At 38.5% G+C, this 72,089-nt stretch overlaps 5 protein-coding genes across 5 annotated transcripts; 1 reads left to right on the top strand and 4 right to left on the bottom strand.

The window, feature by feature from the left end:
• Positions 1-1,677: 1,677 nt before the first annotated feature.
• Positions 1,678-2,689, top strand: LOC147576686 (olfactory receptor 2AG2-like). Its single transcript, XM_086679408.1, has one exon. The coding sequence runs from the start codon at positions 1,757-1,759 to the stop codon at positions 2,687-2,689; it is 933 nt and encodes a 310-aa protein (XP_086535534.1). The 5' UTR covers positions 1,678-1,756.
• A 6,761-nt stretch (positions 2,690-9,450) lies between these two features.
• On the bottom strand, positions 9,451-10,496 carry LOC147576685 (olfactory receptor 2D3-like). Its single transcript, XM_086679407.1, has one exon. The coding sequence runs from the start codon at positions 10,372-10,374 to the stop codon at positions 9,451-9,453; it is 924 nt and encodes a 307-aa protein (XP_086535533.1). The 5' UTR covers positions 10,375-10,496.
• A 12,893-nt stretch (positions 10,497-23,389) lies between these two features.
• On the bottom strand, positions 23,390-24,313 carry LOC147576684 (olfactory receptor 2D3-like). Its single transcript, XM_086679406.1, has one exon. It carries the CDS (start codon positions 24,311-24,313, stop codon positions 23,390-23,392), a length of 924 nt encoding a protein of 307 aa, XP_086535532.1.
• Positions 24,314-36,239: 11,926 nt separating this feature from the next.
• On the bottom strand, positions 36,240-37,564 carry LOC112866059 (olfactory receptor 2AG1-like). The gene is given in 1 exon segment (XM_025929092.2): positions 36,240-37,564. A coding segment is annotated over 1 exon segment (945 nt). The 3' UTR covers positions 36,240-36,619.
• A 12,391-nt stretch (positions 37,565-49,955) lies between these two features.
• LOC112865396 (olfactory receptor 226) lies at positions 49,956-51,172 on the bottom strand. The gene is given in 3 exon segments (XM_025928477.2): positions 49,956-50,066; positions 50,068-50,852; positions 50,855-51,172. Coding segments are annotated over 3 exon segments (981 nt in total). The 5' UTR covers positions 50,940-51,172.
• Positions 51,173-72,089: the final 20,917 nt, after the last annotated feature.

Genomic DNA, 72,089 nt, shown 5'->3' with positions numbered 1-72,089 from the left:
TCTGCTTCCTGGTGGAAATACCAGTACCTATCTTTAGCACTCCTGGGCTTTCTGCCCTCTGCTCAGAGATTTTTGCCCCTATCTGGTAAAAAATGTCTCCAAAGGGCCATCTAAGAGCAAATGATATGCCCGTCATATGCTCTAATAATACCTTTTGTGCCATTAAAATCCTGTGGACCCAGAAGAGACCCGTAGGGGAACCAGTGAAATGTCCAAATATAGAAGCCACAGTATAGGGGAAAGATTTAGAGAAACATGCTTCTCTTACAGATTCTTTAACACATGTTCAGAATTGGATTTATCTGCCTAGTTCCCATGATGCATGGCATCGATACCTGTCAATCCCAAGTCCCTGTCTCTTCTGACTTTTCTGGGGTGGGATACCACATTCCAAACGTGGCTTTCCAGAACAGGAGTTCATCCTCCCTATCCCCACGACCCTTCAATCCAGTGGAGATACTCTGGTCCTGCAAGAAGGAGAGTGGGGATCTGGGTCGGGTGCACAAGAGGGAAGATAGGATTAATGAGTCTGATTACAGCATACAGCACATGCTCTTTTGTTGCCGGCACCTTTCACCGTTTCCCCCGAACACAAACACTCTGATATTCCTGGGCAGAGCCTCATCCGTTATCAGATTTTTGAGTTTTCCCAGGCTCACATGTTGTCATAGCCTGTAAAGAAACACCTATGTCCTTTCATCCAAAAGGTTGAGCTCCTAAAACCAACACCATGTCAAACACATCACCCCTTAGTCTGAGACAGTCTAGAATTCCTTCTCTCTCAGGTACATGGAGAGTGTGGAGCTGGCCCAGAGAGGTGACTAAGGTGGACATACTTAACTCTTTCATGATGCTTCCATCTACAACCTTTAATTCTGCAAACATATGCAGTCATAAGTTATGGAAAATGAAGTGGAAGTGTTTTATTGAAATCACATTTCTGTACCTGCTTTAGAGTTTTATATTCAGAATAGGTCTGTTAGAATACTAACTGGGCATGTAAATCAGTCATCAAACATTATACTTAAACCTAGGTACAAAAATAATCAAGGGCTTATGTATTAGAATATTACTTTCTGGTACATAAGCTACCTTTAAGAGAGGGATAATTTAATCATTCTGGAAAGATACTTCTCCAGGTTTGGTGTCCTGAATAATACTTTCATATATTGACCTCTCAATGTTTAGTTATTACTATGATGCCTGCTCTCCATTTAGATGGTTCTTTCATCAATATGCAATTAAAAGTGTCAGAAACGGGGGCGCCTGGGTGGCGCAGTCGGTTAAGCGTCCGACTTCAGCCAGGTCACCATCTCGCGGTCCGTGAGTTCGAGCCCCGCGTCAGGCTCTGGGCTGATGGCTCGGAGCATGGAGCCTGTTTCCGATTCTGTGTCTCCCTCTCTCTCTGCCCCTCCCCTGTTCATGCTCTGTCTCTCTCTGTCCCCCCAAAAAAAAAAAATGTTTAAAAAAAAATAAAAAATAAAAAAAAAATAAAAGTGTCAGAAACGGAGAGATCAAGAGTTAACGTCAGAGTCCAATAGGAAAGGCAACACCTCATTGTATTCATGATACCTCACAATTCCATGTCCCTGTCTCTTCTGACTTTTTTGGGCTTGGGTGCAACGCTCCAAATGTGGCTTTTCCAAATGGGAGTTGGATTCAATTAGAGTCCTGTGATGTTACAAACTAGGGACCACGTTTGCAAAAATTCACCGAGAATGTGTTTGGTTCTAGGCAACTAAAGAAACAATACAGAATGGAGTACTGGAACTCCACCCTGGGCAGTGGCTTTATATTGATGGGGATTCTGAAAGACAGTGGGTCTCCTGAACTGCTCTGTGTCATAATCACAGTCCTGTACATGTTGGCCCTGACCAGCAATGGCCTGCTGCTCTTGGTCATCACAGTGGATTCCCGGCTCCATGTGCCCATGTACCTCCTGCTCGGGCAGCTCTCACTCATGGACCTCCTCTTCACATCTGTTGTCACTCCCAAGGCGCTCATGGATTTTCTGCGCAGTGAAAACACCATCTCCTTTGCGGGCTGTGCCCTTCAGATGTTTCTGGCATTGATGCTGGGTGGTGCAGAGGACCTGCTACTGGCCTTCATGGCCTATGATAGATATGTGGCCATTTGTCATCCTCTGAACTACATGGTCTTCATGAGGCCAAGGGTCTGCTGGCTCATGGTGGCCACAGCATGGATACTGGCATACCTGAATGCTCTAGGACATACCTTCTATACCATGCAGTATCCCTTCTGCAAAGCCCAAAAGATCAGGCACCTGCTCTGTGAGATTCCACCTTTGCTGAAGTTGGCCTGTGCAGATACCTCCAGATATGAACTCTTGGTGTATGTGACAGGGGTGATTTTCCTTTTGCTCCCTCTTTCTGCCATTGTTTCTTCCTATGCACTAATCCTGTTTACCGTGCTTCACATGCCCTCAAATGAGGGGAGGCAGAAAGCCCTAGTCACCTGCTCTTCCCATCTGACTGTGGTTGGGATGTTCTATGGAGCTGCCACATTCATGTATGTCCTGCCCAGTTCCCTCCACAGCCCCAAGCAAGACAACATCACCTCTGTTTTCTACACGGTTGTCACTCCAGCCCTGAACCCCCTTATCTACAGCTTGAGGAATAAGGAAGTCATGGGGGCTTTGAAGAGAGTGCTGGGAAAATACATGCTGTAGACACATTCTACCCTCTAGGGAGAGCTTATGGCTAGCCCTCAAAATTTATTCCTCTTTGAAGTCATAAGAAATCTGCTAATACTCATGGTGAAAACACTATAACTCAGAGTGTATCTTTTAATAGAAAAATGAAGAAGTGTGACCTGACTTCTGAAATGATTTTGTGTGTTTGTATTTTTACCATTTTACTTTATTTTATTTTTTCAACTACAGTTGACATAGAATGTTACATTAGTTAGGTGTGCAACATAGGGACCTGACAAGTCTATACACTATGCTGTGTTCACCACAAATGTAGCTACCATCTGTTACCATACAGCACCATTACAATATCATGGACTGTATTCCCTTTCATCCCCACTGTACCTTTTATCCTGGTGATGTATTCATTCCCAACTGGAAGCTTGTATCTCCCACTCCTCTTGACCCATTTTCACCATCCTTCCATCTGTTCTGGCAACCACCAGTTTATTCTCTGTATCCATGGTCTATTTCTGTTGTTTCTTTGTGTGTTCTTTTGTTTTGTTTTCATTCCATGTATAAGTGAAATCATATGGGATTTGTTTTTTCTGCCTGACTTACTTTACTTAGCATAATACCCTCAAGGTTCATCCATGTTATCACAAATGGCAAGATTTCATTCTTTTTTTATGGCTGATTAATATTCCACTGTATGTGCATGTGTGTTTGTATGTGTGTGTGTGTGTAACATCTTCTTTATCCATTCATCTATCAACAGGCATGTGGGTTGCTTTCATATCTCAGCTATTGTAAATAATGCTACAATAAAAACAGGGATGTTTATATCTTTATGAATTAGTGTTTTCATTTTCCTTGGATAAGTAGCCAGTAGTAGAACTACTGGATCATATGATATTTCTATTTTGATTTTTTGAGGAATCTCCATACCGTTTCTACAGTGGCTGCACCAATTTATATTCCCATCAGCATTGCACAAAGTTTCTTTTCCTCACGTCCTTGCCAATACTTACTTTTTGTCTTTTTTATTCTAGCATTCTGATGGATTCAAGGTGATATCTCATCATCAAATGCTCTTTTAAGTCTTTTTTCCATCAAGCAATTTATAAGAAATGATCTGTATTCTATTTAAAATTTGCCTACTTCCCCATGTAGCTACCAAGTTGAATGAGACAAGGGACTTTTACCAATTTTGGACATGACCTCTGACTTGAAAGTCCATATTGGACCAACGTATGAACCAAAGAAAAGAAAGTTTCAAGTGGGAAAGCCTAAGCAAGGCCCATATCAAGGGAGCAGACCTTGAGATCTGCACAAATTTTAGACACCTGACCTTGTTAAAAGATCATGTAGGCAACGTAATTAATGCCCAAACTGGTAGTAGTTTGTATGGATTTGTATCATGTTCTAACTTCCTTTCTCCAAACAGTCATTACAGAAACTGACCCACCTGGACCCTCCAACAGGTGTTTTTGTTTGACTTTGTTTTTGATGTGGAAATTTTTTATACTGCCTAAAATCCAAATATTGCTGAAAGGAACAAAATAGAAAGGACATCTCATTAGCAAGGTCCATTGGAAACAATGCTTACTCCTTGGCAGTAAACAGAACAGACAAACAAACAACTGGTTACAGTCTTGAAATGGAGCTAAATTGCAGAGGGTTCATATGCTTAATATGTGTGGATGTGTGAGTCTGTGGATGTGTATTTGTGCTGAAAAGGAGAGGACAACATATCAATTAATATTCTAGTGGCTTAAATATGCTGTACTACTGCCATTTGTTTGTAAGCCTGGAAATACTTAAACAAAATCTGCAGGTTGTTTTGAAGCTTCAAAATAACATGGTTCATCCAAGTGGCACTATTTTGGGGAATATTGCTCTTTTTGGAAATTTGCTAATGCTTTCTCTTTAAAAAATAATAAATAAAAAATTATTAAAAATTAATAAAACAGCACTTTCATCTGTTAAACTAAGGACTTTTTAAAAAATTAATAAAATTAGTGATAGTAAAAACAGGCAAAAACCAACTAAAATCTTACCCAGAGATAACCTCCACACTTTTAGATACATTTTCTTTCATTTTGAAGGCAGGCATGCATTTCACTGAGTTTATATGTGCACATAAAGTACAGATTTTTTTCATTTATTAATACATAGTGAATTTTTCCCCTACATTATTTGGCAGCTGTAAAGAGCAGTGACAAAGAGGCTGGGGTCAGTTGTAGAGTACTGCGGTTCGAATTCAGTATGCCCCCACTAACATAACATTTTCTTAACCTCTCTGTACCTATCTGCAAATCTCTAAGCTGTATATTGGCAGTAATAGTAAGACCTACTTCATAGTCATTGTGAGGATTAAAGAAGTTAGTAAACATAAATGTAGGACATTTAGAATAACACCTGGCATACAATGAGTATTTAATAAATCTTAACTCTTATGTGAATAAGTAGCTTTGAAAATATTTTTATGTAATGACATAACATTACATCATATGGATGCTTTGTAATAGAATTGGCTATTTCATCATTGATATACATCTAGTGTGTGTGTGTAAAAATAGCAATGTTGACCTCTGAGTATGTGATTGATTTTTTCCATCAGAATAAATTCTTGTGAGTGGAATTACTAAAACCAAAGTGAAAATCTATTTAATATTCTTGACATAGAAAGATGAATTAATTTTTTACATATTAAATATTCTGCATTTTTACCAGCAACATATAAGTGTACTTAACCCATTTTCATATTGAGTTGAACAGTTTTTATTAATTTATTAGGTATAAATTTAAATATGTTACTTTAATTTGCATAATAGATGAATTTATATTTTTCTTTTTGAGTTTTTGGAGTTCTTTACAGATTAGGGACACTGATAATTTGTTATGTTTGTGGTAATAACTTTTTATCAGTGTGTTATTTTTCAAATATCTGCATGGTAAGGATTTGTAGACACAGAAGTACTGAAAATATTTGTGTAGTGAAATCTATCCATCTTTTTCTTTTCTGTTTTCTTTAAGTAATTTTACTGCTAGGATGTAATTTTCTACTCTCTCTTTAGGTAACAATTTATATATTTTATTTTTTCTTCATAATTTTATAATTTGTATTTAACTTTTAGAATAAGTTTCTAATTTATCTTGATATGGTGAGGTTTTAACTTTTTTCAAAGTTGTCATTTTCGTTTTTTTTAATGTTTATTTATTTTTGAGAGAACCAGAGAGAGACAGAGAGAGAGAGGGTTGGGGGGAGGGGCAGAGAGAGAGGGAGACAGAATCCAAAGCAGGCTGCAGGCTCTGTGCTGTCAGCACAGAGCCTGACTCAGGGCTCGAACTCACAAGCCCTGAGATCATGACCTGAGCTGAAGTCAGACGCTCAACAAACTGAGCCACCCAGGTGCCCCCAAAGTTGCCCTTTTCTTTACAATAATTCTTTTCCATGAATTTATTTTTTAAATCATGTATTATGTCTCATAAACATAGTATTAAGGTACATTTCTTGGCTATCTGTTCAGTTCTAGCTTCTTTCTCTCCTTACTCTTTCTAAGGATATTTGATTCTGTCATCTACACCTCAAAAACCCATTGGTAATTTGATCATGAATATATTCAACTGGTAAAGTAACTTGTAATTTAGGATTTTTTGCAGTACTCAGCTATGCCTTCCAGAACATAGAATATACTACTCCACCTTCTGAACTCAATCTTCTTTCCTTTCTGAAAATGACTCTTTCACACCTCAGTCTCAGCTGATTATCTTACCCCATATGTACTTAACTTGGAATAGAATGTGGAGTGTGGGGTAAGAAAGAGAAGAGAAATAAGAAAGGCCAGCCCCTTATCTTTTTCTCTTCAAACCTCCCACCCACGTGTATGTACCTGTATGTTCATGTTTGGTTTCCCCCTTTACAACTATCTATTAAAGGCTGACCCCTTCACTAGTATTTCACCTACCAAAGATTTTGTTCCTGCAGAGTCTCTTTAATCTTAAACCATTTTCTTCTTCTCTTCTGGATCATAATCACAGGGATACAAGTATGCTCTGATTATCCCATCATAAAGAACCCCTTCTGATCTCCAAGTAATATTCCATTGTGTATATATATGTATATTTACCACATCTTTCTTATACATTCATATGTGGATGGACATTGGGGCTTTTTCCATAATTTGGCTATTGTCGATAGTGCTGCTATAAACACTGGGGTGCATGTGCTCATTTGAATGAGCATTTTTTTATCCTTTGGATAAGTACCTAGTAGTGAAATTACTGGGTTGTAGGGTAGTTCTATTTTTAATTTTTTGAGGAACCTCATACTGTTTTCCAGAGTGGCTGAACCAGTTTGCATTCCCACTAATGGTGTAAGTGGGTGCCCCATTCTCTGCATCCTTGCCAACATCTCTTGTTTCCTGAGATGTTAATTTTGGCAATTCTGACAAGCGGGAGGTGGTATCTCATTGGGGCTTTGATTTGTATTTTCCTGATGATGAGTGATGTTGAGCATCTTTTCATGTGCCTGTTAGCCATCTGTATGTCTTCTTTGGGGGCACCTGGCTGGCTCAGTCAGTTAAGTGTCTCACTCTTGGTTTCATCTTAGGTCATGATCTCATGGCTTTGTGGGTTCAAACCCCACATCAGGCGCTGTGCTGGCAGTGTAGATCCTGCTTGGGATTCTCTCTCTCTCTCTCTCTCTCTCCCTCTCTCTCTTCCCTTCCCCCACTTACACTGTCTCTGTCTTTCTCAAAATAAATAAACCTTAAAGAAAAAAAACCCTTGTATGTCTTCTTTGGAAAAATGTCTATTCATGTCTTCTGCCTATTTCTTCACGGACTTATTTGCTTTTTGGGTGTTGACTCTGAGAAGTTCTTTATAGATTTGGGATACTAGCCCTTTGTCAGATATGTCCTTTGCAAATATCTTCTCCCATTTAGTAGGTTGTCTTTTAGTATTGTGGATTGCTTCCTTCGCTGTACAAAAGCTTTTTATTTTGATGAAGTCCCAATAGTTTATTTTTGCTTTTGTTTCCCATCCTCAGGAGACATTTCCAGTAAGAAGTTGCTACAGCGATGTCAAAGAGGTTGCTGCCTGTTTTCTGTTCTAGGATTTTGATGGTTCCCTGTCTCACATTTAGGTCTTTAATTCATTTTGAATTTATTTTTGTGTATGGTGTAGGACAGTGGTCCAGTTTCATTCTTTTGCATGTTTCTGTCCAGTTTTCCCAACATCATTTGTTGAAGAACCTTTTTTTTTCTATTGGATATTCTTTCCTTCTTTGTCAAAGATTAATTGACTATATAGTTGTGAGTTAATTTCTGGGTTTTCTATTCTGTTCTATTGATCTACATATCTGTTTTGTGCCAGTTCCACACTGTCTTGATCACTATACCTTTGGGGTATTTGTTTTGTTGTTTTTCTTTTAATGTTTATTTATTTATTTGGTGGGGGGGGGCAGGCACAAGGGACAGAAAGGGAAACCTAACATGTGAAGCAGGCTCCATGATGAGATCATGACCTGAGCAAAAATCATATACTCAACCAACTGAGCCACACTGGTGCCCTGATCACTACACCTTTATAGTATAACTTGAAGTCCAGAATTGTGATGCCTCCAGCCTTCCTTTTCTTTTTTAAGGTTGCTTGGCTCTTCCAGGTCTTTTGTGGTTCCATACCAATTTTAGGATTGTTTGTTCTAACTCTGTGAAAAATGCTGTTGGTATTTTGATAGGGATGTCATTAAATGTGTAGATTGCTTCGGGTGGTATAGGCATTTTAACAATATTTGTTCTTCCAATCCACAAGCATGAAATGTTTTCCCATTTCTTTGTGTCATCTGCAATTTCTTTCATGACTGTCCTATTGTTTTCAGAGTACAGATCTTTTACCTGTTTGGTTAGGTTTATTCCTAGGTATGTTATGGGTTTTGGTACATTTGTAAATGGGATTGATTCCTTGATTTCTCTTTTTGCCTCTTCATTATTGGTGTATAGAAATGCAACAGATTTCTGTACATTGATTTTGTATTCTGCAACTTACTGAAACATATATCTGTTCTAACAATTTTTTGGTAGAGTCTTTGGGTTTTTCTGTACAAAGTATCATGTCATCTGTAAATAGTGAAAGTTTGACTTCTTCCTTGCTGATTTGGATGCCTTTTATTTCTTTCTAAAAAATTTTACTTAAATTCCAGGGGCGCCTAGGTGGCTCAGTCGGTTGAGCATCTGACTTTGGCCCAGGTCATGATCTCGTGGTTCATGAGTTCAAGCCATGCATCAGGCTCTGTGCTGACAGCTCAGAGCCTGGAGCCTGCTTTGGATTCTGTGTCTCTCTCTCTCTGCCCCTCCCCCACTCCGTGCACATGCTCTCTCTCTCTCTCTCTCTCTCTCTCTCTGTCTCTCAAAAATAAACAAACAAACATTATAAAAAAGATTTTACTTAAATTCCAGTTAGTTAACATATAGTGGTAATATTAATTTCAAGTGTACAATTTGGTGATTCAAAACTTATAACACCTAGGGCTCATTACAAGTGCACTCCTTAATCCCCATCACTATTTAACCCATCCTCCCACCCAAACCCCCTTCTATATTTCTTTCCTTTGTCTATCAATATGCCTTGCTTTGAATAGGCAATTAACTAAATTTTCTTAGAATAGATATAGGAAAATAGGAGAAGGAAAAGAAGTGGAGGAATGGGATGAAAATGGGAAAAGTTTATAAGAAAATCACTTCTCTCTACATCTTTAAAATTCTCATCATGATTAAAGATCCTCACCTTAAAAGAGACTATTTTGCAGTCACTCTCCTGAGAGCCCCTTTGACATCCTTGTTTCTCAGACTATAAATGATCGGGTTCAGCATGGGTGTCACTGCTGAGTAGAACACAGAGATCATTTTATCCCTTTCATTCATTATCTTGGAGTTTGGCCTCATATAGGCAAATATTGCTGAGCCATAGAAGAGGACAACAACAATGAGATGGGAGCCACAGGTAGAGAAAGCCTTGAATCTCCCCTCCCCAGACTGCATTTGGATCACAGCGGAGATAATATTCCAGTAGGAGACAAGGATCAGGCAGACAGGAGCTAGGAGGATGACCACGCCCATTGCAAAGATGGCCATTTCTGTGCTATAGGTATTTGTGGAAGCCAGCTTCAGGAGGGCAGGAGGTTCACAAAAAAAGTGGTTAATGATATTGTTCCCTTGGTAGGGCAGACACAGTGTGAATGTGGTATCCACTAGAGATACTAACGCTCCACTGACCCAGGACCCTAAGGCCAGCTGGACACATAACCAATGTGTCATGATAGAAGAGTAGTGCAAGGGCTTACAGACAGCCACATACCGGTCATAGGACATCACCGCCAGCAGTGCGCACTCTGTACCCCCAACCAGAAGGAAGACAAATATTTGAGTTGAGCATCCAGCAAAGGAAATGGTTTTCCTCTTTGCCAGGAAGTGGACTAGCACCTGGGGCACTGTGGTGGTAGAGAAACAGAGATCAGCAAAGGACAAGTTTCTAAGGAAAAAGTACATCGGTGTGTAGAGTCTGGAGTCTGTGTGGATGAGCACAATGATAAGCAGATTTCCCAGTACAGTCAGCAGGTAGATGATCAGAAAAAGGAAGAAGAGCAGGAGTTGTGTGTGTGGATCCTGTGAAAGGCCCAGGAAGACAAATTCAGTCACATAGGTTTGGTTTTCTTCTCCCATGAAAATTTATTACTGTTTATAGGTCAGCACCAAGAAAAGAAACACATATTGATCAGTTATTAAAAAAAATGTATCTGGGTAACTTAGGTATTTTATTAATCAGCATTAGAACTGAGCTATTAATTTCTATCTCTTGGCAGATTCCATATGTCAGAAGACTGAGCTCTCTTTTTGCTCAGTAGTTTTGACAGATGAAAGTCATTTCTGATTTTCTATCCCCTTGAGTCTTTTAGTTGCACCAGAGTTGAACCAGAGGTTCAGAAATCATCCTGAATATGCTACATGACCAAACCTTAGCAGGACTACTTATGGTCCTGACAAGACTATAGTGCCGCTCACAGTGCATCCTTCCTTTGATGTAGGTTTGGGAGCAAACAAATTGATGCTGCTTTAAACCAGTTCGATTGTTATGCTGAAAACTGTGTGATAACATTTGTGAAGGCTGATTTTTTTTCATTATTTTTGCAAAATAATCCTAAAGAAGCACTCTGAGCAATGAATGGGAAGTTAAAGGAAGATGTAGTAGTCTGTGATCCTGGCCCTTAAATAAATCTTCCCTCATTTGTTTTCAGCGTGAAGAGGGTACCCAGGAACATCGGTAGAAATCACTGCCTCAGTGGTTGTTGCACTTAGTAGCGTCCTTTAAATATGTCTTAATCTGTTCTCCACACATAATCTCTCTTTACATAAGGTCCTTGGGCAATAACAATACTAATTATAATGTGTTGGGCCCTGTCCTGATGCCATCATTGTTTCTTTACACTTATTTTAAATCTTCTGTTCATCTAAGGAGGTTATCATCCCCAGTATATAGATGATGAAACAAAGACTCAGAAAAAATTTTACGCTTTCTCACTCTTTCTGTAATCTGCAATTCTTTTTCTTTCTTACTCAAAAACTCATTGTAAAGAAGGTTAAACTTTCACCCAATTGTTTCTGCCTATTTCCCACATCCACTCCTAAAAGACAGATCCATAGACCTTCGTTTTATGAGTTTAAGAGCTAATCCACTATGGCAGAGCTATCTGTAGGCACAAAAATAACAGTCAGGCATATATGAACAGATATTTTAAAATAATTTTGGGGGATCTTGCCCAAAGGAAAATGGAAAGAATTAAAGGAACAAGTCTTCAGAAAAGTGATACAAGTTATTTGTAAATTACTTGATTGTATACCTTTAAAAAATCAAAGGGAGGAGCGCCTGGGTGGCCCAGTCGGTTAAGTGTCTGGCTCTTGATTTCAACTCAGGTCATGATCTCATGGTTTGTGTGATGGAACCCTGCGATGGGCTCTGCCCTGACAGCATGGAGCCTACTTGGGATTCTCTCTTTCCCTCTCTCTCTGCCCCTCCTCTGCTTTTGCCACCCTCTCTCTCTTTCTCTCTCTCAAAATAAACAAATAACCTCTAAAATAAAAAAAAAATTAAAATTAAAAGATGCAATTTGAGTTTATGATAACCAGTAAGAAATGTGATCTTGTACAAGGTCAGTCTTGTACAACTGAACAGTCTTGTGTTATATACCAAAATAAACAAGTAGAAATCTTAGCAAAAAAAAATTCCTCCACAGTGGCTTAAACTTAGCAAAGTGTACACCTAAGAAGTATTCATGATCTATTTGAAGAAAATCATGAAACACGATATCTAATTTTGTAAACAAAACAGCATAGTCTTATCAAGGTATTCATTTTGCCCAAGTTAATTCATAAATGCACTGAAATTCCAACCAAGTTCACAGAAGACTTTTTGTAAGGGAATTTAATAATCATATTCTGCATTTTAAATAGATGACTAATTCTTTGATAGAAAATGAAGTGTGGAAAAGAAAAATTAGGGGATATAGGGAACACATTCTACCAGATATAAAATATATAGTAAATTTTACCTCCCTTATTAATATAGTGTATACTGAGCAAGCATAAAACACTTAACTAATAAATATAAAACTGAAATAAATAAATATTTATTAATAAATAAATATCCTAATATGTATGAAAATTTAATATATGGTAAAGGTGGCATCTTAAATAAGTGTATTTACTTAACAAAGGCCATGGGACAATTACTTATGCTTTTTAGAACATCATGGATACATGTTTATATATACATATAATGTAAGTATAAGCAATAATTAATTCCGAATGTTAATGATCTAATTTTTAAAAACATCTAAGTTTTTTTTTTTATTTTTTTTTCAACGTTTTTATTTATTTTTGGGACAGAGAGAGACAGAGCATGAACGGGGGAGGGGCAGAGAGAGAGGGAGACACAGAATCGGAAACAGGCTCCAGGCTCTGAGCCATCAGCCCAGAGCCTGACGCGGGGCTCGAACTCCCGGACCGCGAGATGGTGACCTGGCTGAAGTCGGACGCTTAACCGACTGCGCCACCCAGGCGCCCCGAAGTTTTTTTTTTTTTTAATGAAAATTGGTAGTCTGTCATCTTCCTATCTATCATGTGTTTATCCATCCATCTAATCTTTGGGTCATAAAGGCTTTCCTAAACATGCACCAAAAGAGAGAGAGAGAATGAGAGAGAAAGAAAGAAAAAAAAGAAATAGTAAAGGAAAATACTAACAACACTGACAATTTAAACCGTAAGAGACTCTTAATGCTAGAGAACAAACTGAGGGTTGATGGAGTTAGGTGGGGGGGGGGGATCGGTTAAATGGATGACAGGTACTAAGGAGGGCATTTGTGATAAGCACTGCGTGTTGTATGTAAGTGATGAATCACTGAATTCTGCTCCTGAAGCCAATATTGCACTGTCTGTTAACTAACTAGAACTTAAATAAAAAATTTTAGGGGTGACTGGGTGGCTCAGTCAGTTAAGTGTCCGACTTCAGCTCAGGTCATGATCTCACTGTGAGTCCAAGCCCCTCATAAGGCCCTGTGATGACATCTCAGAGCCTGGAGCCTGCTTCAGATTATGTGTCTCCCTCTCTCTTACCCACCCCCCCCCCCCCCACCGCCCCTGCTCGCACTGTCTCTTTCTCTCTCTCTCTCTCAAAAATAAATAAGCATAAAAATAACTTTAAAACTAAACTAAATAAATATATTTTAAAATAAAATCTGATGATTTAAAAATATCAGATTTCGGGGCGCCTGGGTGGCGCAGTCGGTTAAGCGCCCGACTTCAGCCAGGTCACGATCTCGCGGTCCGTGAGTTCGAGCCCCGCGTCGGGCTCTGGGCTGATGGCTCAGAGCCTGGAGCCTGTTTCCGATTCTGTGTCTCCCTCTCTCTCTGCCCCTCCCCCGTTCATGCTCTGTCTCTCTCTGTCCCAAAAATAAATAAATGTTGAAAAAAAAAATTAAAAAAAAAATATCAGATTTCTATTTAGTAGACCACTATAAACAAAATAAAATAAATAAATCTAAGTATTTTCAAAAACTTAAAATTTTTCTATTATTCCTAATATAGAAAGACTTCTTAAAATCAATAATAAAAGATATATAACCCATTAGAAAAATGGATGAAGGTTTTAAATATCCCATTCACAGAAGTAAGTAAAAGTGAACAATAAACACGAAACAAAAACATGCACATTAAAACAAGACAAGATACCGTATTTTGCTTAGAGATAAAATTTAAGAAGGTATAACATACAAGTTTAGTGATATAACAAGATGATTATGATAAGTTATTAAATGTAAGGAAAGCTATTTGACTTTATATGTGATGTATCATTTTTTTACACGTTTATTTATTATTGAGAGACAGAGCATGAACAGGGGAGGGGCAGAGAGAGAGGGAGACACAGAATCAGAAGCAGGCTCCAGGTTCTAAGCTGTCAGCACAGAGCCCAATGCGGGGCTCGGGCTCACAAACTGCAGAATTATGACCTGAGCCGAAGTCAGATGCTTAACCAACTGAGCCACCCAGCCACCCCTGTGATGTATCATTTTAATCTTTTAAACGGAGTGTGAAGGTGTATGTATATTTGTATGTACATGTGTATTTGCAGTATGTATTTATTTCCATGGGCATTTCTCCTGCTGTGAGAGTCCATTGCTCGGGACTTGTCAGTTGTAAGGAAACAGCACAGTTCACTGATTGGGAATGCAGGTTCTACCACTAAACTGGAGGGTTTGAATTCAGCTTTTGTGGTTGATGGGTGACCAATAGAGAATTACTTAGCTTTTCTGTGTCTAGTTTTTCTCATCTGTGAGCTGGTGATACAAATAAAACATATAGTTTTTATGTAAGGAGTAAATAAAATATAGCCATTTAAAGAATTTCGGACAGTAAACAAGGCTAGCTCATAATATTATGTAATATCCCATTGTACTAAAGGGATCATGGCCTAGATCCCTAGATCCCTGCATGTTAGGAAAACAGCTGTTAAGGAGAAAGCATAGGAACACATGGCTGCAGTGTTTGAGGAGGATGCTTATTCTCACTGTTTTCACCCTTTGGATTCTTTTTTTTTTTTTTTCCCTTAGTTGTGACCAGGTAGTTTTATATATTTATATAAATTTGCACATTTTGGAAAACTTCCAAACAAGTTCTACTTTGGGCTTTGGAGGGCCTATGGTAGACAGCCATGGGTCATTAAAAAAAAAAAAAAAGAAACAGGAAGACAAATTAGGTACATCTAAATATATTGAGAATTTTTTTATAGGAAAACCTCTGAATAAAGAAATATTTACAATAATCTTCTCAGGCAGTTTTTGTTTTCCTTGTAACTCTCACTGTGGTCACATAAACACAGTGGTCCCCTTGTTTCCATTTATTTTCTGTGGCTATTACTATGATATATACAAGTTAATAATAATAATGTAACAAATATGGTGACAGATCAAACAAACAAATAAAAATGAAGAGGACAACAGATTACATCTGCCGTGACAGGATGGAGGTTGAAACAACAAAGTTCCAGCTAACTGGAATATTAATATATTACTATTATATATAAAATAGTATATATTATTATATATTAATATTAATATATTTTATTAGCATGAAAATACCTTTGCATTCTTTTGCTCTTTGTTCATCCTTTGGGACTGGAACTGTGTTGCTCCAAGTTTCAATGTTGAGGCCAAATGTGATAGGAGAGCCTTCTAAAGTATATGGAATGAAAGGCAAAGATAAACATTGGTTTAATTTAATGATGTTAACAACAAGGTAAATATAGTTAATGCATATATGCTGAACTATACATAAAAGTGGCTGAGTGGTAAATTCAGTGGCTGAATGGTTATAACAAAAGTGGCTGAGTGGTTATTTTTTTTAGCACAATTTCAAAAAGTGATTTTTCCTTGGGAAAAAAAAAGAGAAAAGCAGCACAATCTCCCTTGATCATACTATGCCTTGTATTCCTTATTATCTAACTTTTGCTTATATTTTTGTTACTGAATTATCAAATACATGTTAAACACTACTATTTCTACTTTTTATCACCATTGACTCTTCAAATCTTTTCAGTATCATTTTTATTGCCATGACTGCAATGAAACCAAGGACACTCTTTTATCCATGCAATGACCTTTTCTCCCAACGCATATCCTTGTCAATTATGGCATTTTGCATAATTTAACTATAAATATTTCTTAAAACCTCTCCTTTCTTTTATGTAAGACTATCTCACTGCTTTTCTTCTTGTTTCTACTATATCTTAATCATGTACTCTAAACCCCATTCTCAAGTTGTTAACTTCTGATTTCTTCTTCTGGTTGTCTACATCCCATGTGGGAGAACAAATCACACGCACACGCACACACACACACACACACACACGCACACACACATACACACACACACTGCAAATGATACTACTGTTAAAATTGTGAATCCTCATCTCAACTTCATACCATTCTTCTAATTCTTTTCAAATTCTGAGTAGTCTGTCTTCTGCTATCAGACACCTTTTCCCTAACCTTTTATCCTAGGCTTCAGCAAAAAAAAAAAAAAAAAAAAAAGAAAGAAAAGAACAGAATACAAAAGAAAATGAAATAATCTATAGTTCCCCTAAACTGAAGATTCCTTCACAGGACCATTCCGATCCCTCTGATTTTAACTACACATTAATTGTTTGAAGTAAGCTTTAGCGTAATGACTTTCTTACAGTTCTTTACCCAGTGTACAATGTAGACTTGACCATTATATTCACAATGTCCAGAAAAATATTTGTATGTACTTTCTTTCATGAAGCTGTTACATTGTCTTTTAAGTATGTGATTAAATATTTGTCTCCCTGGACTGAGTTTTTCTTCAAGATAGTAAAACTGATGTCACTTAATCTTTATTATCTGAATGTCAGTATCACCTGAGACATGATAGGGGTTTAAAATGAATGGACAAATAGACTCATGCTGACACTCCACACCAACACATTAGCACACCAACACATTCACTCTCTCAAGAGAAATGTAAATGAGAAGAGTGGTCTTATGTTGACTGTTGAAATGTTGAACTCTGACCTGGGATTGGGAAGATCTTGGTTTAGAAGATCCCAGGATTGATCACTAGGTTAAAGAGAATGAATAAACTGGCTGTCACCCACATCCAAAGGAAGAAGGGTGAGTTCAGTGTGACATGGGACAAGACTGTCACATAGGATTTGTGTATATCTGCACATACAAATTAGCATACTCACACAGTCTTATGTGGCCATCCGGGGATGTCTGACGACAAGAAGATGCTGCCTGTGTCCCCTAGGACAGGTGGTTCAGGTTCTGTCCTGGCCCTGCCTACTCTCACTGTCCAAACCCAGTGGCGAAACAGAACAAGGAGGGAAGCCCTGAGAAGGGAACATTGAGACAGCAAGGGGCGGGGGAGAATCTGGCAGATTAGCTTTTGGTGCCAAATAAGAGGCAATGGGTGTTCACAGTCCCTGCAGTCACTCTAATATCCCTGGTCAGTAGCTTAGTCCTCTCCAGAGGAGTTTCAGAACAGGATTTGGGAGGCTATCACTCAGAATCAGTAAAAAAAGAAGAGTACGTATTTTCTGTAGAAGCCAGATGAAAAAGAGAGGGGAGTGAAAGGCAGAGCCCACCCTGATGAACAGAATCAAGATGTCAGACTCTCTAAAAGGATTAAATCTCCCTAATCACCTTACCCACTCTCCCATGGAGGACTGGCATGAGCCAAACAGGACACTGGGGTCAGTGATGAAGAAACAAGTTAATGAATGAAGGGAGATATGGTTTTGGCAGTCTGCTAATCCATATCCTAACAGGCAATTTCCACTGCCATTTACCGAATATTCTGAAGGTTAGGGCATCATCTGGGCTATGAGTCCTATTCTACCCCAAGCCAAGAAGCACCATTTTATAAAATTCCCCAAATTCACCAAAGAACCAGACTGGAGGATTTTCATGGCAGGAAGTCTTTAAGTCTGAGGTCCTAAGAGCTATTGTAAACAGGGCATTCCCTTGAGCAATTCGTGCTATTAACTTTTTAAAACCTTTCTACAATAAGAGATTCCCCTTGGGCATTTTTCATTGTAATCACAAACTGAAATACTTGAACCTTATCTGATAATCATATACTACTGTAGTGTTTCTCAAACCAATCTAAGGACAACTGGTGTCTCTGAATTTTGTCAGCATTTCAAAAATAGGGGTTTCAATAATGATGCTAACATAAAAGACAGCTTACAGAAGTGTATTCTGCATGATCTGGATGATACCCACTAAACTAACTACTGCCAGGGGTTTTCAGAACTCCTGGCTGCCATTGTACCCCAAATGCTTGAAGTCTTATGCTAATGGGGTGGGGGGGGAACACAACCCTAAACAGCTTTGGATGCAGTTTAGGATGTGTGACTGTTTAAATGAAGGCTTTATTGTAACTATTCAAGTACAGAAGAGTGGTGTGAGAACAAAGTCAGCATATAACAAAGGGCCATATAAACAAGTCCAAAAGACAATTCTTGATTTCCTCACCGAACTCCTCCTTCTGGAGTCTTCCTCATCGTCCACAACATTGCTCAGGTCAAAGACTTAGGCATATTTCATTACTCTTTTTTTCATCTTGTACATCTAATCTGACCACATTTCTTATCTCCTCTGGCTCTCCATTGCTACAACCCTAGTTAAGACCAGCATCTCTACCATGGGCTACTGGAATAGAACTCACTCTTACTGACTGCTTTTCTTGTTTCCATGCTTGTCCACTTACAATCCACGCTCCATACAACACTCGGAGTGACCTTTTAATAGTGTAACATGAACATAGGGGGAGGGAAAGAAAAATAAGATACAAACAGAGAGGGAGGCAAACCATAAGAGACTCTCAAAATACAGAGAACAAACTGAAAGTTGCTGGAGGGGAGGTGGGTGGAGGGATGGGCTAAATGGGTGTTATATAGGAGATATATATATATATATCTATATATATATATCTATATATATATCTATATATCTATATATCTCCCCACTTGGAACCTCATAAAGTCACCTTTGGAATAAAGATCTTTGCCAATGTAATTAAGGGAAATTTCAAGACGAAATCGTCCTGGATTGGGGTAAACCCTAAGCCCAGTGACATATATCCTTTTAAGAAAAGGGGTAGACACAGAGACAGAGGAAAGAAGGCCCTATGAGGACAGAGGCAGAGATTGGAGTTATGCTGCCACAAACTAAGGGACACCTCAGCACCAAAAACAGAGGCTTCTGAGGGAGCAGAGTCTACAGATACCTTGATTTCAGACTTCTGGCCTCAAGAACTATGAATTTCTGTTGTTTTAAACTACTAACATTGTGATAATTTGTTTTGGCAGCCCTGGGAAACTAATGAAACAGCCCTACCAATCTGGTCCTTGCCTGTTTCTGTGAACTCATTCCTTGCCACTCTCCCTGGCACTTATCAGCCTCCAATCACTCTCTCTGACTTTCCTCTCCTCTGATCTCAAAAAAAACTTATTCGCATCCAAACTGTTCAGACTCTGTTCTCTCTGCCTGGACCCTCTTCCCCCAAATAATGTCTTGGTTCTTTCTTCTGAACATCCTGGTCACAGCACAAATGTTAATTTCTCTAATATGTAAGGTGTACTTTAACTGAAATGTCATCTTCCCAGAAAGATCTTTCCTGAGCACCTGCTCAAAATTGCAACCAACCCTTCCTTGCTTTTATTTCCTCATAATAACTTATTACCATCAGACATATGTGTTTGACGTGTTTATTTTATCATCTTCTGCTAAAATGTAAGTTCTATGAGTATAGGAATTTTGAACTTCATTTATTCCTGTATGTTCAGCACATAGAAGAGTTACCAATAAATATTAAGTCAATAAATGATTAGATGTTCATTGAATAAATGAACTCAAACTGTGCTATTGAAATCAATGCTCATTGGATTGATTTTATACAAAAAGAACAGTCATAAACCTGTGACATAAATGAAAGAAATTTAATTTCTTTTAAAAACTGAAAAACTACTTGCTCTAGAAGACGAAGGTAGTACCCAGAATATGGTGACTTCAGTATGTATGTATATATGTATATATATATATATGTGTATATATATATATACACACACACATATATATATATATATATATATATATATATATACACACACACATATATATGTATATGGTGTTTTAGTTTCTCACATGTTATTAGCTGCCTAGCTGCCCCTGCATAGTCATTGGTAGTCTGCTATTCAGTCAGAGGCTGATGTTTTCATTTTAAAATATATATCAGTATCTGTGTTTTCTTAGCTTCTTGCCTCCACCAGTTCCCTAATGAGGTCAGATGTATAGTTTTTATGTAACTCAGTGATCCATGGGCACTTTTTCAATGATCATTCTAATTCTGTGATATAACTTCTTTTTTACTTAATGGCCGGTAAAGAGGAAGTGGTGAAGTGAGCTTCTGAATGGCCATGAGGCAGCATTATATGTAGAAGTGGATGCTATTCAATTTCAGTTCTGGGCAGTTAATGTAATGCCCCCGATTTTGAATCCAAGAGACCACCAAGGAGCCGATACCGATGCAAACGCACGAGGGTTTAATTGCAAGCTCGAGCTTGGGCCCAAGTATACCCGACACAGCGGAGCAGGGACTTGGACCCCTAGGTTAAGAGGCATAGCAGTTTTATAGGGGCCAGTGGCTAATGAGATTATAACACACACAGAAAGTTGCATAGTCATGTCAGTCCACACGCAGGTGGCCAATTGAATTACAATTTACCCTATAGTAACTGTTTGAACTAGCCTATCACTCTGGTCAGAATTGGCGCGCAAGTTTGGCGGGCAAAAGGCAGGATTTAAGAATTGGCGTGCAAGTTTGGCGGGCAAGAGGCGGGGTTTACATTCTCTGGCGGTTAGGGGTTCCGCATACCTATATGAGCTGGTTTCCAGTAAGGGTGTGCTCAGCGGCTTGACTAGGGTGGGGGAGTGTCTTAAGCAATAAGTAGGTCATGTGGAGGTTATACATGAGATGGTGGGTGAAGCATAAAATGGAGTTAGTCTTGCTCTGTTTGTCCAGGGGTAGGGGATTTTTGTTAAATTCCTTGGGTCCCATAGTTAACTGAAGAAAATGAAAACATTAATTTGAAAAGATACATGCACCCCTACGATCATTGCAGTATTATTTACAGTAGCCAAGGTATGGAAGCAACCTAAGTGTCCATGAATAGATGAATGGATAAAGAAGAGGTGATATGTGTATCATGGAATTAGAGGATATTATGCTAAGTAAAATAAGTTAGAGACAGACAAATACCATATGATTTCATCTATATGTGGAATTTAAGAAACAAACAAAAAAGAAACAAAACAAGTAAACAAAATAAGACATAAACAGACCCATAAATACAGAGAACAAACTGGTGATTGCCAGATGGGAGGGAGGCAAGGGGATGGGTGAAATATATCAAAGGGATTAAGAGATACATTCGATTATAAAATAAATAAATCATGAGATGTAAAGTACAGCATAGGGAATATAGTCAACAATATTGTAATAACTTTGTCAGGTGACAGATGATATCTCCATTTACTGTGGTGAGCATTATGTAATATATATAAATATTAAATCACTATGCTGTGCACCTGAAATTAATATAATATTGTATGTTATCTATATTTTAATTTTAAAAAAGGAAAATGCTATCATTTATAACATAGCTTTTCTAAGAGTCTATAGTGCAAGACCAGTTTTGGTTTCCTTGTATAAGATCATGCTAGTTACACATAATTTGAAAATGTACCTCACACATGCATAGTGAATCTATTATTGCACATATCTGTTCTCCCATGCAGAATCATTCTGCACACAGGTCATTCAATTCAGCAAGGACATCATGGCACAGAATGAATAGCATTGGATTCTCAGGATAGGCCATGGACATTGAAGCTGGAGCAGCCAGAGCTCAATGTGGCAAGCTTGATTTTCATCAGGGACTTATTTTCTCTGGCTCATGCCACACTTCACCCATAATTGCTTTGTTCATAGTCATGAAGCGAGAGCAGAACTCCAAGTTGAAATTTCTCCTGGTAAAAGATAAAATTTCCCATATTCTTCCCACTGTGTGAAAGGAGGATTTGTCTATGGTGGGCTGCACTCTTCTCTGTATGACAAGAATCCCTAGAAACAGCTGCATGGAGGATAAGGTGGGACAAGTCAGGGGATATCTGTAAGTCTGGCAAATGAAGTACAAAGTAATGGAATATGTTTGTGTCATGGGACTTCTGCCTGGAGAAATAGACAATCATGGAGGAGAAATAGGCAGAACTATGAACAGGCAGAATGTAGTCTCCAGCTATGTTGTCATGACTCACAGGCCCTGCAATCAGGGATGAGAATTGGTAGTGTTTCTACATGCCAATGGCGTGTTGGGTCAATTCCACTTAATACCTGAAGTTAAACCTTCAGCTGAGGGTAGATGTTCTTCCAAAGGAGGGGCAGTGTGCATGCTGAACATCAGTGAGTGACTACAAGTGGTGCTTCTGCTATAAAGAGGTTACAGCAGTTGTTAAAAAAAAAAAAAAAAAAAGCTTAAGGACCATTTAATCCCACAGAACAATGTATATCTTCTGGAATTGCTTCTCATATATCAGCCTTTCTTTACTACTTCCCCAAAATGAGAACTTAATGGGTACTGGCACCATCAAGCCTGCAGAAATGGGGAGAGCATGTTTGAAGAGGCAACAGCTGTGGTATATTGGTGTCATATGGGGTATATTGTGATATATTGGTGTGGTATATTGATGCAGGAAGGTTGCCTTTTAATTCTAATTCCCTCAACACAGCAGTTGTCCTTGGAGGGAAAGAGTGTGTGATATATGGAAGGTGTTTGCTGAATATGAGATCCCACAAATTATTGTCTAGGCCAGTAGCTCCCCCATGTGTAGTTGAATTGATGATAGCAGTATTTTGGGACCATACAGCAAAACAAAAACAAAATTTCCATATCAGAACTTTAAGGTTAAAAAAAATCATTCATATTTTCTCACAAGAAATTGTAGAGTCTAGCATAATGACATCCGGTAGTATTCCAAGGTTTGTGGATGGCTGCAGATGATGTTAGCATGGGATGAAGCTGACAAGCAGCCATGGAGTTTAGAACCAAAAGGTACTATGTCTGGGTGAAAATGTATTAGTGAACCAGTTATGCAGCATAAATGAAGATCCTCATATGTGTGTGTGTGTGTGTGTGTGTGTGTGTGTGTGTGTGTGTACACATATATATGTATATAAATGTATATAAATGTATGTATAAATTGTATAAAATATATAATATATATATAAAATGTATATAAATGTATATATAAATGTATACAAATGTATATAATATATAAATGTAATTTATATTATAATATATAATATAATAGCAAAAAGCTGTAATGAGGCAAGCAAGCTATAACCACAGAGAATAAGCTTGAGCAAGATGCAGTTGACAAACTTGAAAACATCCTAGATATACAAGGATACTTGTATGACCCTTTGTTCTGGATCAGCTTAGAAACAGTTCACAGAGAAAGCTGTTAAAAATGTTGAACCACTTTGGAGTGTCTTCATTCTCATAGATGTGTATCAATAAAAAGATCATTGCCTCTGAGAGGCTCTATCTTCCAAATGCTTTCCTAAATGTCTCCTTTACCTCCTTGTTTCTCAGGCTGTAAATGAATGGGTTCATCATGGATGTTATGACTGAGTAGAACACAGAAATCACCTTATCCCCTTCATTTATCTTCTTGGAATTTGGACGCATGTAGGTAAATATAGTTGAGCCGTAGAAGAAGACCACAACAATGAGATGAGAACCACAGGTAGAAAAGGCCTTAAGTCTCCCCTCACCTGACTGTATCCGAATCACAGTGGAGATAATATTCCAGTAGGAGAAAAGGATGAGGGAGACAGGACCAAGGAGAATTACTATGCCCATTGCCAAGATGGCCATCTCAGCTTTGTAGGTTTCTTCTGAAGCCAACTTCAAGAGTGCAGGAGGTTCACAAAAATAATGATTAATTATATTCTGTCCATGGTATGAGAGACATAAAGTAAATATTGTGTCTACTAAAGACACAATGGCTCCACTGGCCCAGGACCCTATGATCAGCTGTATACACACCCTCTGGGTCATGAGGATGGAGTAGTGAAGGGGCTTACAGACAGCCACATAGCGGTCATAGGACATCACTGCTAGGAGGGAACTTTCTGTACACCCAGCTACTAGGAAAAAAATCATCTGAATTGAATACCCAGCAAAGGAAATGGTCTTTCTCATTACCAGCAAGTGGAATAGCATCTGGGGGATGACTGTTGTAGAGAAACAGAGATCAGTAAACGACAGGTTTTTAAGGAAGAAGTACATTGGTGTATGAAGTCGAGAGTCAATATGAATTAGCACTATGATGAGAAAATTCCCACACAGAGTTAGCAGGTAGATGATGAGAAACACTACAAACAGCAGGATTTGGGTCTGCCAATCTGAAGAAAGGCCTAGCAAGATGAATTCAGTCAGATAGGTTTGGTTTTCTGTGCCCATTGGTGTTTATTTCTGTCTACACATCAGCATAAATAAAGGAATCAAAAGTTGACTGTGGTGGAAAACCAAATCCTGAAAGTGAAGATCTCATTGTAAGAACAAATATGTTTTATTGAAAAAATATCTTGGAAGCAATTAAGACACTTGATTTTCCAAAATTTCCATCCTTAATTCTTACGGAAGCTATTTGAAAAAAGATGCTCACATATTATATGGATTTGAAAAAATATGAAGAGTTCTGCCTTTAGTAGAAAGCCCAGGTTTTTCTTTTATCTAGTTTACTTTTCAATCAGCAGATTTTGACTTTCATTTCATCAAGGAGAGGAACCAATAATTATCTTTTCCTTTGTGTTTCTAAGGGATCATTTATCATCCTTCCAAGAAGGAAGGGAATTTTAAGAAAGCATTTAGATCATGTTATAATCCACACATTTAGTCCTTTTCTAAATTCTTCACTGGATCAGAGAATCAAGCCTTGATGGCAGTGTTGAAGATTAAGGCATGATAGGCCCTCATTGCTACAGAGCCAAGATGTTGGAGACAAGGCCAGACTTAAGTAGCACCACACCCTATGGAAGCAGGAACAGCCCTTTGTGGAGACCAAGTGCCACCACAATAGCTGTCTACACAGTTTCAGTATCTTTTCTAGTGTGACAGTATTTGAGCTCATTCATGCTGCAGTTTGTTTCAGAGTACCCAATCAATGAGTTAGGTACATCAGTAGGAAATCAGGTACTGGTCCAATGCTTTGCAGCCAGGCAGGAAATACTATTCAATCTATACATTATTGTACATCAGAAACAAGCAAGGAATAACATGGCTGGATATAAGCTAATAGAGAAGGAAATTATAAAGTGTTAGGGAAGTTAGCTGGGGGCATGGGTAAATGGCTGGCACTCAGGGGTGGAGACATCTATCCCTGAGAAGGGTGGAAGTAATAGTCTTAGAATTGGCCTTCAGAATGAAGATGTCAGAACAGAAAGTCAGCCCACCTGGCAGGGCCATCTTGAGATAGACAGATATCAGAGCCTACAGACTAGAAAGGTTTGTCTTCACACGTAAGACCCTACCTCTAGCTGGCAGTATAGGAAAACTATGGCCAGAGCAATTGTGCCTTGACCACTGGCTCATGAGCTGCCAAGTAGGACTTAATTTCAGGAACATGAGTTGACAGTGAGGTTTCTATTCATGAATTTCCATTCAGATGGAAATGAAATGGGTCCAGTCTGAGCCTACAATAGAGTCCATTGGTCTTTAAGGGACCAGGAAGGCAGAGTCAGGGAATGATTTGAGGAATTGGCAAAATTAAATGAGAAATATCTTTTCTTTAGATAAATTGAAATACACAGGAAGATCACTGATAAAGTCTCTAACCTAGTAGCCAAACTCATTTTCCAACAATTATTGATAAGTGCAGTTTTTCACTGCTTCACCATGGTAAATTTACATTCAATGAACTATGAATATTTCATGTGTACAATCTGGTGAGTTTTGATATATGTATATAATAATGTGCTTTGAAAAGGTTACTGTTAACTTATATATGATTGTTTGTTTACAATTCTGTCTTCTGACTGGGCTATAAGTTTGTTCAGGGTAGAAATCCTATCTCAATCCATATGTCTGCATCACCTGGCATATAGTAAATTTTCAAGAACTATTCACAGACTGAATGGGTGAATAAATAACTGAATGCATCCAGGACTGAACAAACTCTTCCTCAACACATAGTCTCTGTCACACACACACATCCACTCAATAACTCCTAAGTGCTAATCATCCTATGTAAAGCATAGTATGAGATTCAGAAGGCACAGCTGACATTGATCCAGCTATGTGGTCCAGCTTGGAATGGGGATATTCTGTGACCAATCAGAAGGATACACACAAAGGATTATCACCTGGACTGCTGGTGAGAGTACATAAGTGGTAGTTCTTCCAGGGGAATAGATCCTCAATATGCAATCCTATTCTCTTTCTCATTCTTAGCCTCTGAGAAGATATATGCAATGTGGTAGCAGCCTGAGTGCTAGGGTACTGGGGCAGGGAGTGCCCACACACCCAACATTAGGACTCACTTAGCTCTGGCTCCTTCTCACCTCCTAAACAACGGACAGCACATTGCGAGGAGCTCTGTTGTGCATCCTCGGCAGTGCCCTGTGAATCCATTATCACCCAAAGAGTGTCAGAAAACTGAAAGAGGAAAAGAACATGTATAATAACAAGGATAAAAGGTCAGAACACAGGAAGATTCTGGGAATCGAAAAGGGGTAAGCTAGTTTGAGAGACAGCGGATCTTTTGGTTCTTTGCACCTCTCAGCACACAAGCTAATCCCTTAAAAAAGTCCAGTAGCAACATTTGTAAGACTAAGGATTCTAGAGAAGAGAGAAAAAGAAAAATCTGCTCTCACAAATAGACTGTGGGTTCTAAAAATAAGAATATGACCCTTTTCCCGGGATAGACACAAGATTTCTGGTTCTGGGGAGACTTTATTCCTGCAGTATTTTCTTTCTTCTTACCTGGAGACATGGGATGAGTTTGTTCTGGAGAAGGGGAGCTACATGGGAGGGTACCTCACATAGGAATACAAAAGAACGAAATCCAGAAATCCAAGTTACAGATCCAGATTTGGGTATTGGATCCTAGTGATTTCTCAGCCCTCTCTCTTAACAGCTGGATATGATGAAGTGGACTTTTCAGTGGCTTCCATTCCAACCTCTGGCTGTATTCTCAGATGAGTTAAACACTTACTTTCGAGCACCGACCCTGAAATGAATCTTATTATGAAAGGATTCTTGAAATATGAGGCCCTGAGAAGTGACGCACATGGGACAGTCCCTAGGGTTCTCCTCAGCACAGCTCACTCTATCATCTCTACACACAATGAAATACCATGGGACTTTTTATTTTTTATTTTTTGGCAACCATAGTGAATACTGTGAATCTCCTTTATTTCCAAACTTTCTGTAAGAGAAAAAAATTCATATGTTCTGGGCCTCAGGATAACTTAACAATCTATCTCTACCATTCTTGTTTTCTTCTTGGGAGCGGAACCTAGAGTGTAAAGTACATGCAGGCCCATCTGTGCATTCTTTACTTCAAATCCTCAGAAAAGTGGAAATTAACACACTCTCTCAGTATTTTTCTATTAAAATGAGTTTAAAATTATTGCTCATTTGAGATATAGTGACCACTGTTACAGAATATTAGCTGGTCCTAAAAAACAATAGTTTAAGAAAATCTCTGTGAAAACCAAGTGTTTGAGCCAATATGCCAAATGCAAGGACAGATCCTTATTTTTCTGAGGGATTCCAGGTTGAAATTACTCGGGGCGCCTGGGTGGCTCAGTCGGTTAAGCGGCCGACTTCGGCTCAGGTCGTGATCTTGTGGTCCATGAGTTTGAGCCCCGCGTCGGGCCCTGTGCTGACAGCTCAGAGCCTGGAGCCTGTTTCAGATTCTGTGTCTCCCTCTCTCTGACCCTCCCCCATTCATGCTCTGTCTCTCTCTGCCTCAAAAATAAACGTTAAAAAAAAATTAAAAAAAAAAAGAAATTACTCAATGTTGTGTTTTCTTGTCAATGTTTATTTCTTTTTATATCAACAATATTGTAACCCTTGGTATATGTGTTGCTAATTTTTCCCCATTTGCTTCTTTAATAGCAGCACTAACATGTTTATTTATTTATTGCTCCACATTATTTATACATTTTATCAGTCAAATATTTCCATATTTCCCATTTTGTTTCTTTACCCCAAATTTCACCCTTTCTATTATAGATAGTCTATGAAAATTTTCTTTTCTTGGGGCACCTGGGTGGCTCAGTCAGTTGGGCATCTGACTTCAGTTCTGGTCACGATCTCACAGCTGGTGAGTTTGAGTGCCGCATCAGGCTCTGTGCTGACAGCTCAGAGCCTGGAGCCTGCTTCAGATTCTGTGTCCCTCTCTTGCTCTGCCCCTCCCCTGCTCATGCTCTGTCTCTCTATCTCTCTGTTTCTCTCTCACTCCCTCAAGAATACATAAACATTAAAAAATTTTTAAAACATTTTTCTTCTCTTCACTTTTGACAATTTTTTTCATCCTTGGCTTTTCAGTCAAATTGTTATTTATTCTGGTGTGAGGTATCTCATGATGATTTCATACGTGCTTATGACTCTCCAGAGGAAAGGGACTAATTTACCCTTTCAAGTTCTCTCTACTATATCCCTGTTGCTTTTTCTTTATTCAAATCAATTTGGCGTGAATGTTTTCAATCCACTCTCAGAATGTGGTAAGAAAATTTTATATTGTTATATTTTCCATTTAATGGGATTCAAATGTTACTAATTTCTAATTGCTTAATTCTTTAGTCATTACTGGACCTTTCCATAGAATTTATAGGCTCTGGTAACTTGTCTTTTGAATGAGATGGATGGGAAAAAAAAGTCAAGATTTGAGATTTAGTTTAGAAGACTCTATAGACTTGTGACATTTGTCCTGATAAAGGGTATGTGGGAGAATTATTATGACTAGCTATTATTATTGTTCTTATAGGAAAGTCATATAGATTAAGGGGCTAGTCTGAGGTCAATCACAGTTGCAATAAGCTCAGACTCTAATCTTTAACCTTAAGACTAGTCTTAAGGCTATCTCTCCTACCTCATGCTGTACCACTTCCTAATATTTAATGCCCTTTAGCAAGCATAACGTTCATATATTAGTTTTAAGTCCAATGTGGGTTGGCTGGGTTATCTCACACCTTGGGACAAACATGTGAAAGCATGTCTGCATAAAAGTAGAGAACGGCCTGAGTTATCTAGTGAGCCCTTAAGTCTACTACCCAACAACCACATGGACCAGAATGAACAATCCACTCCTGTGGTCCGGGACCTGTATACTTGCCACATGGACATAGGAAATGAAGAGAAGAAATGGCTAACCTTCCCAGAGGTTCAATGACTTTTTACCTTCCCATTCATGTTAAGTAGTGCAAGAAAGGATATGGAGTTTAAACTTGGCCCTCTTAGGACACAAGGACCCTGGTCACCAGTAAATGTATGCCCAAATTCATGTCCTGTAACACTCCCTATAATGTTACCATGTTTCTTTTCTTGTACAGGAGCTAGCAAATATGCTGAGAATAGTTAAAAAATGGGAGTAGAATAGTCTTCCTCTTTTGCATATGCAGAGAAAGAAATACAATGAGAGATATGAAAATACTCTACCCTCCCCAACAGTGTCCACCTGATGGTCTTGGACTACATGAAAGAGCAATGATAGCTAATGTGCCTGTGGCCTCACAAATGTAGAAGCAGCATTTACCTGATCCACTCTGCTTTTCCCTCAAGAGGAAGAAACACACTCCTGTCTGACATATGATTGTTAAGTCTGCTGGGGAAACAAGAAGTATGTGTGATATATAAGGGAACCTAACGGTAAGGACTCTTCAGTCATACCTCCTCATGTATTACTGGTGCAGAACTCAGAAGACAGTGGCTGCTTACTGTCTCTCTTCAGGATAGTAGGTAGGATCTAGACAATGCTAGTTGTCTGCTCACAATTCATATATATCATAAATAAAATAATCATTATGCCACTAAATTATCTCCTTAAGCTATAATAAATCAAGCACCCTGTTCTATCATTTCTAATTTATAAATAACTCTGAAAATCACCCTTTTCTCTTTATTTCTCCAGACTATCTTAGTTCAGGTGGTCCTGACTGTGATTTCATGACTGTATTATTGCTATACTTTCCTAAATGTTTTTGGGGTCTTCTGGGTTAAGAATATTTGAGAAGTGGGACCTTGGATTTGATAGGGCCAAGTCTGTTAAATTCTACTTTGTTTTCTTATTGCCATTTCTTTTTTTTTCAATATATGAAATTTATTGTCAAATTGGTTTCCATACAACACCCAGTGCTCATCCCAAAAGGTGCCCTCCTCAATACCCATCACCCACCCTCCCCTCCCTTCCACCCCCCATCAACCCTCAGTTTGTTCTCAGTTTTTAAGAGTCTCTTATGCTTTGGCTCTCTCCCACTCTAACCTCTTTTTTTTTTCCTTCCCCTCCTCCATGGGTTTCTGTTAAGTTTCTCAGGATCCACATAAGAGTGAAACCACATGGTATCTGTCTTTCTCTGTATGGCTTATTTCACTTAGCATCACACTCTCCAGTTCCATCCACGTTGCTACAAAGGGCCATATTTCGTTCTTTCTCATTGCCATGTAGTACTCCATTGTTTATATAAACCACAATTTCTTTATCCATTCATGAGTTGATGGACATTTAGGCTCTTTCCATAATTTGTCTTATTGCCATTTCTATGGATGGAGGGGAAGCTCTATTTTCTTACAAAGTAGGATGAATATTTACATATCTAGCTAAACTACATTGATTATTTGAAGAAATTACTCAATTTCTTTTATTTATATATTTTAATTTTAATTCCAGCATAGTTAACATACAATGTGATTTGGCTTCAGGTGTACAATATAGTGATCCAGTAATTCTTTACATTACGCAGTGCTCATCATGATAAGTGTACTGTTAATTCTTTCACCTATGTCAACCATCCCCCTACACACCTACCCTCTGGCAACCATCAGTTAGTTCTTTGTAGTTAAGGGTCTGTTTTTTGGTTTGTCTCTTGAAATTACCCAATTTATTAACCACAGAAGCCAACCAAATTAAATTACTTCTCTAACTCTATATTCATTTGATGATTCAGGAACTAAAAAATATTGATCAATTTTGATTAACTTAGAACCTTTCTAAAATTTTTATTTGTTTGTTTTCTTTTCTTGGAGCCATTGCAAAAGGCTTGAGCTGGCCCACTTGAACAGGCCTATAGTTATGTCTCTATAGGGTTATGATTTATATCTGGAAGGACTATGACTCAAGTCCCATGGATTACTATTCAAATAACTGAGTTTTATCATACAAACAATCAAAAACAACCAAATGACATGTCATTAACTAGTTCAAGTATGATTACATGGCAGTGTTCAAATGGCCTCTTGTTAATGTTAGGTTAGAATTTTGTGGGGGCTTCTGGTTGGCTCAGTCGGTTGAGCCTCCCGCTCTTGATTCCAGCTCAGGTCATGATCTCCTGGCTCATGGGATTGAGCCTGAACCCTGTGTTAGGCTCTGTGTTGACAGCACAGAGTCTGCATGGGATTCTCTCTCTCCCTCTCTCTCTGTCCATTTCCCGCTCGCGCGTGTGCACACACTCTCTCTCAAAATAAAGAACAACAACAAAAAAGAATTTTGCTTTGTAGACTTCTAATCATAACAAGAGACTAGAGTGTTTTACTATGATAAAACTGATGAATCAACTGTGCTTTATGGAGACATACAACTTTACAATGGCTTGTGTTTGCTGGATGGAGTTTCACTCCCTTGCTCGGTAAAAACTGTGAAAGTTTCTTATTACTTTTGAACATACTTTTGCACTCCTGTCTTCTGTGATTTAGCACTGTATATCTTCAATTGATCAATTTAAAAGCAATTCAGTAAAATTCTAGTTTTGAGGCAGTACTCTTGTCTTTATTCATTTACTGATTCCTTTTATTGATTATGAATATCTCTGAATAATACATGGTTTACTTTTCAAACTTTTTAGGCTTTATAAACTGTAATGATCCTGTATGCATTTATAAATGATTTTTTTACTCAAAATAATATTTTTTAATATTAGTTCATATCAATGCATATATATATAATCCAATTCTTTACTGTTATATTCATTCTGGGTGGATTTTTTTTTTGTCTCAGGCTTTTTAAGTGGCTCAATTATAAACAACAAATTGAAAGAGTTACCTTCTTTATTATTCATTTATACTCTGTCATTTAACTGCAGCATTTAGTGAATTTATATTTACTGAACTTATTAGTAAGATTTATTTTTACATATGAGTTTGTGCTGCTTTTCTGTTTCTGTGCCAAGGTGCTTGACCCACAGAGATTGTGAAATAGTAAATGTGTCATTTTAAACCACTAAAAAAAAAAAAAAAAAAAGAAAAGTCCTTATATAGATTGATTGCAGTCGTAATGGATGAAAAACACAAGTGATCTGAGCTCAAAGTCTGATTAATCCAGATTAAAGTTGGTTGAAAAGAGATGGGATGGCCTGTGGAAGTGTCCTTATTAGCAGTGGTGTAGTGAGGTTTAGCCCTCTGGCATCCGTGAGTCAACAAAAGACATATCAATAGAGGTGACAGTTATTACCACACAGGAGAATGAAATCTCATTCTATAATAAGACGGTTTCTTGACATAAGGATTATTAATTTCAAGTAGTCCAGTTGCAATAAAACCATAGTGTTGGATGTAAGATCTCCATTACTTTTTCCATATTTGCTATGCCAGAGAGAAATCACTATGGTGAAATGAGGGTATACTGTAAAGTTACCTCCTATGACAGAGTATAGTAAGAATTCAAGGCTATTGCTCAGATGGCCTCACCAAGCAGAATTCTGCTATACATTCCTACACCTTCTATCCACCCCATAAAAAGATAAGGCCTTGATTAAAAGATGAATAAAAGGTACATGTTAAGTCTATATTTTGGATCATTATGAATTCTTTCATGCCTTCACTTGCCAAGTCCCAAGAAGGAAGGGTAAGTGTGAAAGACAATGGTATTTTCTCAACCTGCCCTTGCACCATCCCCTTTATGATAGGTCCTTCAGGATTTGTTACTTCTTCTCTTCCTCTCACTCCTCACCTGGAGTCTTCTTGAGTGTCACTCCAAGGTGGGAGTGGGACCAAAAGCCTGTTGATTAATGTCTTTAATAAATTTCAATTTTATGATTATTGGACTAGAAAATTATCTCTTGGGGGTGCTTGGGTGGCTCAGCCGGTTAAGCATCTGACTTGGGCTCAGGTCATGATCTCACGTTCTTGAGTTTGAGCTCCGCGTCGGACTCTGTGCTGACAGTGTGGATTCTGCTTGGGATTCTCTCTCTCTCCCTCCCTCTCTGCCCCTCCCCTGCTTGTGCCTTCCTTCTTTCTCTCTCAAAATAAATAAACTTCAAAATATTTTTTTAAAAAAGAGAAAACTATCGGTTGGAAAATCCCTAGGGCAAATGGGTGAAGGAAAGTCTTATGATGGCAATTTCTAGAACAACCAAGGTCCAGGGACTTTCAATCAGGATTTATTTATTTCTCATACAAATTATTTACATCTCAGCTGGGAGTAAAAGTTCTTACTGTGTAAATCTTGGGATACACACATACACACACTCACAGACACATTTATCTGGCTTGTTTACTTATGTATACATTTATTTCCTCTTTTGATATGTTTCTCCTATTAGTTATAGATCTTCAACAATATGAGCAGTTTTGTTACAATGTTTAAGTACTTTTTCTGTTCATAATTATTCCAGTGACTTTACTTTTACTTTTGTATGAGCAGCAATAAGAAATTCTTACAACAATCCTAGAGTAATTGAACAAAGTATTCACTGATAATTTCTCTGTTCAAGACGGCAGAAAGTCAGCAGAGGAGTGAATATATGCTCAGTTAGCCCTGAATAAAATTCTGTTTTTCAGCAGATGCAAAGGAGAAGCCACCTTTGATTAGAGAGAACATGTAATGGTTGTGTGAATATAGATTAGGTGAGAACATTTAATAGCTGTGTGAATATGGATAAGCCACCAAACATTGCTGGGAACTAGTCGTTGTATATGTGGAATGGGGGATAATATTTGTCCTGTTTATATCTTTATAAGGCAAAAAGTAACAGTCTTTTCTGTTTTGCCTAAAGGCAAAAAGTAACAGTCATTAATATTTATACATCCAATAATAATGTTCACAAAGCAGACTGTACAGAAGATGCATTGAACTATAGACATTGAAGTATATACATGAAAAGAGAATACTTTAATATACCTTTCCTAATTCCAGACGGATCAAAAGGACAAAAATAGCAAGAATAAAAAGACCTAAAATATAACCAGTAAAGTAGATAAGTACATATCAAACTGTAAACCATCATAATAAAAATTATATCTTCTTTCAAATGTATCCAAAACATTGCAAATATTTTTATAAACACAATCTCAATAAATTTGAATGAATAGTTAAAATACAAGCTATATATATATATATATATATATATATATATATATATATATAGCTACCTATAGGGAATGGAAGTGAATAGATTGGACAGACAGAGATGTCAGCTAGACTTCTCTGGTTAGACAGTGTTTTATAGGTTGATTTTTTTATTCAAAAATTAAAAGCAATCCCTAAAAGCTGAAAAAGAAAGATGAAATAAACAAATCTAGCTATGTATCCAATTTGTGATCTGTGTATGGTAAGATAAAACAATTGAGTAGTATGTTGTTACCATCAGGAACGGGGATATTTGGTGAGAGGCAAGGAGGAGAGGTTAGAGAATAATAGAAAGCCTCAACGGTATTGCTAATGCTAGATGTTCAATACATGAAATTATATATATATGCATTAAAAATATTGAATGCATTAATGAATGAAAGGAATATCATATATCTCCTGTGGAGAATGGTGTGTTAGGGACACCAAGTAGTAAGCTGCTGTAGTAAATACTCAGGGCAGAGAAGATGATATCAAATCTGGACCAGAGTGGAATATTTTTGTGTGTTGAGAACTGGTATAATCTGTGATGTATTCAGGGAAAAAAAATACAATGCAGGACTTTCTGGTAGATTGTATATTAGTTATGAGAAAAAAGAATTCTGAATGATTTCTAAGATTTTTACTTGAGTGAGGTTATGATATCTCTTTCCTTCATGAGCATTAATTTTACTATCTGTTCTGCCTTTTTTGTTTGTTTGTTTTTAATTCCTGGGCAAAGGAGATATTAATTCTGTTTGTATGTGTGTGGAAAGGTACCTTTTGATCTTTTTCATTATGAGTCAGCTTCAAGCATTACAGAGTAATTGATTTGATTGGTTTTCAGGCAAGGGACTTGGAATAAAGAGGAGTCCCATTTTTTTTTTATTTTAATTTTTAGTTTATTTTTTTGGAATGGTTTTATTTTAACAGCTTCATTGAATCTGGATTTTATAGATCAATAGTACCAGACAAGAACATTTCTTGAGTTTGTGAAACACATCTTAGTGCCAGGCAACTGGAAGATGTTTGATAAATGCTTTTGGAAACATAAGGAAATAAATGACTAAGCACCAACTGAGACTAGGTATTTTTCATGATGGAAACATTTCAGTCACAGATCCTGCAGGTAAAGACTTTAAACTTTATTGGGAGAGAAAGACGTTTAAATTCTTTTCATGCAGTGAGAAAAAGAGAGGCTGGGTCTCAGCTAGAATTTAGTTCAAATTCTGATTCTATTGTTTAAAAAAATAAAAATAAAAGGAGTCCCATTTTAAATTGGGAATTTAAACAACTTTGAAAGGACTGGGGCACGAATGAGTCATAAAAGAAAAACCTAGTCACTGGCCAAAATATAATTGACAAGGGTGCAGACCCAGGAAAGATATTGGGAATACCATCTTTGTTTCGGATGTTGATTTCAACCGTTTGTTCACATTCAGTGTTAATTGGGGCTGAGACTTTTATAGAGGATGTTCCTAGCAGAGAACATTTGCATTACAGTTCTCACTACCATGTATGCTTTCTGCTTTCACATACTAGCTTCAAGGCATCGGTATTTTGTAATGAAACTTCTTTATAAATGATGTGACATGGAAAGCACATGGCTGTCCTAATGTCATATGGGCAGCTTAAGGAGCTGATGCTACAATCCAGAACATAGGTATCTGATAGGAATTTTTCCAGAGTCCCGAGCTCTGATAATAGATCTGGAAAGATCTCTCCACAATAAAACATTTAATATTTTATGACTACAGATTCACAGTAGTAAAGATAAGAACTGAGAAGTTTCCTCACCAGCAAGTAGTAAAGTCTAACATTTGTATCTTCATTCAGTATCTTCATTTTCCTCTTTAGTTTTTATTTCCTGTTTTAAATAGAAACATCAAGAAAAAATTCTGGCCAACTTCCTGTGTGGTTGAGTACAGAACTGTTGTAGGGGAGGGAAAGAAAAACATGAAGTGAAAAATAAGATAATCTCTGTTAGGACAGAATGGGAATTTCAACCAGATCCTGGGGTATTGATCAGAAAAATGAAAATATCCTTAGCTATTGAAACATAGGGCTAATGGAGACAAACTCGTGTCTCTAAGGCCAAATGAGGACTTAATCTCCAGTGTGGCAGATTTTCAGAATTTTCAAAATGTGGAAGATGCCAGCATAAGACCAAGTGCAGATATGGAGTCCCATGTAGAAGCTATAGGGCTTCCACATGACATTGGCATCTACCATCTCTGGGCAGAAGTGAATCTCCCCAGTACTCTCCTGGAGGCTTCCATTACCTCCTTGTTTCTCAGACTATAGACAAGAGGGTTCAGTGTTGGAGTAATGATAATATAAAATACAGAGAGAATGTTGTCCTGTTGGGGACTATGGTAGTAATTGGGCTGGATGTACATCAACATGGCAGCTCCATAGTACATTCCTACCGCAGTCAGGTGAGAAGAGCATGTGATGAGGACTTTCTTCCTTCCCTTACCCGAGGACATGTGAAGGACAGCAATTAGGACAAATGTATAAGAGGCAAGGATAGCAGCAAGGGTAGGCATGAGAAAGATCACACCTATCACATATACCATGTGCTCATATATGGAGGTATCTGCACAGGCCAATTTCAACAAGGGTGGGATCTCACAGAGTAGGTGCCTGATTTTCCGAGACACACAGAAAGGAAAGTGCATAGTCTATGAGGTGAGTATCACAGCATTCAGGAATGCCAGGATCCAAGATGTCGCTATTGTGAGCCAGCATATCCTTGGCCTCATGCGGACCATATAGTACAAAGGATGACAAATAGCCACATACCTGTCATAGGCCATGAACGCCAGTAGTAAGTCCTCTGCACCTCCTGAAGTGAGAACTACTAACATCTGAAAGGTGCAGCCTTCAAAGGAGATGGTGTTCTTCCCATGCAGATAATCCACAAGCATTTTGGGAGTAACTGCAGATGCAAACATCAAGTCCATGAGAGATAGCTGGCTAAGTAGAAGGTACATAGGCACATGGAGCCAGGAATCCATTATAACGACCAAGAGCAGCAGGCCATTGCTGGTCAGGGCCAATATGTACAGGACAGCGATTGTTGCAAAAAGCAGTTTGGGAACCCCACTGTCATTCAGAATCTCCGCTAATGTGAAGTCATTTCCTAAGGTGGAGTTCCAGAGCTCCATTCTGTGGTTTCTTTACTTGTCTGAAATTACACAAGATCTAGGTAAAGTAGTTCTGATGTGATATCTGGAGACTCCTTGGCTTTATAATATTATAGCCTTTGATCAGCAAGATTCGTTGTTCAATTTATCATATTGTATTATACTTTTTCATTCATGAATTAACTCACCAAATATGTACCGATAACATGTTGCAAAAGAGCACATTTCTTCCCTACTTCTGATGTTTCCTTCATTGTTAGGGGAGTCCCATTGTGCAATAATTCTGGGCTTGTCTCTGCCTTCTACTTCTACTCTGCCATTTACTTTTTCTGAAAAATGTGGAGCAACTTAATGGGAAAGATTAAAGGGAAAATCTGGGCACATGCTAACCAGCCTCCTTTTCAGGAGATACAGGGTCTTTGAGAGGGCTAATATGTATTTCCCTCTCTCCCGCCCAGGTTTTGAACCAATTGAGAAAGAAGATATTTGTGCAGGCCAAAGTGTCACCTCTATATTTCATAAAACAGAAATTTGAGAATGAAGCCTACATGTCAGTCAGCAATGGGTTTCCTAATACCAACCCCCAAATGGACATAATTACCTTTGCAATCACAGGCAATATAGGAGTAGGTCAGTTTTCCCACAAGGAAGGAATAGTGGGAAAAGGGAACAGGATAGGCCAAGTACTAGCAATTGTATCTTCGAAAAAAAAAAAAAGAAATTTATCTCATTTCATTCTGTAATTGGATTATGTTCCTCCCTTCCTTGAGAAGAAATGAGGAGAGAGTAAAGACTAGGTATCTTACATTACTATTTCCTTGATGTAGAAGCAAATTTTGGGAGAGAGAAAGAACCATCCCCTCCCATGCCTCTTGTGTGCCAAGCACAGGATAGCTCCCAAGCATAGAGTGGAGTACATAACATATAGAACACCTGACCACAGTAAGTTATATTCTTTTTTTTTCACCATCTCTGATTTTTACTTTTTTTTTTTTTTAAGTTTATATCTTTATTTTGAGAGAGATAGAGAGAGAAAGAGAGAGTGTGTGCACACGCGGGGCAGGGGCAGAGAGAAGGAGAGACAGAATCCCAAGCAGGTTCTGCACCATCAGCACAGAGCCTGATGGGAGTCTTGAACTCACGAACCATGAGATCATGACCTAAGCCGATATCAAGAGTCCAAAGCTTAACCGACTGTGCCACCCAGGAACGGGCTTCATTTTAAAAAATTTTTATTCCAGTATAGTTAACATATAGTATTAAATTGGTTTCAGATGTACAATATAGGATTCAACAATTCTATATATTACTCACTGCTCATAAAGAAAAGTGTACACTTGGGGCGCCTGGGTGGCTCAGTTGGTTAAGCGTCCGACTTCAGCTCAGGTCACGATCTCACCATCTGTGAGTTCGAGCCCCGCGTCGGGCTCTGTGCTGACAGCTCAGAGCCTGGAGCCTGCTTCAGATTCTGTGTCTCCCTCTTTCTCTGCCCCTTCCCCACTCATGCTTTGTCTCTCTCTGTCTCAAAAAGAAATAAAAACATTTAAAAAAGGAAACTATTTAAAAAAAAAAAGATAAGTGTACACTTATCTTGAGGAGCACACTTATCTTCAGTTACGTTCTTATGAACGGCATTGAAAAATAGGTGTAGGAGCGTCTGGGTTGCTCCGTCAGTTAAGCATCTGACTTCAGGTCAGTTCATGATCTCATAGTCTGTGAGTTCAAGTGCCACATCAGGTGAGCTCGTGCTCTGCTTCGGGAGAGCCTTGCTTCTCTCTCTCTCTCTCTCCTTCTATCTGCCCCTCACTCACTTGCACCTCCTCTCCTCTCTAAAAATAATAGGTGTAATCACAAACTGTGAAAATTATCATAATGAAAAAGAAGAGATAGTGGTTCTCATGTAGATTGGTAATTAAGAAAAAACCTCTTGGGGCGCCTGGGTGGCTCAGTTGGTTAAGCATCCAGCTTCAGCTCAGGTCATGATCTTATGGTTCATGAGTTCAAGCCCCACGTTGGGCTCTGTGCTGACAGCTCAGAGCCTGGAGCCTACTTCTAATTCTGTGTCTCCCTCTCTCTCTGTCACTCATGCTCCATATCTCTCTGTCTCTCAAAATGCATAAACATTAAAAAAAAATTTAAGAAAATACCTCTCTGGTTCAATATTTGTAAATCAATCAATATGATACATCACATTAGTAGAAGAAAGGATAAGAACCATATGATCCTGTCAATAGGTGTAGAAAAAGTATTTGACAAAATACAGCATCTTTCTTAATAAAAACCCTCAAGAACGTCGGTATAGAAAGAACATATCTAATGTTTGTTTATTTATTTATTTATTTATTTATTTATTTATTTAGAGAAAGAGACAGAGTGGGGGAGGGGCAGAGAGAGTCCATTGACTGATAAATGGATAATGAAGGTGTGGTTTATATATACACTGGAATACTACTTGGCAATGAGAAAGAATAAAATCTTTTCATTTGCAACAACGTGGATGGAACTGGAGGGTATTATGCTAAGTGAAAAAAGTCAGTCAAAGAAAGACAGATATCATATGTTTTCACTCATATGTGGAATTTGAGATATTTAGCAGAAGACCATGGGAGTTGGGAAGGGGAAAAATTAGTTTCAAACGGATTCTGATTCTGTGTCTCCTCTCTCTGCCCCTCTCCTCCTTGTGCTCTGTCTCTGTCTCTCAAAAATAAACATTAACAAAAAAAATTTAAAAAATAAAGATGAGTATAAATGATTCAAATGAAGACGAGTGAAGAGGCTCCTGAGCATATAATGCATTAAATGCAGAATCTCTGAAATAGAAAAAAGCTTGTAATTTCTGAGAAGCTAAATGAAGACTGATGAGGCAGGTAGTAACTGAGATAAATTTGGAGAGATAGATACATTCCAAATCATGCTTGTACTTCTAGGGGATATGGAATGCAGTGCACACACACACACACACACACACTCACACACACAGGTGTGACATCAGACAATTTTTAAAAGTAACTCTTAGGGGTGCCTGGGTGGCTTAGTCAGTTAAGCATCTAACTTTGGCTCAGGTCATGATCTCATAGTCTGTGAGTTTGAGCCCTGGGTTAGGCTCTATGCTGACAGCTCAGAGCCTGGAGCCTGTTGCAAATTCTGTGTCTCCCTCTCTCTGCCCCTCCCCTGCTCACATTCTGTCTCTCTCTCAAAAATAAGTGAACATTAAAAAAGTTTTTAAAGTAACCCTTATAGTTGTAGGGTTATAGTTGAAGGAGTAATGGGTAGAAGATGGACAAGAGTGAATTATATGGAAGTGATGAATCACTAAATCCTACTCCTGAAACCAATATTACACTATATGTTAGCTAGAATTTAAATACAAACTTGGAACAACAACAAAGATATGTCCAGAAGTGATTGTGGTCATTCAGGTAAAATGGATCAGGAAAATAGCACATATATAATAAACACATGTTGGAGGCAGAAACAATAATAATTGGTGACAGACCTTGGAGGGAAGATGGTGGCGTAGGAGGACGCTGGGCTCACCGCGCGTCCTACTGATCACTTAGATTCCGCCTACACCTGCCTAAATAACCCAGAAAACCACCAGAGGATTAGCAGAACGGAGTCGCCGGAGCCAAGCAGAGACGAGAGGCCCACGGAAGAGGGTAGGAAGGGCGGCGAGGCGGTGCGCGCTCCACGGACTGGCGGGAGGGAGCCGGGGCGGAGGGGCGGCTCGCCGGCCAAGCAGAGCCCCCAAGTCTGGCTTGCAAAAAGCGGAGGGGCCTGACGGACTGTGTTCCGACAGCAAGCGCGACTTAGCGTCAGGGAGGTCATAAGTTAACAGCTCTGCTCAGAAAGCGGGAAGGCTGGAGGACAAAGGGAGGGAGAGCTGCTGAGCACCCGGACGACAGAGCTCAGTTTGGTGGGGAACAAGGGTGCTCGCCAGCGCCATCTCCCCCGCCAATCCCCCAGCCAAAATCCCAAAGGGAACCAGTTCCTGCCAGGGAACTTGCTCGCTCCCCGCAAACACCCAACTCTGTGCTTCTGCGGAGCCAAACCTCCGGCAGCAGATCTGACTCCCTCCTGTTGCCACAGGGCCCCTCCTGAAGTGGATCACCTAAGGAGAAGCGAGCTAAGCCTGCCCCTCCTGCCCCTGTGCACCTTGCCTACCCACCCCAGCTAATAGGCCAGATCCCCAGCACCACAAGCCTGGCAGTGTGCAAGTAGCCCAGACAGCCACACCACTCCACAGTGAATCCCACCCCTAGGAGAGGGGAAGAGAAGGCACACACCAGTCTGACTGTGGCCCCAGTGGTGGGCTGGGGGCAGACATCAGGTTGGACTGCGGCCCGCCCACCAACTCCAGTTATACACCACAGCACAGGGGAAGTGCCCTGCAGGTCCTCACCACTCCAGGGACTATCCAAAATGACCAAGCAGAAGAATTCCCCTCAAAAGAATCTCCAGGAAATAACAACAGCTAATGAACTGATCAAAAAGGATTTAAATAATATAACAGAAAGTGAATTTAGAATAATAGTCATAAAATTAATCACTGGGCTTGAAAACAGTATAGAGGACAGCAGAGAATCTCTTGCCACAGAGATCAAGGGACTAAGGAACAGTCACCAGGAGCTGAAAAACGCTTTAAACGAAATGCAAAACAAAATGGAAACCACGACGGCTCGGATTGAAGAGGCAGAGGAGAGAATAGGTGAACTAGAAGATAAAGTTATGGAAAAAGAGGAAGCTGAGAGAAAGAGAGATAAAAAAAAATCCAGGGGTATTAGGGGAAAAGGAGAGAACTAAGTGATACACTAAAAAGAAATAATATACGCATAATTGATATCCCAGAGGAGGAAGAGAGAGGGAAAGGTGCTGAAGGGGTACTTGAAGAAATAATAGCTGAGAACTTCCCTGAACTGGGGATGGAAAAAGGCATTGAAATCCAAGAGGCACAGAGAACTCCCTTCAGACGTAACTTGAATCGATCTTCTGCAGGACATATCATAGTGAAACTGGCAAATTCAAGGATAAAGAGAGAATTCTGAAAGCAGCAAGGGATAAACGTGCCCTCACAAATAAAGGGAGACCTATAAGACTCGTGACTGATCTCTCTTTTGAAACTTGGCAGGCCAGAAAGGATTGGCACGATATCTTCAGTGTGCTAAACAGAAAATGTCTGCAGCCGAGAATCCTTTATCCAGCAAGTCTGTCATTTAGAATAGAAGGAGAGATAAAGGTCTTCCCAAACAAACAAAAGCTGAAGGAATTTGTCACCACTAAACCAGCCCTACAAGAGATCCTAAGGGGGACCCTGTGAGACAAAGTACCAGAGACATCACTACAAGCATAAAACATACAGACATCACAATGACTCTAAGCCCGTATCTTTCTATAATAACACTGAATGTAAATGGATTAAATGCGCCAACCAAAAGACATAGGGTATCAGAATGGATAAAAAAACAAGACCCATCTATGTGCTGTCTACAAGAGACTCATTTTAGACCTGAGGACGCCTTTAGATTGAGAGTGAGGGGATGGAGAACTATTTATCATGCTACTGGAAGCCAAAAGAAAGCTGGAGTAGCCATACTTCTATCAGACAAACTAGACTTTAAATTAAAGGCTGTAACAAGAGATGAAGAAGGGCATTATATAATAATTACAGGGTCTATCCATCAGGAAGAGCTAACAATTATAAATGTCTATGTGCCGAATATCGGAGCCCCCAGATATATAAAACAATTACTCATAAACATAAGCAACCTTATTGATAAGAATGGTAATTGCAGGGGACTTTAACACCCCACTTACAGAAATGGATAGATCATCTAGACACATGGTCAATAAAGAAACAAGGGCCCTGAATGATACATTGGATCAGATGGACTTGACAGATATATTTAGAACTCTGCATCCCAAAGCAACAGAATATACTTTCTTCTCGAGTGCACATGGAACATTCTCCAAGATAGATCATATACTGGGTCACAAAACAGCCCTTAATAAGTTTACAAGAAATGAAATTATACCATGCATACTTTCAGACCACAATGCTATGAAGCTTGAAATCAACCACAGGAAAAAGTCTGGAAAACCTCCAAAAGCGTGGAGGTTAAAGAACACGCTACTAACGAATGAGTGGGTCAACCAGGCAATTAGAGAAGAAATTAAAAAATATATGGAAACAAACAAAAATGAAAATACAACAATCCAAATGCTTTGGGACGCAGCGAAGGCAGTCCTGAGAGGAAAATACATTGCAATCCAGGCTTATCTCAAGAAACAAGAAAAATCCCAAATACAAAATCTAACAGCATACCTAAAGGAAATAGAAGCAGAACAGCAAAGGCAGCCTAAACCCAGCAGAAGAAGAGAAATAATAAAGATCAGAGCAGAAATAAACAATATAGAATCTAAAAAAACTGTAGAGCAGATCAACGAAACCAAGAGTTGGTTTTTTGAAAAAATAAACAAAATTGACAAACCTCTAGCCAGGCTTCTCAAAAAGAAAAGGGAGATGACCCAAATAGATAAAATCATGAATGAAAATGGGATTATTTCAACCAATCCCTCAGAGATACAAACAATTATCAGGGAATACTATGAAAAATTATATGCCAACAAATTGGACAACCTGGAAGAAATGGACAAATTCCTAAACACCCACACTCTTCCAAAACTCAATCAGGAGGAAATAGAAACCTTGAACAGACCCATAACCAGCAAAGAAATTGAATCAGTTATCAAAAATCTCCCAACAAATAAGAGTCCAGGACCAGATGGCTTCCCAGGGGAGTTCTACCAGACGTTTAAAGCAGAGATAATACCTATCCTTCTCAAGCTATTCCAAGAAATAGAAAGGGAAGGAAAACTTCCAGACTCATTCTATGAAGCCAGTATTACTTTGATTCCTAAACCAGACAGAGACCCAGTAAAAAAAGAGAACTACAGGCCAATATCCCTGATGAATATGGATGCAAAAATTCTCAATAAGATACCAGCAAATCGAATTCAACAGCATATAAAAAGAATTATTTACCATGATCAAGTGGGATTCATTCCTGGGATGCAGGGCTGGTTCAACATTCGCAAATCAATCAACATGATACATCACATTAACAAAAAAAAAAAAAGAGAAGAACCATATGATCCTGTCAATCGATGCAGAAAAGGCCTTTGACAAAATCCAGCACCCTTTCTTAATAAAAACCCTTGAGAAAGTCGGGATAGAAGGAACATACTTAAAGATCATAAAAGCCATCTATGAAAAGCCCACAGCTAACATCATCCTCAACGGGGAAAAACTGAGAGCTTTTTCCCTGAGATCAGGAACACGACAGGGATGCCCACTCTCACCGCTATTGTTTAACATAGTGCTGGAAGTTCTAGCATCAGCAATCAGACAACAAAAGGAAATCAAAGGCATCCAAATTGGCAAAGATGAAGTCAAGCTTTCCCTTTTTGCAGATGACATGATATTATACATGGAAAATCTGATAGACTCCACCAAAAGTCTGCTAGAACTGATACATGAATTCAGCAAAGTTGCAGGATACAAAATCAATGTATAGAAATCAGTTGCATTCTTATACACTAACAATGAAGCACCAGAAAGACAAATAAAGAAACTGATCCCATTCACAATTGCACCAAGAAGCATAAAATACCTAGGAATAAATCTAACCAAAGATGTAAAAGATCTGTATGCTGAAAACTATAGAAAGCTCATGAAGGAAATTGAAGAAGATATAAAGAAATGGAAAGACATTCCCTGCTCATGGATTGGAAGAATAAATATTGTCAAAATGTCAATACTACCCAAAGCTATGTACACATTCAATGCAATCCCAATCAAAACTGCACCAGCATTCTTCTTGAAACTAGAACATGCAATCCTAAAATTCATATGGAACCACAAAAGGCCCCGAATAGCCAAAGTAATTTTGAAGAAGAAGACCAAAGCGGGAGGCATCACAATCCCAGACTTTAGCCTCTACTACAAAGCTGTCATCATGAAGACAGCATGGTAGTGGCACAAAAACAGACACATAGACCAATGGAATAGAATAGAAACCCCAGAGCTAGACCCACAAATGTATGGCCAACTCATCTTTGACAAAGCAAGAAAGAACATCCATTGGTAAAAAGACAGTCTCTTTAACAAATGGTGCTGGGAGAACTGGACAGCAACATGCAGAAGGTTGAAACTAGACCACTTTCTCACACCATTCACACAAATAAACTCAAAATGGATAAAGGACCTGAATGTGAGACAGGAAACCATCAAAACCCTAGAGGAGAAAGAGGAAAAGACCTCTCTGACCTCAGCCGTAGCAATCTCTTACTCGACACATCCCCAAAGGCAAGGGAATTAAAAGCAAAAGTGAATTACTGGGACCTTATGAATATAAAAAGCTTCTGCACAGCAAAGGAAACAACCAACAAAACTAAAAGGCAACCAACGGAATGGGAAAAGATATTTGCAAATGACATATCGGACAAAGGGCTAGTATCCAAAATCTATAAAGAGCTCACCAAACTCCACACCCGAAAAACAAATAACCCAGTGAAGAAATGGGCAGAAAACATGAATAGACACTTCTCTAAAGAAGACGTCCGGATGGCCAACAGGCACATGAAAGGATGCTCAACGTCGCTCCTTATCAGGGAAATACAAATCAAAACCACACTCAGATATCACCTCACGCCAGTCAGAGTGGCCAAAATGAACAAATCGGAGACTATAGATGCTGGAGAGGATGTGGAGAAACGGGAACCCTCTTGCACTGTTGGTGGGAATGCAACTTGGTGCAGCCGCTCTGGAAAGCAGTGTGGAGGTTCCTCAGAAAATTAAAAATAGACCTACCCTATGACCCAGCAATAGCACTGCTAGGAATCTACCCAAGGGATACAGGAGTACTGATGCATAGGGGCACTTGTACCCCAATGTTTATAGCAGCACTCTCAACAATAGCCAAATTATGGAAAGAGCCTAAATGTCCATCAACTGATGAATGGATAAAGAAATAGTGGTTTATATACACAATGGAATACTACGTGGCAATGGGAAAAAATGAAATATGGCCTTTTGTAGCAACGTGGATGGAACTGGAGAGTGTGATGCTAAGTGAAATAAGCCATACAGAGAAAGATAGATACCATATGGTTTCACTCTTATGTGGATCCTGAGAAACTTAACAGAAACCCATGGGGGGAGGGGAAGGAAAAAAAAAAGAGAGGTTAGAGTGGGAGAGAGCTAAAGCATAAGAGACTGTTAAAAACTGGGAACAAACTGAGGGTTGTTGGGGGGTGGGAGGGAGGGGAGGGTGAGTGATGGGTATTGAGGAGGGCACCTTTTGGGATGAGCACTGGGTGTTGTATGGAAACCAATTTGACAATAAATTTCATATATTAAAAAAAAAATAATTGGTGATTGGCTAGATATTTGCAATGGAAATAAATCAAGAAAAGCCAGTTTGGAAGGTTTTAAATAGAATTGAGAGTGTTTAAGGAACCAGAAAATCCCATAAGAATGAGGAGTCCATTTGCTCAGTGTGTATAGATGAATGAGATAGAAGGAAAGAGGTATTGACTTAGCGGGAAAAAAACTGAGGGACTGTTTTCTCCTGCAAAGTGCATAGTTTTAGCATCTATACTAGAATTAAAAGTAACTTATGCATCACAATGACAATATTACAATATTCTGTATTATCTACGTATTTATTTTTGTCAGCTGACTTACATTATCCAGCTCAACACATTCCAGACCCCTATTCAAAATTCCTAGCCCTGGTTGCCTGGGTGACTCAGAGCCTGGAGCCTGCTTCGGATTCTGTGTCTCCCTCTCTCTCTGCCATTCCCCTGCTAACACTGTCTCTCTCTCTCTCAAAAATAAACATTAAATTTTTTAAAAAATTCCTTGTCCTTAATTATTATTATTATTATGATTTTTATGGCCTGGAAGCCATATCTCCCAAAGATAAAGTCCTTACCTCAGATGGACAGGAGACACTGCTGGTAGATTTTACTGCAAGATGTAATAGCTTATATGAGAGAGCCAAGGAGTGCAGATAGAAATTGGTGAATAAAGTGGCTTTTGCCAGAATTTGGGAAAGTATCTGCTGTGAGGAGGTATGGGAGATCAGTGAGTCAGGGCCTTCTCTGGCTTTGCAGACCTTCTCTGGGAATTGGTAGCCTTGTCTCTGAATGGCCAGTACTACTGAGAGAAGAGTCATGTAGGAATATGAGGTTGCCTGTCTCCTCTCTTGTGTGAGGAGTTAGGACAGACTGCTTCTCTGATCAGTCACCCTGTAAAGGAATTTTTCTAGCCCTCAAACAATTGTCAGGCTGATGTCGCTGCTTAGGCTTTTAAAAATGCTTCCACTCCTATTGGGCTCTGAAGGAAAAGCTGAATAAAGGAAAAATCCAAGGAAGGGGATATGAGAAAACCCAAAAGTAGAACCTAAAATGACTAGCCTCACTTTCCCTGAGGGCCACAGTGAGCCAGGGCCCTGTTTTGGGGGTGGTTCTTTTGCCTTCCTGTGTGAGGACAATGACTTTGATCCCCCTCTCCTCCCCAGAAGCTTTATTTAAAGGGAAATCTCTCCCCAGCTGACTTATTCCCTCACTGGAAATCCTAGTGTAGGAGATAGGATGTTAATAAATCCCCTAGGTGTGATTCCTGACCTTCCACCTCTGCTTTCTTCTCTCAGTAAATGAGCTCTGCTGGCCCAGAGGGAACCCTTCACCTGTAAAGGAAAACAGAGGGCCATTTTCACATCCCTGACTGTGCATTTAGTGACCATGTCTTGGGCTAGTACTACCAATCTGCTCCAAGACCCATGGTATAATGAAGACCCTACATGGTCTCAGAAAAGCTGTGGAAGCAAGACTGTCTTAGTCTTCCCCCAAGAGGTAATCCTTTCACTGAACATAAGTGAGTATCTCAGAGCAAATTAACTAAGACAAATGCATACAGGATTTCCTGCTTTATTTTCCCTCCATAGATATGTTTTCTTTTTAAATTTTTTTATTCAGTAGTTATTGGACTCCTATGTGCCAGAGGTACACAGTAATTCAACTTCTCTATATGTTATGCTACACTTACCACAAGTGTAGCTACCATTTGTCTCACTACATCACTATTACAATATCATTGACTATATTCCCTATCCTGTGCTTTTTATTCCTGTGACTTATTCAGTCCATAATGGAAAGCCTGTATCTTCCACTCCTCTTCACCCATTTTGCCCATCCCATACCTTCCTCCCTTCTGGCATCCGTCAGTTTGTTCTGTGTGTTAATGGGTCTGATCTCGCTTTTTGTTTGTTTATTCATTTGTTTTTTTAGATTCCACATATGAGTGAAATCATATGGTATTAGTCTTACTTAATCTGACTTATTTCACTTAGAGTAATGAATGCCCTCGAGGTCCATCCATATTGTTGCAAATGACACATCCTTTTTTAAGGCTGAGTAATATTTCAGTGTGTGTGTGTGTGTGTGTGTGTGTGTGTGTGTGTGTGTGTGTGTGTAAATCTATATCACATCTTCCTTTTACATTTGTATTCCTAATACTTTTGATGCTGTTACATAACTTAATATTTTGATTTATTATACTGAGAATATTTCTGTCATTAGCTCTATGTAGATCATGGTATTTTAAGATCTACATAGTATTCCACTAATGTATGGGTATAAGCTTATAGGAAATTAGTAAAACAGATTTATTAAATAAGTGCACTTAGTCACTAGCTTGGTGTGTGCACTGACCTAGGTAAATCAGGAAATGGATATAGAAATACCTGGAGTCCACTAGGTGACATGTTGCTAACACAAAACTTCTCAGTTTCCTATCTGCTTGCCTTGTAATTCATACTAAAATAATCACCTGGACCTCTGCTACCTCATAAGCTATCGTCAGTGGTTTCCAGCTAGAAGAGATTAACCAGAAGTCTCCTAATTCTATTCCATAATGAAGTCTGTGCTTCCTTGAATGGCTTCCTTCTTCTGCTTTCCTTTTCTATATGACCTTCAGCCACAGAACTAAGACAAAGAGCAAACCCAGGACAGGCCATTTAAAGAGATATTAGTTCTGCATTTGTTTGCTTATTTAAGTATTGAAGTGCAGTCAGTCTTCTGCTCAGAGCCAATCCTTCTCATCCCATCAGGATGCATGATTCGTGAACCTGTTCTATGTAAATTACAATAGAGTAGATAACATGGAACATTCTAACATGTATTTACAGTGCTGTTCTGCAGAAATCCAGCTGCCAGCTTGCAATCCATCCCTCTTCTTCCTTCTGGATTAGTTCCATGGTGGTGTTTTTGAGCCCTAGTCCCTAATTTAGGGCATAAGAACTCCTCTGGACTTCATAGAAGATATAGAGGCCAAGTTTAAGAGCATTTTCTACCCATCTCTGTTTGCTTTCCTGCGCTTAGCATCCTGGCCCTGGTATAGGTGTAGCATATGGCATAGGGCTCTCTTGACCTCTTGATTGCATACGCAGTAAATGATGGGGGTTGAGCAAAGGTACAATGACAGCATAGAGTACAAAAACCAGCTTGTTGGTGTCAAAAGCTGAGAGTGCCTTTGGCCGGGCGTAGATGAAGATACTGGCTGCATAGAAGATGATCACAACAGTGAGGTGAGAGGCACAGGTGGAAAAGGCTTTATGGCACCCAGCAGCCGAGGGAATTCGTACCACAGCACCAGTGATGGCCATACAGGAGGCCCCAGTGACAGAGAGTGGCCCCAGCAGGATAAAAATGGCCAGAACAAAGTCTGTAAGCTCTGCTGTTGACATGTCAGTACATGAAAGATTGAGTAATGGGGAGACATCACAGAAAAAGTGGTTGATGATGTTGGGTCCACAGCAGGAGAGGCGAGAAATGAGAAAAACTTTGACCATGGAGATACCAAAACCTCCAGCCCAGGAGCCAGCAGCAAGCTGCACACACTGCTGACCGCTGACAATGACAGCATAGTGGAGAGGATGGCAGATGGCCACATAGCGATCATAGGCCATAACAGCAAGAAGGACACATTCAGTGCAGCCCAGTCCCAGGAAAAAATAGAGCTGGGTCATGCAGCCCTCAAAGGAGATTAGCTGTCCCTGGCTCTGTTTGGACCCAGTAAATCCAGCTAACATCTTGGGAATAGTGACAGTAACATACCAGATCTCCAAGAAGGACATATTAGCCAGAAAGAAGTACATGGGTTTGTGAAGGGTGGGGTGGTTTCTAATTGCCATAATGATGAGTGTGATTTCAGTCAGCACCAACACATAGGCCAGCAGAGAAAGGGAAATAAAAGTGCCCGCAGTGGCGCAGGAGCCGGGAAGCCCAGCAACACAAACTCACTTACCCTCCCACTCTGATTCCTCTGCTCCATAATGTCAGTTTTGCCCACTGATCTTTAGGAGAGAGAACAGAGGGCCTTCAGGAGGCAGCAACAAGAACCCAGGCTTTCTTGTGGTGGGTTTATATTGACAGAATGTTTGTATGCGTGTGATTCATCACCAAACTGAGGACGTCACTTTCCGCTGTAATCTGGAAATGAGCTAAGACAAAAGTAAACAAAAATGAGCTACTTCATACTGGGAATAGGGTAAGAGTCTGTTCTGGCCCTTGGAGAAGAATATACTGATAAACACTTGTAAAAGTGACACTAGTTGGTTACTGAAGGATATAGATAAAAACCAAATATAGTAGTAAGAGAGTCTAGGCTGCCCTAAAGTGAGAGTTTGTGAGCTAGATTGTGACTCTGTTTTGAGGAAATAAGTTACCCAATGGAGGAATAACAGTACTAAACATGTAACACAATTGAGTATTTGCTATGCATTAATTGTATGGACATTGTTTTAAAATATTTGCAGATATTAATTCACTTAATCTTCAGAAGAACGCTGTGAGTTAGTACGATATTAACGCCACTTAACATCTAAGAAAACCGAGGCATAAAGAGATTAAGTAACATGTTCCAGATCACACAGATAGTAAGAGATGGAACCAGGAAGTAAGGACCTCAGAGCTTCGAAAATATTCAGGCAACACAAAGGAGCTACTATAAGATCCGTCCTGGATTTATATCCAGGGGAGAGGATCTTTGGGGCTCAGCTACAGAAGCAACTCCATACTACAAGAAAGAAGGAACATTGTAGAACCCAAGAAGTCACAGCATCTCTGGATTGAAACTTCTACAAAACCTGCCCTTAGAGGAGGACTTGGGATGCACCTTGAAATTATATTAGGAAGGTATTCTGGATGGTAGAAATACTGAGAATCCCATCAGTTCTGAAAGTTGTGCTCTCTTGGAATGAAAGTAGCCCCCTTCTAGACTATTGTCAAAAATTAAACTGAGGCATATTGAAAGTTTCAAGGGTTTATTTGAGAAACATTGATTTAAATTGGGCAGCACCAAATGGAAAGCAGTAAACTGCTCTATTGACAGAAGCTAATGGAAAGACTTCTATAGAGCAGACTCAGAAGAAAGGCAAGACATTATTTGATTAGCTACATTTAAGTGGTTGCCTTACTTGGGAAAGTTTCCTTGGCTGTTTGTGATTGGTTGTTCTTAAATTTTATTTTCTTGGATATGAACACATTTACAATTGACTCTAGCTTAAGTTTTGGTTTGCTTAATAAGTAGGCAACCAAGGCGTGAGAGACATCTCAGTCTAATGGCCTCTTTGTTTAATTATTTTGCCAGTAACAAGACCAATAAAAAAGCATACATTTAGTAGAGTACTCTCTTTGTTTACTTTGGTATCAAAAATAAAATTTGCCCTTTCAAAATTTCAAGGCTCTTCTGGATTTGATGTGGAACAGAAGCAGACATAGTCACATGGGGTTATTGTCACCCTACTGTCTCGATATGGTCATACATTGGAAGGGAGTACAGAGATTAGAAAGGAGAATAGGAGAGAGTCAGCTAAACATCAGGGTGCTATTTCCCCTAAGGAGTTTCCTTACTTTTTAGTTTCAAGCTCGTTCCTCTGAGGACAGTATCAAACTTCATATATCAAACTTCAACCTGCTAATGACTTTTTTCTAGCTTTGTTGAGAGATAATTGACATAGAACATTGTGTAAGCTTAAGGTGTACTATGTGACAATTTGATACAGGTATATATTGTGAAATATTTACCACAATAAAGTTAGTTAACACATCCTTTACCTCATACAGACTAAAAGTTTTAGTACATAAAAGGCAAACAAGAGACGTACTAAGTCTTTAAGTGGCTTACAGTCTAGTGGTGGGGATATATCTTCATCTTCTCATTCTTGAAAATTTAAACTCCTATGCCTGCCATTATACCAGGTACCAGCTTCATAAAAGGGAACCTAAAAATTACAGTTGTAATTGTACAATTACAATTACATTCATATCCTTATCCTTGATCCTTTCTCCTCAATACCTGCCTGATATACTATTTGTTGTGCATTTAACCCTCTTGGCCTCAGATCTTCCCGCTTATCCTTTAATCTTCTCTATCCTCATATTTAATGCTCTGCAAGCTAAAAACAAAAAGTCAGCCTCTCACATGTGGGCTCCTAATTGGTCTCACTGCCTGTAATCTTTCCCTGAAGCTCTAATCTGACCATTTCATTTCCCTACTTAAAATTCTTTCATAGTATCCCACTGCCTACACAATAACATTCAAGCTATTTAACGAGGCACATAAGTACCTCATGATATGCACTTCTATTACCAAAACCGTATCTCTTGTCACAGACTACATTGTATTTTATACCTTGCAGCTCTTGGTATACCATATGATTATCACATCTGGGGGGAGGGTGGGCAGTGCCTGGGTAGCTCAGTAAATTAAGTGTCCGACTTTGGCTCAGGTCATGATCTCACAGCTTGTGAGTTCTGAGCCCTGGGTCAGGCTCTATGCTGACAGCTTAGAGCCTGGAGTCTGCTTCAGATTCTGTGTCTCCATCTCTCTCTACCCCTCCCCGACTCACGCTCTGTCTCTCTTTCTCCAATATAAATAAACACTAAAAAATTTTTACAGCATGCTTATCACCTCTGTACCTTTGCTTGTGCTGCAATCTGCATAAGGGTGGCCAGCTCCGAATTAACCTTCAAATCTTGGCTTTTGTGGCATCTCCACATAGAGGCATTAATTGTCTTTCTTTCTTTCTTTCTTTCTTTCTTTCTTTCTTTCTTTCTTTCTTTCTTTCTTTCTTTCACCTAACACTTGTTTGGTGAGGTTCCTCTCATTACTGTTCCCATTAGAGCCTGTGAAAGCCTAGCAATTATTTCACTAGCTATATCACTGCTGCTATTATGCAGGTGGATATACAGGAAGAACTTTATGCCAAAGTGCCTCAGATGTCCTTAATGGTATAGCAACGAGTGGACATAATTCTCTTAGTGTCACATGGGTCCCTCAAATACAAAATGTCTAGAAAAATATTTCCTAAGCCTGTTATTCCTTTATCACAGTCAATAACATTAGTTTCCATGCAGTCACCTATACCAGAGATCTGAAAGTCTCCTACATATTTATTCTCCCCATCCCAAACCCACATCTCACTCACAACTAATCTAAGTTATATCTTAACTTCTTCTTTAATTATCTCTCATGTCTGTCCTTCTCTCCTGTCCTATTTCTACTGCCTTCCCCCCAGTCGCTTATGCCCATCAGGTCCTTGTTATTTCTCAGTTTAGCTATGTCAGTATCTTATTACCTGATCTTTCTTCCTCTGGTCTCAACCCTCATAAATCTAAATGTCATTTGTTTCTAGAGTGAGATTTTATGTAGAAGTATGACCATATCACTGGCCCCAAGTGCATCCAATTTGGGGAAAATACATAAAAAATAAGCCCCAAATATATTTCTTTTAACTGTCCTACAATAATCCAGTCATTGCCCACTATTTCCCTGTTTCTAAGTGTGACATGTTGTTCTCTAACTCTGGAATTTGCACATACTCTTCTTTCTATCAAAAATACCTATCCCTAATCCTAGAAATTATTGGTTATCCCTCATGTTTCAGTTTGTTAGTTACCATGTTCCAAAACTACCCATATTTCTAGACATAGATTATTTACTGATATATCTGTCTCTCCTTTTGACAATAACTCCTATTATAAGCTCGGCTTTAGTAAAGGTATTATGGCTATTAGTAAAGGTAAATGGTTGTATGGATGGATGGGAAAATGGAGAAAGGCATGATACAGGCAGAACTGATGAATTGCAGATCATAGGAATGGGCTGTAAAGAAGGCATGATGTAAAAAGGAGTTGTTTGGAAATGATCAGGAGTAGAGAATTTAAATGGATTACCAGAAAACTTGACAGAACTGGAATAATATGTAAGGAAAACAAACATCAAATGTAGAAGAATGAGTAGACCTGCAGGAACCAGATAAAACATAAGAAAGTTAGATTATGTGCAAAGAGGTTAGAATTTCTGTAGATAATATAGAGCATATTTGGGTAGGATAAATTTGCTATATAGACAAAAGATCCAATGAAAGAAGATAAGGCAAAGATATCTATAATATAGAAAGAATTGACTATGAATGGAAGATTATAAAAGCTTTAGGGAGGCCAGGCAGATTGCAAATAAATAAAGAATCCAGCTATGAGTGGAAAAGATGTAGAAAGCAATATCAGTCTGAGGATTAGGATGGACCAGATGTGGAAAATACTGATAGGAGTTTGGGTTTTATTAGGCGTAGACAGTAGCAGGAAGAGAAATGTATTAGACAGAAAGAAAACATGGGGAAATTGACCACTTGAAGAGGCATGAAGCAGATAATAGAATACACTCACTTTATTTGGATGTCTTTCCCTCAGAGTCCTCCTAAGATGACCAGGCTGGTTAGGAAAGGACTTAGGGAATGTGTATAAAAGAAATGTGATGCATCAGGACAAAGAAAGATAGTGTAGAGACTCCATCTTCTCTTCCTCCCATGATCAGAGAACACTGCCAAATCAGGAAAGGTGCTTTTATCTTGCACCTCCCTCCTATGGTCCCCTTTTGCCCTACTCCTTCTGATGCCTTGGGATGGCTTTGATGCAGGAGCCCAAGAGACCAAAACAAACAAACAAAAAAAGATTGGGACAGACGAAAAATATATGTTTGGGAAAGTTAGGAAAAAGAAGTTTATCAGGAAAGTTCCATGAAGAAGTGGTCACAATAAATACCCTGCAACCTCATAGTTTCTCCCCTTGCCTCCCGCTTGTCAGTCTCCACTCCTATCATGCCACGTTCCTGTTCAAAGGAAACGCTTTAGCTTTGGGCCAAGTCAGTCTGGCTTTATATCCTAGCTCAGTTATGAAATCTTGGGCAGTTTATTTAACATCTTTGAGCCTTAGATTCTTAATCTGTAAAATGGAATTAATGTACCTCACAGAGTTGCTGAGAGAAGTAAATGTTATGAGATGTATCAAGTGCGTAGAACATGATAGGGACTCAACAATGCCAGATTGTTTCTTCCTTTATCTCCTGATACCATGTAGGTCACATTTCTTTTTTTTTTTTTTTTTTTTTTTTTAAATTTTTTTTTCAATGTTTATTTATTTTTGGGACAGAGAGAGACAGAGCATGAACAGGGGAGGGTCAGAGAGAGAGGGAGACACAGAATCGGAAACAGGCTCCAGGCTCTGAGCCATCAGCCCAGAGCCCGACGCGGGGCTCGAACTCACGGACCGCGAGATCGTGACCTGGCTGAAGTCGGACGCTTAACCGACTGCGCCACCCAGGCGCCCCAGGTCACATTTCTTAATTCCCCGACATCATAGGAGCACCGAGTTGAGAGTTAGGGTTTTTGGCTTTTAGTTTCATGTCTGTAGCTGATATTCTGTTCAATCTAGGGTGTGTTAAAGATCAGTTTATTAGGGCCCAAACTTAGGGGAAAATGCTCAGTTTCCAAAGCTGTTTGGATTTTGTAATTGCAGATAAGGGCTTATAGAATCTATATCTATTTAAATAATGAAAACCATCAGATTCTCTTAAAGGCAGAGAACAAACTGAGGGTTGCTGGAGGGGGCAGGGTGAGGGGATGGGTTAAATGGGTGATGGGCATTAAGGAAGGCACTTTTGGGGATGAGCACTGGGTGTCATGTTTAAGAGATGAATCACTGGGTTCTACTCCTGAATCCAAGACTACATTGTATATTAACTAACTTGAATTTAAATTTAAAAAATAAAAACAAATAAAAACATGCATATACCAAAAGGGGAAATACTAGATATGTTCTTATTAAAACAAGATGGCAAAAATATTCTTCATACCTGTTATTTCATTGTGCTTTGGCAGTTTCTGTCAATACAGTACAACATGACAGAAATGAACAATACATATTTAAAAGACAGATGCAAAAATATTTGCATATATGATTAAGCTCATGAAAACTAAAAGTACTAAACTAAAAACTGTTAGATAGTTGTAAGAAATACTACCTAAAGATTCCATGTACCCTTTGCCCAGTTTCTCAAATGTAACACGTTACAAACTATAGTACATTAACAGGTTATTGACATGGATGCAGGCAGGATACAGAATAACTTCATGACGAGGATTCTCATGTTGCCCTTTTATCAGCAAACCCATTTCTCTCTAACCCTTATCTTTTCCTTAAGTTCTGGCAGCCACTATATTTTCTCCATTTCTGTAATTTGTCATTTCATAAATGCAATGTTACTGGAATCATTAGAAATTGGCTTTTTTTCACTGAGGCTCATCCAGGTTATTCTGTGTATCAATTGCTCCGACTTCTGTTTTTTATTGCTGAGCAGTATTCCATGCCATGGATGTTCCTCTGTTTGTTTAAGCATACACCAGTAGAAGGACAGTTGTGCTGATTGCAGTTTATGAATAAAGCTGCTATAAACATGTGTACGTAAGTATTCATGTCCTAAGGATAAAAGCACAGAAGTGCAATTGCTGAGTCATATGTTAATTTCGTGTTTCGTTTTTTAAGAAGCTACAGACTGTTTTCTAGAGTGGATATATCATTTTACTTCACCACCAGAAATGTCTGAGTGGCAGTTTCTCTGCGTCCTTGCCATTATTTCGCATTGCTACTGTTTTTCATTTAGTGTTTTTGATAGGTGTATAGTGATATAATTGTGATAAGATTTGAATTTCTCTAATGGTTAAATAAATTAACCATCTTTTCATATGTGTATTTGCTGCCAGTATTTGCCTCAATGAAATGTCTCTTTGTGTCTTTCGCCCATTTTCTACTCGGATTGTTACAGCTTTTTTTTCAGTAAAGAATTTAATGATTCACCACTTACATACAACACCCAGTGCTCATTCAACAACTTCCCTCCTTAACATCCACCATCCATTTAGCCCATTCCCTGCCCACCCTCAATGTCTTCTCTGTGGTAAAGAGTCTCTTATGGTTTGCCTCTTATCTTTTTCCTCCTTCCCCTATGTTCATCTGTGTTGTTTCTTAAAGTCCACATATGAGTGAAATCATATGGAATTTGTCTTTCTCTGACTAACTTGTTTCCCTTAGCATAATACATTCTAGTCCATCCACATCACTGCAAACGGCAATATTTTATTTTTTTGACAACTGAGTAATATTTCATTATGTGTATATACCATATCTTCTTTATCCTGTCATCACTCGATGGGTATTTGGGCTCTTCCAATAATTTGGCTAATGTTGATAGTGCAGCTATAAACTGGGCCTCTTAACAGTATTTCACAGAGAAAACCTTTTAATTTTGATGAAGTCTGATTTTTTAAATTTAAATTCAAGTTAGTTAGCATATAGTGTAGTGTTGGTTTCAAGAACAGAATTTAGTGATTCATCACTTACATATAACTCCCAGTGCTCATTCCAACAGGTGCTCACGTTAATGCCCACCACCCATTTAGCCCATCCTGCCACCTACTTCCCCTGCAGTCCTCAGTTTCTTCTCTGTATTTAAGAGTCTCTTATGGTTTGCCTCCCTTTCTGTTTTTATCTTATTTTATTTTCATTCCTTTCCTCTATGTTCATCTGTTTTGTTTCTTAAATTCCACATATGAGTGAAATCATATGATATTTGTGTCTTTCTCTGATTTATTTCTCTTAGCATAATACACTCTAGTTCCATACATGGTGTTGCAAATGGCATGATTTCATTCCTTTTAATCATGGAGTAATATTTCATTGTGTATATATACCACCTCTTCTTTATCCATTCGTCAGTCCATGGACATGTGGGCTCTTTCCATAATTTGGCTATTGTTGATAGTGCTGCTATAAACATTGGGATGCCTGTGCCCCTTCAATCAGCATTTTATATCCTTTGGATAAATACCTAGTAGTGCAATTGCTGGATCATAGGATAACTCTATTTTTAATTTTTTGAAAAACCTCCATACTGTTTTCTAGAGTGGCTGTACCGGTTTGCATTCCCACCAGCAGTGCAAAAGGGCTCCCCTTTCTCTGCATCCTTGACAACATCTGTTGTTCATTTTAGCCATTCTGACGGGTGTGAGTTGGTATCTCATCTTGATTTTCATTTGTATTTCCCTGATGATGAGTAATGTTGAGCATCTTTTCATGTGTCTGTTGGCATCTGGATGTCTTTTTTGGAAAAGTGTCTATTCATGTCTTTTGCCCATTTCTTCACTGGGTTATTTGTTTTTTGGGTGTTGAGTTTGATAAGATCTTTATGTATTTTGGATACTAACCCTTATCCAAAATGTCATTTACAAATATCTTCTTCCATTACGGTTGCCGTTTAGTTTTGTTGACTGTGTCCTTTGTCGTGCATAAGGAATTTTTATCTTGATGAGGTCACAGTAGTTCATATTTGCTTTTGTTTCTCTTGCCTCTGGAGATGTGTCAAGTAAGAGGTTGATGCAACCAAGGTCAAAGAGGTTGCTGCCTATTTTCTCTTCTATGATTTTGATGGTTTCCTGTCTTACATTTAAGTCTTTTATCCATTTTGAATTTAATTTTGTGTGTGGTATAAGAAAGTGGCTCAGTTTCGTTCTTCTGCATGTCTCTGTCCAGTTTTCTCAACACCATTTCTTGAGACTGTCTTTTCTCCATTGGATATTCCTTCTTGCTGTGTCACAGATTAGTGGCCAAACATTTGTGGGTCCATTTGTGGGTTCTCTATTCTGTTCCATTGATCTATGTGTTTGTTTTTCTGCCAATACCATACTGTCTTGATGATTACAGCTTTGTAATACAGCTTAAAGCCCAGAATTGTGATGCATCCAGCTTTGGTTTTCTTTTTCAACATGACTTTGGCTATTCAGGGTCTTTTCTGGTTCCATACAAATTTTGGAATTGCTTTTCTTGTTCTTTGAAGAATCCTGGTGTTACTTTGATAGAGATTGAATTAAATGCGCAGACTGCTTTGGGTAGTATGGACATTTTAACAATATTTTTTCTTACAATCCAGGAACATGGAATGTTTTTCCATTTCTTTGTGTCTTTTCAGTTTCTTTCATAAGTGTTCTATAGTTTTCAGCATACAGATCTTTTGGATAGCATAGCAAAAGCATACCTCCTTGGTTAGACTTATTCCTTAGGTATCTTATGGTTTTTGACACAATTGTAAATGGGATCGATTCCTTGGTATCTCTTTCTGTTGCTTCATTATTGGTGTATATAAATGCAACCAATTTCTGTACATTGATTTTATATCCTGCGACTTTACTAAATTCATGTATCAGTTATAGCAGTTTTTGGGTGGAATCTTCAGGTTTTCCACATACAGGATCATGTTGTCTGCAAAGAGTGAAAGTTTGGCTTCTTCCTTGACAATTTGTGTGCCTTTTATTTCTTTTTGTTGTCTTACTGCTGAGGCCTAGGACTTCCAGTACTATGTTGAACAACAGTGGTGAGAGTGGACATTCCTGTCATATTCCTGACCTTAGGGAGAAAGCTCTCAGTTTTTCCCCACTAAGGATGATATTAATTGTGGTTCTTTTGTATATGGTCTTTATGATGTTGAGATATGTTTCTTCTGTCCATACTTTCTTGAGGGCTTTTATCAAGAAAGGATGCTATATTTTGTCAAATGCTTTTTCTGCATCTCTTGAGAGGATCATATGGTTCTTATCCTTTCTTTTATTGATGTGGTGTATCACATTCATTGATTTGTAAATATTGAACCACCCCTGCAGCCCAGGAATAAATCCCCCTTGATCATGGTGAATAATTCTTTTAATGTATGTGGAATTCGATTTGCTAGTATCTTGTTGAGAATTTTTGCATCCAGGTTTATTAAGGATATTGGCCTGTAATTCTCCTTTTTTGTGGGGTCTTTTCTGGTTTTGGAATCAAGGTAATGCTGGATTGACAGAATGAGTTTGGAAGCTTTCCCTCCATTTCTATTTTTTGTAAGAGTTTGAGAAGAATAGGTATTAACTCTTCTTTAAACGTCTGATAGAATTCCTTTGGGAAGCCATCTGGCCCAGGAATCTTATTGGGAGATTTTTGATAACTGATTCAATTTGCTGGATATGGGCCTGTTCAAATTTTTCTATTTCTTCCTGTTTGAATTTTGGTAGTATGAGTTTCTAGGAGTTTGCCCATTTCTTCCAGATTGTCCAGTTTGTTGGCATATAATTTTTCATAGTGTTCTCTTGTAATTGTTTGTATTTCTGTGGTGTTGGTTGTTATCTTTCCTCTTTCAGTCATGATTTTATCAATTTGGGTCCTGTCTCTTTCTTTTTGAGAAGTCTGGCTAGGGGGTTATCAATTTTGTTTATTCTTTCAAAAACCAGCTTTTTATTTCATTGATCTGTTCTACTGAGTTGTTTCTATATCATTTATTTCTTCTCTAATCTTTATTATTTCCTTTCTTCTGTTGGCTTTGGGCTTTATTTGCTATTCATTTTACAGCTTTTTTAGGTGTCAGGTGAGGTTGTGTATTTGGGACCTTTCTTGCTTCTAGAGATAGGCCTGAATTGCAATGTACAGTTCTCTCAGGACTGCCTTTTCTGCATCCCAAACATTTTGGACTGTTGTGTTTCATTTTCATTTCCTTCCATGTATTTTTAAATTTCTTCTTTAATTTCCTGGTTAACCCATTCATTCTTTAATAGAATGTTCTTTAACTTCCATGTATTTGAGGGATTTCCAAATTTTTTCTTGTGGTTGATTTCAAGTTTCATAGCGTTGTGATCTGAAAATATGCATGGTATGATCTCGATTTTTTGTACCTGTTGAGAGGGCTGATGTGTGACCTAGTATGTAATCTATTCTGGAGAATGTTTCATATACACTTGAGAAGAATGTGTACTCTGCTGATTTAGGATGAAATGTTCTAAATGTATCTGTTAAATCCATCCAGTACAGTGTGTCATTCAAAACCATTGTTTCCTTGCTGATTTTCTGCTTAGATGATCTGTCCATTGTTATAAATGGGGTATTAAAGAGTTCTACTATTATGGTATTATTATCAATGAATTTCTTTATGTTTGTGATTAATTGATTTATATGCTTGGGTGTTTCATATTGGGGGCAGAAATATTTACAATTCTTAGATCTTGACAGATAGACCCCTTGATATTGTGATAATACCCTTTTTCATCTTTTATTACAGTCTTGGTTTTAGGTCTTTGGTTTGTCTGATATAACATGGCTACTCTGGCTTTCTTTTGACCTCCATTAGCATAATAGATGCTTCTCCATCCCCTCATTTTCTATCTGCAGTTGTCTTTAGGTCTAAAATGAGTCTCTGATAGGCAACATATAGATGAATCTTGTTTCTTTATCCATCTGATACTCTGTGTTTTGATTAGAGAATTTAATTTATTTATATTCAGCGTGATTATTGAAAAATATGAATTTAGTGCTATTGTGTTGCCTGTAGAGTTGGGGTTTCTCGTGATGCTCTCTGGTCCTTTGTAATCTTTGTTGCTTTTGGTCTTTTGTTTTGTTTTGTTTTTCTCCACTCAAAGAGTTCCCCATAAAATTCCCTGTAGAGCTGGTATAGTGGTCACAAACTCTAGTTTTCTTTATCTGGGAAGCTCTTTGTCTCTCCTTCTATTCTGAATGACAGCCTTGCTGAATAAAGAATTCTTGGCTTCATATTTTTCCCATTCAGCACATTGAATATTTCCTGCCACTCCTTCTGGCCTGCCAAATTTTAGTGGACAGGTCTGCTGCTAACTTGATTAATCTTCCTTTGTAGGTTAAGGACTTTTTTTCCCTTGTTGCTTTTAGGATTCTTTCCCTGTCTGAGTATTATGTCAAGTTGACTATGGTATTCCTTGGTGATAGTCAGTTTGTGTTGAATTTAATGGGAATTCTTTGTCACTCTTGGATTTTGATATGTGTGTCCTTCTCCAGGTTAGAGGTGTTTTTAGCTATAATTTACCCACATAAACCGCATGTCCCTTTTTCTTTATCTTCATCTTCTGGGATTCCTATGATGGGAATGTTATTCCTATTTAATAAGTCACTGAGTTCTGGAAGTCTTCCTTTGTGATCTTTTGTCTTCATTTCCCTCTTCTTTTAACCTTTATTATTTTCCGTAATTTTATCTTCGGTATCACTGATTCACTGCTCTGCTTTGTCCATCCTCACCGTCATGGCACCATTTGAGATTGCATCTCAGTTTATAGCATTTTAAATTTCAGCCTGACTGGATTTTTGTTCTTTTGTCTCTGCAGAGATTCTTTGGTGTCTTCTAAGCTTCTTTCAACCCCAGCTAGTATTTTTATAATTATGGTTTTAAATTCCAATTCAGATATCTTACGTATGTCTGTGTTGATTAAATCCCTAGCCGTGAGTTGTACTGCCTGTTCTTTTTTTGGCAGGTGAATTTCTCCTTCTCATCTTGCCCAGAAAACAAAAGAAGAAACAAACAAACAAAAAAACAAGAAAACAAAGTTAAAAACCTAAAAAAAACATGAAAACTGTACCCTCGGTGTGTTTTTGTCTGCTTGTTAAAAGAATCTAGATTGAAAAATAAAGTAAAATAATAAAATGAAATAAACAATAAAGTAAAAAATAAAATAATATGTATATATAAAAACAGAAAATATTAATAGTAAAAAATTTAAAAAGGAATTTAAAAATAAGAAAATAAATGAAAAAATAATAATTAAAAGATAAATAATAAAAGCAAAATGGAAGTTTGATCCTATTTCCTATAGAGCTGAAGTCTATGATCAGTACACATGGTGCAAGTGAGTTGTTTGTGCTTGTCTTCTGTGGGAGGGTCTGCTGTGCTGATTCTCATGCTGACTTATTTCAGCAGAAATGTGCTTCCTTGGGCAAAAGAAGGCAGGGCTTGGTGTAAGTGGCTCTGGCCTCCACTAAGTGATACTGTTTTTCTCCCTGAAAGCTGAAAGCTTTCAGCTCTGAAGGGCAGAATGAATATGTGGCGCCCTACTCTTTTGCCCAGAGCTGAAAGTTCACACTCCCTGCTCCTCAGAGAAACCTTACTGAAGAGCAATTAATCACCCCTCTGTGTCCCTGGTTTCAGTCAAAACTCTATGTTCACCCAGCCTGTGTCCAAGTTTTTTTACCTCAGGCATGGGACTGAGTTTCAAAACTCCAAATTTTAGGGATTCCTGTGAGAGCAGACCTTTATCCTCTGGGGGAGGGCCTCACCATGGTTCTGTCAGCCTGTGCTAAGAAAACAGTGGTGGGACTATGAAACTGTTCAGTTTATGTCTAAACAGATCAGAAAGACAACACCCCTGCTTGCTGCCCTCAGCTGGTGCAAGTCTCTTCTCTTATGCCTGGAAACAGCACAGCATGTTGGTGTGACCCATATTTCTTGTAACCCCAAGGGATCCTCACATCGTGCTGTCACTCCTGGGATTCTGCCCTGCTTCACCACCTGAGCACCTTTCAGCCAGGCACTTCCCCCATGGTGGCAGCAAACTTCTAAAAGTTCAAATTTTGCGCTCTGCTGCCTATACTCTTTTGCGGTAGCTTTTGTAAACAGGCTCCCTCCCCATGGCCTCCCCCATGTAAACAGACCAATACACAGAGCAATACCTTCCCCAGTAAATTCTCTGCACCTCCTAGCTTTCAAAAGGTGGTCACAGTTGTAGTCTTGCAGATTTGTTCTTTCAGAACTCCACTTGATTTCTTCAGTTTTCAGAATGATTTGATAACTTTCTAGCTGTGTTCAAGGGACAAGATGAACTTAGGGTCTCCCTACTCTTCCACCGATTTAATTCCTCCTCTTGATGAAATCTGATTTATCAGTTTTTTCTTTTGTGAATTTTTTGGTGTGTGAATTCTAAGAATTTTTTGTCTTACCTTAGTTCCACAGGTTTTCTTCTGTGTCTTTCTTCAAGGTTTTATAGTTTTACATTTCATATTTAAGCCCATGTTCCATCTTTAGTTAATTTTTGTATATGGTGTAAGACTTGGGTCAAGGTTAGTTTTCTTCATCCATGGATGCTCAAATATTCCAGCACCATTTGTTGAAAGGGCTTTCTTTTCTCCACTGAATTTCTTTTTCACATTTTTCAAAAGTCAATAAGCTTATGTTTATGGGTCTATTTATAGATTGTCCATTCTGTTTCATTGATCTATATGTCTATTCCTCCATAAATTACACACAGTATTGATTACTGTAGCTTATGTTATATGATGCAGATGTTAGCTAATGCTATGGTGGTAATCACATTGCAATATTTAAATGCTATGAAATCAACACACTGTACACCTGAAACGTACAGAATGTAGTATGTCACTTATATGTCAATTTTTTTCTAAAAAAAGGAAAACTGAAGAGAAAAAAAGTGCCTTATATTTACCCATGCTTTTGTTTCTGTATTCTTTCTTAGTCCATACTTCTTTTGTCATTTCCTTTCAGTTAGAGAACTTTTTATATCCACTATTTAAGGTTATGTCTGCTGATAACATATTCTTTTAGTTTCCCTTTATTTGAGAATGTCTAGATTTCTCCCTAATTCTTGAATGACTTTCACCAGATATTGGATTCAAAGTTGACTGCTTTTCTTCAGCATTTGAAAGCTAGTATGCTCTTTCCTTCTAGCCACCATGGGTTCTGAGGAGAAATTTGCTGTCATTCAAATTGATTTCCTCTGTAGACAAAGTATTTCTCCCTTGCTGCTTTAAAGATTTTTTTTTATCTTCAGTTTTCATAAATTTGTCTCGGGTATGGCTTGTGGATTTCATTGGGCTTATTCTATTTAGGGTTCACCCAGCTTCCTGAATCTGCAGATTTGTCTTTTGCCAAATTTGGGGATTTTCAGCTACTACTTGAGTATTTATTCAGCCCCAATCTCTTGCCACTCCCCTTTCTGGACTCTGATAATCTGAATGTCAAGAACTTTTGTTATAATCTCACCAGTCCCCTCCATTCTTTCCCCTGCATTCTGATGTTGAGCCCATCCACTGAGCTTTTTTATTTCCTTATTTTGTTTTTTAATTCTAAAATTTCAATTGTATCTTCTTTACATGTTCTATTTTCTTTGCTGAGATTGTATTTTTCATTTGTTTTGTGTTCATAATTCCTCTTTATAATGGCTACTTTAAAATCTTTTTCCATAATCCTATCATTTCTATAATCCCAGAATTAGCATCCCTTGATGGTTTTTATCATTTAGTTTGAGATCTCCCTTGTTCTTGGTATGATGAGTATTTTTTTATTGAAACCAGCATATATTGGGTATTCTCTTATGAGACTTTCATCTGATTTAAACCTTCTGCTGTAACTGGTTTTCTCTGACATTTCTCCTACATGAGAAAGAGATGACCTTGTTATTGCCAGGTTTGGGTAGAATTCTTGATTCATTTTTCACCCTCCATTAAAATTCAAATGTGGAGCTTCTCACTATAGCTGGGCAAGGATGGGAGTTTTAGCTACCTATTATTCCACTGACACCTTCCCAGGAGGAGTAAGACAGCTTAGTTATTGCTTCCTATATGCCTTCCACTGATACCACAATGGGTGGCCTCATTACTGCTGGGTGGTGGCCAAAGTTCTGACTCACTACTAGGCAAATAAGTAGTAAGTGCAAAAGGTGCAGAAGCCTAAATCTTCAAATGGGTAAGAGTGTAAACTCTGAAGCCAAAATGCTTGAGCTTGTAAGTCTGGCTCCATCTTTCTTGCTTGCTTGCTTGCTTTCTATTTTTGCAACAGAGAGAGAGAGAGAGAGAGAGAGAGAGAGAGAGAGAGAAACAGAGAGAGAGGCAGACACAGAATCCAAAGCAGGCTCCAGGCTCTGAGCTGTCAGCACAGAGCCCAATGCAGGGCCTGAACCCATGAACCACAAGATCATGACCTGAGCCAAAGTCAGATGCTTAACCAACTGAGCCACCCAGGTGCCCCTCTTTCTTTCTTTTCTAATGTTTGTTTATTTATTTTGAGAGAGAGGAAGAGAGGGAGTGGGGGAGGGAAGGAGGGAGAGAGAGAGAGAGAGAGAGAGAGAGAGAGAGAGAGAGAGAGAGAGAGAAAGAGAGAGGGAGAGAATCCCAAGCAGACTCCACCCTGTCAGTGCAGAGCCTGACATGCGGCTCAATCCCACAAACCGTGATATCATGAACTGGGCTGAAATCAAGAGTTGGGTGCTTAACCAACTGAACCATCCAGGTGCTGCTGGCTTCATATTTCTGAGTAAGCAGTAAGACATTGGACAAGTTATACAGTATCTCTTGACTTAGGGTCATCTATATAAAATGGAGATGATTAATAGCCTAACCTACTTTATTGAGTTGCTGTGAAGTTCAAATGATTAATATATGTAAAATGCTGCAAGATATATAAGAACTATAGATATATTAATTATAATAATGATAACCATTATAATGGTGATGATGATAGTAGTGAAATGAAATGAAGTGGTGATGAAAATGAGAACATGGAAGAGAAGTCTGGAAGAGATTGGGATAGGGAGATAGACAGGAATCAAATATTCAAAGCACTTCTATGCTGAAGACTTAATTTATTTTGTGAATCATTTTTTAAATTTACTTATTTAAATTCAAATTAGTTAACATACAGTCTAGTACTTGTTTCAGGAGTAAAACCCAGTGATTTAACACTTACATATACCACCCAGTGTTCATTCCAACAAGTGCCCTCCTTAATGCCCACCACCCATTTAGCCCATCCCCGCACCCACCTCCCCTCCAGCAACTCTCAGGTTGTTCTCTGTATTTAAGAGTCTCTTATGGTTTGCCTCACTCTCTGCCTTTTGCTTATTTTTCCTTCTCTTCCCCTATGTTCATCTATTCTGTTTCTTAAATTCCACATATGAATGAAGTCATATGATATTTATCTTTCTCTCACTGACTTGTTTTGCTTAGCATAAACATTCAAGTTCCATCCATGTTTTTGTAAATGGCAAGATTTCATTCTTTTTTGTCACTATTTCTATTAAAAGATTTTAAGTGTGAATTAACAAAGCTATGTGTTTGGAAAGCCTGTCCTGGAAGTAGTATGGAGAATGAGTGGCCTGGGACAAAGCCTTTGGTTAGAGAATAGTCAAAAGGCTTATCTACCTGTTCATGAGCCACAAACTCAGTACAACACAAAACCATCTCTTAATCTCAGCATTTGAAGCCCTCCATCAAAATGGGTCAGCAGAGCAGGCATTCAGCAGAGCTGACAGATCAGAGTAAATTCATTCCTGGTCTGGACTGCATCTGCTCCTGTAAGCATGCAGGCCAGCAGGGATCTGAGCTTCAAAGCTGGCCTGCTTTCCAAGATGAGTTCGTTAGGAGGTGTGGCTGTGCAGCCTGAGTTCATTAGCACTCTCCCCAGATCTGATCCTACCTATTCACATAAGCTTTCCCTCTGGCCCCTGGGACAGACCAGTGGGTGCCTCAGTCAACTGCTCCCTAAACAGCAGTGTGCCTCATTAACAACTTTTTAATGAGGTCACAGGCTATGACTGCTCATTAATAGGTGCTTAGCCTACAACCCCAGGGTGGAGGAGTCTGAGGATAGAAGCCAGTGAGAAGAGAGCTCAGCCTGCATTAGAGCTGCCTCAGAGCAGAGACTCCTAGGCTTTCACTCTCAGGCCTCCAGGGTCTCTTGGAGCTCTCTGAGACTGATTCTGCAGCTAGAAGTCAGGAGGGGCCAAGGCCTGAGAGGGGAGGAATTACAACAGAGTCCAGTGATCCCAGACTTGGGCCAGAGATTCTTGAGGAAATCAGATACTTTTCAGGTTTTCTTTGATGCTTGCATAAATGGAATATTGCCCTTGGAATTTTTGTTGTCTTGCTTTCCATAACCACGAATTTCCATGCTATTCTCCACATACACGTCCAAGTGCAGATTCTTTTGTATTATTTCTCAAGTCCTTTTGAACTATACTTGTCCTGGGAGTTCAGAGGTTGGCCCTCTTCTTCCGTCTTCCTTGTGTACTATCTCAGAGATCCCATCCATTGACAGGGTTTCAACAAATCCTGTGGAGATGAAGCCTCCTTGTGTAGATTAAATTTGGGTATTAGCTTCTATCTCCCACCAGGATTATTCCTAGAGCCTCCTAGCTGATCTCCCAGCCTCCAGTGATACTGCAGACTTACATATGCACCTCCTTCTAATCCATCCTCCTTACCGTCTCATCTCTAGAGTTCTTTCTAAGTGTGCTTGTGAAAATCTGTCATTTTCGTGCTTAAAATCCTTACAATCCACCCTCATCTTCAGAATGAAATTAATGTTCTTCTATAATGTGAGCCCCTTTGTACATCAGCTCTAGCTTTATTTTTCCAATTTCAGTTATTACCATACTTCAACCATATCATCGAATGAATAGTCAACTCTTGCCCTCCTGAACTTTCTTTCACTCCACACCATGCCCTTCTACTTTCTCTAAATATAGTCCTTTTTATTCCCCTCAACAATTTACAGTCTGAAAGACAGGGGTTTAAGTCCCATATCTGGTACTTAACAGCTATGCAAATTCATAGAAAGTACTCTAAATTTTTATCCTTATATTTGCCAATCTATGAGATACAATAATGTAACTCTACAACATAGAGATAACAATATTTAACATATAATAATATAAAATGATAAAATCCAATAAGTTAACACATAATAATATAATAATGATAAAATCAAAATTACATAAGCCAACTCTTTTCACTTGTTGAGCTTCGTGAGCCTTTCTATACTTTAGTATCTCTTTCAGTTCAACGTGGGAGATCCGTTATGAGGAATTCTCATGGATGCTTGCTGCAATTATAGCGTGAGAAATCCACATAAAGTCTACCTCCTCCCAGGGAACAGGATAAGTAGGTCGCTAACATTTATTGACAGGCAAATATGAGTTTAAATATTTTTAAATGAATTACCAATTGTTCCCCACAGGCTTTATCACAATTGGTAAAATAGAGTATTTGCTTAATAGAGCAAGTAGCTTGTTCAACAGTCACAACTATTAAAGTGTCAAAGCTAGAATTACAATCTGAATCTAAAATATCATGTACCTTAAAATTTTTGCGTAATGCCTTCTCTAAAATATAGAAATAGAAACTAGAAAGAAGGGGAAATAAAATAATTTTAACATGAAAAAAATTTAACAAAGATTAAAAGAGCTCTTAGGAGAGTGAAAGGAGCAAATGGAACAAAACAGAAGAAAACACAATGTTGACATCAACTTAAATAAGAATGATACGATCTACTGTGTGAGGAGCTATTTGTTTGGGATCATTAGAAGTATTCATAAAGTTATTTTATTCTCTGAATGAAAAATATACTTGGCACAGAGTAAGTGGTCAATAAATAGGAGAAATTTTTATCAAGACATATCTTTTTTTCTTTTAAAGATTTTATTTTAATTCCTCTTAGTTAACATACAGTATTATATTAGTTTCAGAGATACAATATAGTGATTTAACAACTTCATACATCACCTGCTGCTCATCACAGATGCACTCCTATTCAACCCATTTCCCCACCCACCTCCCTACTTGAAACCATCAGTTTGTTCTCTATAATTAAGTGTCTGTTTCTTGGGTTATCTCTCTCTCTTTCCCCTTTGGTCTTTTGTTTCTTAAATTCCACATATTAGACATAATGGACATATGGTATTTCCTTTCTGACTGACTTATTTCACTTAGCATTATCCTCTCTAGATCCATCCATGTCATTGCAAATGGCAAGATTTCATTCTTTTTTATGACTAATATCCCATTATATGTATGTATATTTATATATTTTAATATATGTGTATATTTATATAAATTATATACATCTATCTATCTATTCTTTATCCATTCATCAATTGATGGACACTTGTGCTGCTTTTAGAATTTGGCTACTGTAAATAATGCTGCTATAAACATTGGGGTGCATGTATTCTTTTGAATTAGTGTTCTTGTGTCTTTGGGTAAATACCCAGTAGTGTGATTTCTGGATATATGGTAGTTCTATTTTTAACTTCTTGAAGAACCTCCATACTGGCTGCACTAGTTTGCATTCCCACCAACAGTGCATGAGTGTTCCTTTTTCTTTAATCCTCACCAACACTGTGGTTTCTTGGGTTGTTAATTTTAACCATTCTGACAGGTATGAGGTGATATCTCATTGTAGTTTTGATTTGCATTTCCCTGATGGTAAGTGATGATGAATATCTTTTCATGCGTCTGTTGGCCATCTGGATGTCTTTGGAAAAGACATATGAATATGTCTATTCATATATACTGTCCATTTTTTAATTGGATTCTTTGTGTGTGTATGTGTGTGTGTTGAATTTGATAAGTTCTTTATATGTTTTGGATACTAACCCTTTATCGAATATGTCATTTGCAAATATCTTCTTCATTTCCAAAGTTTGCTTTTAGTTGTGTTGATGGTTTCCTTCACTGTGCATAAGATTTTTATTTTGATGTAGTCCCAATAGTTTATATTTGCTTTTGTTTCCTTACCTTGTGAGACATATTTAGAAAACAGTTGCCATGGCTAATGTCAAACAGGTTACTCCCTGTGTTCTCTTCTATGATTTTTTTAATTTCAGGTCTCATATTTAGGTCTTTAATCCATTTTGAATTTATTTTTGTGTATGGTGTAAGAAAGTGGTCCAGTTTCATTCTTTTGCATGTTGCAGTCTAGTTTTTCCAACACCATTTGTGGAAGAGTCTGTCCTTCTCCCATTGGTTATTCTTTCTTGCTTTGTCAAAGATTAATGGACCACGTAGTTGTGGGTTTATTTCTGAGTTCTCGACTGTGTTGTATTGACCTATGTGTCTATTTTGTGCCTGTACCATATTGCTTTAATCACTATAGCTTTGTAATGTAACTTGAAGTCTGGAATTCTCCAGCTTTGCTTTTCTTTTTCAAGATTTCTTTGGCTATTCTTCATCTTTTGTGGTTCCATACAAATTTTAGGATTGTTTCTTCTAGTTCTGAAAACTGCTGGTGGTATTTTGATAGGTATTGCATTAAATATGTAGATTGCTTTGGGTAGTGTAGACATTTTAACAATATTTGTTCTTCCAATCCATGAACATGAAATGTCTTTCCATTTCTTTGTGTCAGCTTAATTTTTTTTTCACCAGTGTTTACAGTTTTCAGAGTACAGATCTTTTACCTCTTGGTTAGGTTTATTCCTAGGTATTTTATTTTGCTGAGGGCAACTGTATAAGGGATTTTTCTTTTAACTTCCTT

The sequence above is a fragment of the Puma concolor genome, chromosome D1, assembly GCF_028749965.1.
Source record: "Puma concolor isolate L17-30 chromosome D1, mPumCon1.1.hap2, whole genome shotgun sequence".
NCBI classification, from domain to species: Eukaryota; Metazoa; Chordata; class Mammalia; order Carnivora; family Felidae; genus Puma; species Puma concolor.
The sequence above is the reverse complement of the archived record's forward strand: the minus strand, read 5'-3'. Positions and strand labels throughout refer to the sequence as shown.

Coding starts and splice junctions, on each gene's coding strand:
- LOC147576686 (XM_086679408.1), top strand. CDS start 1,757: ATGGAGTACTGGAACTCCACCCTGGGCAGTGGCTTTATATTGATGGGG.
- LOC147576685 (XM_086679407.1), bottom strand. CDS start 10,374: ATGGGAGAAGAAAACCAAACCTATGTGACTGAATTTGTCTTCCTGGGC.
- LOC147576684 (XM_086679406.1), bottom strand. CDS start 24,313: ATGGGCACAGAAAACCAAACCTATCTGACTGAATTCATCTTGCTAGGC.